At 45.9% G+C, this 57,959-nt stretch overlaps 2 protein-coding genes, 1 non-coding gene and 1 pseudogene across 3 annotated transcripts; 3 read left to right on the forward strand and 1 right to left on the reverse strand.

The window, feature by feature from the left end:
• Nucleotides 1–2,727: 2,727 nt before the first annotated feature.
• Nucleotides 2,728–6,217, forward strand: LOC101952857 (ATP synthase subunit d, mitochondrial-like; annotated as a pseudogene).
• A 1-nt stretch (nucleotide 6,218) lies between these two features.
• LOC135974497 (5-hydroxytryptamine receptor 3A-like) lies at nucleotides 6,219–11,882 on the reverse strand. Its single transcript, XM_065562768.1, has 5 exons — nucleotides 11,662–11,882; nucleotides 9,404–9,564; nucleotides 7,705–7,915; nucleotides 7,254–7,421; nucleotides 6,219–6,771 (listed from the first exon to the last, which is right to left on the reverse strand). Exons 1-5 carry the CDS (start codon nucleotides 11,723–11,725, stop codon nucleotides 6,524–6,526), a joined length of 852 nt encoding a protein of 283 aa, XP_065418840.1. The 5' UTR covers nucleotides 11,726–11,882; the 3' UTR covers nucleotides 6,219–6,523.
• A 3,761-nt stretch (nucleotides 11,883–15,643) lies between these two features.
• Nucleotides 15,644–19,053, forward strand: LOC101953147 (ATP synthase subunit d, mitochondrial-like). The gene is made up of 4 exons (XM_065562991.1): nucleotides 15,644–15,667; nucleotides 17,384–17,587; nucleotides 18,701–18,706; nucleotides 18,857–19,053. Exons 1-4 carry the CDS (start codon nucleotides 15,644–15,646, stop codon nucleotides 18,986–18,988), a joined length of 366 nt encoding a protein of 121 aa, XP_065419063.1. The 3' UTR covers nucleotides 18,989–19,053.
• A 30,182-nt stretch (nucleotides 19,054–49,235) lies between these two features.
• Nucleotides 49,236–49,308, forward strand: TRNAR-UCG (transfer RNA arginine (anticodon UCG)). Its single transcript has one exon. It is a non-coding gene; the product is annotated as a tRNA-Arg (tRNA).
• The last annotated feature ends 8,651 nt before the right edge of the window (nucleotides 49,309–57,959 follow it).

Below are 57,959 nucleotides of genomic sequence, written 5' to 3' on the forward strand. Positions count from 1 at the left end.
AGTGCTGGCAGTTTATCCACCTTAGTTTCCTGTGTTTAAAGTGCCAGCTGTGTCCTGACGTCCATTCTTCACCACCGGTCCTGGTCCGCTCCCTGCACTGTTTAGGTTCCACAGGCTTGGCGCCTTCACAACTGCCCAGACCTGATTCACTTGGTGCAGCTCTAAAGATCAATCTTCCTGATTTCAGATTCTCTGCATTCCCAACTTCTGTGCTTTGCAGGCTATACAAAGCTTAGGAACCCCAGAGGGTCATGACCTCAGATCCCTTTTATAAAACACACCCCATCCAAAACTAAAAAGGCCTGTGGAGGGGAGCTCTTTCTTAGGTATCGTAGAGGCTAGACTGGTAGTTAGTGAGACTTTGCAAAGCTCTCCCTTGCCTGCCATAGTCCCCCTGACTGTCTCTGCATTCTCTGGTTTATTGTTTGATGTGGAAGATCCTTCCATGTTGAACACGGCTGCTCCTTCACTAGTTTATTATCTAGCAAACACAGCTGGCTCATATGCTTGTATGTCTGAGGTTCAATTGGGTATGTGTGTATATATGTAAATATACAGTGTGTGGGGTGTAAGTGCCACAGTGGAGTTAGGCTCTAAGGCTCCTCTGTAGCATTGTCCCCCCCACCCCCACAATCCTCGGCATTTGTAACCCATGGAGCCAGATCCTGTTCCTGTTAGAGCCTGGCAGAGCTCCCCAAGGGTGGGGACTCCACCCCCAGAATGTCCAGCTCACTGTCCCAGCTGGATCTTGAAGGCTGAACGTCCTCGCTCAATCCAGCTGCAGCAGAGGAGGGGTAGAGGTCAACGGGGGAGGGGGGTTCCCCAGCTCAGCCCCTCTCCGCGCTGTGTGGCCAGCCCTTCGTGGGCCGGTGTTGGGATGAGTCTTGGTGTCCAGCCAGGGGTGTCTTCCCCTGTGGAGGCTGATCTAAAGCAGGGGGAGCTGGGACCAGCCTTTTCTGCTCTTCCCCCATGGCCTGGATGCCTTGGAAAGATGAAACTAGCCAAACAGCCTCTGCATGGCTGAGGTTAAACTGAGCGCTGCTGGAAAGGTGGGTGAGTCCCAGGAGCACCATAAACCAGAACATCATGGGCCAAATTCCACCCCTAGTGCATTCCCTCTCTAGGGAGTCAGTGTGGTAACAACCAAGGCATGAATTCGCTGGGCTAGGATGATGCAACCTCACCCAGCAGAGATGCTGGCAAAAGCCCACCCAGCAGAATCAAACCTCCCGGGGTGCATGTGTTGAATAGCGACCCCGCCCCCCCCCCACAACAGCTTGGTGGAGAACAAACCCTGAGCCATGTGGCTAAAAGGGCAGATTGGCTTTCAGAGCCTCTGGTTGCCTGGTGCATAGATGCTGGAACTAGGGGTGCTGCTGCACCCCCTGGCTTGAAGGGGTTTCCATGTGTTGTTTTTTTTTTAAAACCTTTTGTCAGCCTTGCAAAACTGTAATGAAAACAAACCATCCCATTCACAAACTCTCCTTGCCTGCTCCTACCAGTGTTCATGATGAAAAAAAATGAGAGTATTGTACTTATTCATACACACACACCCCAACCTCCAAAAGGCAAATTTAGGCGTGCAGAATTTTGTGTGGCTGCTTTATTCTCATTTCCGCATTAATGAGGAGACTGAAAATATTGTCAACTAAAAGCAGCATAGTTGCTACCTTGGGGCCTAATGATGTGGGGGGGAAGGGGCAATGGGCACTGCAGAGTTGCCCTGTGTGAACATAAGAACATAAGAATGGTCGTACTGAGTCAGATCAAAGATCCATCTAGTTCAGTATTCTGTCTACCGACAGTGGCCAATGCCAGGTGCCCCAGAGGGAGTGAACCTAACAGGTAATGATCAAGTGATCTCTCTCCTGCCATCCATCTCCACCCTCTGACAAACATAGGCTAGGGCAGTGGTTCCCAAACTTGTTCCGCCGCTTGTGCAGGGAAAGCCCCTTGTGGGCCCGCTTGTGTACTTGCCGCGTCCACAGGCTTGGCCACTTCCAGCATCTCCCATTGGCCTGGACCGCCACTGGGAGCCGCGATCGGGAACCACTGGGCTAGGGACACCATTCCTTACCCATCCTGGCTAATAGCCATTAATGGACTTAACCTCCATGAATTTATCCAGTTCTCTTTTAAACCCTGTTATAGTCCTAGCCTTCACAACCTCCTTAGGCAAGGAGTTCCATAAGTTGACTGTGAGCTGTGTGAAGAAGTTCCCTTTTATTTGTTTTAAACCTGTTGCCCATTAATTTCATTTGGTGGCCCCTAGTTCTTATATTATGGGAACAAGTAAATAACTTTTCCTTATTCACTTTCTCCACATCACTCATGATTTTATATACCTCTATCATATCCCCCCTTAGTCTCCTCTTTTCCAAGCTGAAAAGTCCTAGTCTCTTTAATCTCTCCTAGAATGGGACCCATTCCAAACTCCTAATCATTTTAGTTGCCCTTCTCTGAACCTTTTCTAATGCCAGTATATCTTTTTCGAGATGAGGAGACCACATCTGTATGCAGTATTCAAGATGTGGGCATACTGCCCTTATATAAATCCATGGTAAGATTTGGGGGGTGGCATTTTGCCATCCTCGGCAGCAATTCGGCGGCGGGGGTCCTTCCGCTCCGCGTCTTTGGGGCGCTTCAGCGGCGGGCCCTTCACTCGCTCCAGGACCCACCACTGAAGCGCCCCGAGGATGCGGAGCGGAAGGACCCCCGCCACCGAATGCTCTGAGGAGGAGCGCTGCTGGCTACAGCGGCAAAAAGCCTTGCGCCGCTCAATGGCGTACCATGGATTTATATAAGGGCAGTAGGATATTCTCTGTCTTATTCTCTATCCCCTTTTTAATGATTCCTAACATCCTGTTTGCTTTTTTGACCGCTGCTGCACACTGCGTGGACATCTTCAGAGAACTATCCATGATGACTCCAAGATCTTTTTCCTGATTAATTGTAGCTAAATTAGCCCCCATCATGGTGTATGTATAGTTGGGGTTATTTTTTCCAATGTGCATTACTTTACATTTATCCACATTAAATTTCATTTGCTATTTTGTTGCCCAATCACTTAGTTTTGTGAGATCTTTTTGAAGTTCTTCACAGTCTGCTTTGGTCTTAACTACCTTAGTATCATCTGCAAATTTTGCCACCTCACTTTTTACCCCTTTGTCCAGATCATTTATAAATAAGTTGAATAGGATTGGTCCTAGGACTCACCCTTTGGGAATACCACTAGTTACCCCTCTCCATTCTGAGAATTTACCATTTATTCCTACCCTTTGTTCCCTGTCTTTTAACCAGTTCTCAATCCATGAAAGGACCTTCCCTCTTATCCCATGACAACTGGACCTGGGAGCTCTCTGAAATTACTGGGGGTTGTTCTCTCAGCTGTTCTGCTCCACCTGTACAGGTTGACCTCCTTGCCAGAAAAGCCCCCGCCTATTGATTGGGTTTATTACAAGACTGCAGTTGCTAATGCTGGCATGGTGGATGAGTTTGAAAAGAAGGTGAGATTCTCGTCTTCAATTAGATGTTGCTGCTGTTTTGAAATCCAAGTGGAGGCTGCTCATATCTGATGCACAAGACACAGAACTGTGAACTTTTTCTCTAGCAGACGGCTAGGAGAGATTATTAGGAGGTATTGGCTCAGGTCCTGTGCTGTGGTGTGCAGCTGCTTTACATCACACTGCTAGCACAAAACAGCCCCAAAGCTGGCATAGCTAACCATAGGAAGGGTCATGTTAATGGAGGGGGATCTTCCAGTGGCATAAAGCTAACGCTTTTTCTCTTATAGCCTGTATAGGTTTTCCCAGCTGTAGGTGTAGAAGTGGCCCGAGGAAAGAGTATATGGTCAGAGCTTTCCTATTCTCTGCTGATTCCCAACTGCCCAAGAGCACTAGTCTGGCTACTGGGGAAATATTAGCTCTGGGAGCATGCAGGGTTTTTAACAGAATTGAGAGGCAACATGTTTAAAATTTATTTTTTGAATTTACAGTAAAATGCACTAAAGGTTCCTGAGCCTGTGAGGACACAAACAGACAAGATACATGTCCAGGGAGAGGAAGCTGTAAGTATTTAAAAATTCTTCCCTGCCACATGGTTTCTCTTTGATCTTTGTAGCGGTATAGAATAATTCTGACTTGGAGTCTGCTGGTGGGTTTGTGCTGAGGTGCAGGAGCTGCAAGTCTGGGTTTGTGCGTATAGGCAGCTTTTGAGCAAGAATAGTTCTCTCTACCTATCCATGACCACACTTGGGGATTTAGAGTCTGGGATTGGATTGCAGTTCTGCTTGCTCTTCTGGTGTAATACACTAATTTCAAGTTTAAGACAAAGGCAGCAGTCCAAAGGATGCACCTAAGTTGCACAAAATAGGTCTGACTCCTTTTTAATGTGGAGTTGGAGTTCTTGGAGCCTGCATGGGTCAAGATGGAGAATTGCATCGTGGGACTTCTATTCTATGGGCTCTCCTCTATGTGAAACTGGAGGGTGGGCGTCACACAAACTCCAGGGGTTGTACTCAGATCATTGAGGCTGGCAAATTCTCTGGCTAAAGCCATCAAGAGCTTGTACCAGTTTTATTTAAAGCAGATGCTGTTTAAAGGTAAGTGTCTCTTTAAGGAAGAGGTAAGATGAGAATGGTGACTCCCTTTCCATGGCTAAAGTGAAATAGGATGAAAGTCACAGCTTCACTGCAGGAATCAATCTAGGATTAATGTGCTCACCAAATCCTTTGTTCTCTTGCAGGTTAAGAGTGCTGCTGAATATGTGCAGGCCTCTAAATCCCCAATTGTCCAGTATGAGAAACAGGTAGGTTTGATGGGTTCTACCCTGTGAATTTCAGGCTTTAAGGCAGCTTGGTATGAAACTTTGTTTTAATTTCTAATTGTACATCTAGTTTATGTTGAATTCTTGCTTACATCTGACTTTAACATTTTCTTGTCTCTCCTCCAACTTCAAGCTTGAGAAGTTCAGAACCATGATTCCATTTGATCAGATGATGTGGGAGGACTTGAATGAGATCTTCCCTGAAACCAAACTGGACAAGAAGTATCCATACTGGCCACACAAACCTATTGAAAACCTGTAAATCTGTCTGAAAGCAGTTTCTGGTAACTGTCAAATGCTCTAGAATCTTTTAAATAAAGTCATTGTAATTGAGGGCTTCAGCAATGTGTCTGGTCTTGATCTCAAAACTAAAAGATTAAATCCACTAGGAGTTTTTGGGTGTTTTAAGTGGGTGATGAATGCCGTGAAATAAGCAGGCAATTGGTTTTGGAGGCTCTGCACTCTTTACAGGGTGGGGATAGTTCCTGACGGAGGACAGGATTGAGTCTTCCAAGCAGGATGCCAAGGTTTAGTGTTTGTAGAATACTCTCCCTGTTCTTGCCGTTCAGGTTAAACCCAAGGTGATTCGGGTGACTGAGATAACAGTTCAGCCACACAAATGACCAACCTGGCAAAACCTTACAAACCTACAGCAGCTTTCCCGCCCCCCAGCCTCAATGTGCCAGCTGGGCTTGTACCTCGGCACCTATTATGTAGCTGTGCAATTAACCCATGCTGCCTCAGCAGGGAGTAGGAGAGGGTCATCCTGGCTGTAGAGGCAGGGATGTGGGAGGGCTTTTCCATCACATGCCCACATGAATGTTACGGACTGGTTACATGAACCCATCAAAGAACAGGCAGACATGCTGCTCTTGATCTAAAGGTTGTGTGTAGTGTTGGGGACTGTAGGTAAAATGAATAGGAGAGCAGCCTCACCACACGCGCCTGCTGAGAGGATTGTAAGATTCTATTAGGTAGATTTCACCCTCAGCCAAAGACATGACCATCTCTGTGTGTGTTATTTCTGGGTGGTCCAAGTGTCCCATTAGTAATGTGCAGTACTAATAAGGCAAACACTTCCACTGGTCTGCAAAAATCAGATATATGGTATGGTTATGTAAGACAGCATGTCCTGTGACCAGCACTAACTGGCTGGGATTTGTGCTATGGTAAATATACCTTCTCCTCTGGAGCTGATTATTCTCTTTTAAACTTGAATCCTGGGCTGTAGTTGAGGGTAGGAAGCCCACCCTGGCCTGTTCCCTCCTTTGAGTTGATAGTGGTAGCCTGGACTCCAATCACAGTTGGAGGAGCCTGTCTCATCCCATCAAGACCAGGACTAATCTAGTCCATTGTGCTATTTCATGTTTTGCTTTGTTCCCCCCAGATCTCCACGTGTTGTTCAGCACTTTTAAGAGGTACAACTCAGATGACTTACACCTACTCCAGTAATTTCCTGTCAGCTGGAACACTAGCTCCATGGATGTATTTTATTCCGGTAACTTATTTGCTGATGGGATGCCCTAGGTGTACACATTGCTTTACAAAGCACATGCAAGAACAAGGCTCCTGCCCTGCAGAGCTTGCACTGTTATTCAGACATGCAGTACACGGCTTAATTCAAGCATAAGAAACAAGAAAACCTTGTTAGGGAGGAGGCTGAGGCAAGCAAGTATTAGAAAAGGCAATTCACCCACATCTAACTGCTCCATTGTACAATAATGATGATGCTAAACAGTAGTGATAAAAGCAAATGGCTGCAGAAAAGCACCTGATCCAGAACTAGCAGAGCTGACTCGCACTCCTGTAGCTCTGCCTGGGTCCCAATTCGTTGCCCCTCTGCATTGATTGTTCCCATAAGCATGGGTAGTTCTGTATTTCCCTTTCCAAGTGGGCTTGAATCCCTCCTCTCCTCTTGTCCCCTGGCCGTCTCAGTCAGCGAATCTCCTACAATGGGCAGAACAGCAGCCAAATGTAAATATACATTAGGGGAAATTGTGGACAAGAGCAGAGGCCTGCGTGATGCTAAACTTGACTTTATTTGCTTGATAGTTTTTATTAAAACTTCATGCATTTTCCATCAGAAAATCTCAGGCACTGTTCTGGCTCAATGAGTTTATGGGGTTGGCCAGAATTGGTGGACTCTGCGTGGGGCTGGGTTTACAGCTGAGCCTACATAAATAACAAAGGTGCAGCTCTTTTGTATACATAGGTTGCCTACATATATTTGATTCTTAGAAATATATGCACCACGATGACGTTGAGAGGTAGATGTCTTAACTGTGTGTGAATTTATGATCAAATGTGGCCTGAAACACAATGATCTTAGATTCTAAGCCTGCCAACGTGATTGATTTCCAGAGATAAGGGGCTCCCTACTGACAGAACCTAGATACAGAGTATTCACATGTAGGTAACCAAACACCAACCCTGCTTGCTTAGGAGGTTTCCGGATGTTGTTCTAGCTTGCTTGCGGCATCTCAGCAGTTTGATAGCCTTGAGTATAGGGTGTAGGGGTTTCTTCTTCAGCTGCATTAATAGGCAGGTCTCCAATATACCCATAATCATTAGGACAAAGACACCTATGAAAAACATCACTGTAAAAGAAGACAAAGACAATGTGCTTGATAAACTCTCTGTCTTACTTCCTTTAGATTCATAATTCTATGTACTGTGGGCTTCTGCTTAATAGAAGAAATATAGTGCCCCAAGTCCAGAAACTGCTCTGCATAGGGACTTCTTGTATTACAGCTCTACTGCAGTGACTAGTGTTCCTCTTCTTACTATCTTTGAATAGGCAACACGTTTGTACTCTGTTCTCTGCCTTACATCCAGTGTATGTCTAATATAAAGTGACTTTTACTCAATAAAGACAAGTACCTATTATGGGTGGGTCATCGGAAGAAGTGGGAATAATGTCCTTAAGAATCAGAGCTAACACAGACTCTCCAATGATGAGTGACAGCTGGAAACTGATCTTGTCCCCATAAGAACTGCTGCTGAACAAAATAGTCATATCCAATAAGTAGAGAGCACATGATGGGAAGATAAGGTTCAAAACGTATAAAATGGGTCGTCTCTTCATGGAGATCTGGAAGGAACAAGGCAAACATGAAATAACAGAATGGCCTGGATTAGTGCTAGTCTCAATGGGATGAGATAGACTCTTCCTCCAAGTATGGTTGGAGTCCCAGCTATCAACTCAAAGGAGGGAACAGGTCCCAGTGGGCTTCCTATGCTTTAGGGCATCCCAAGCTTCAAGTGCCAGCCATAAACACTCGCCCTCATCCTGTCCCCGGCTTTCTTTCCTTGCTTGCTTACCTTCATTTCCTGCTTGCTTCCTACCCATAACCCCAACTTCCCCTCCTCTCATATTCTGATCCTTCTTCCACCTGTCCTGTTAGCTCTTCCTTACCTGCCCAGCTCATTCTACCACCTACTTCCAGACACTTCACCTAACCCTCTTTGCCCTCATTTTGGGTCGAGCCCTATGTTCTTCTACGCACTCTTGCTATTTTCCTACTGGTGTTCTCTGTGTGTATATTTGTGACACATGCCCGTTGAATATCTATGCCCTCACCTCTGTTTTTTTTTTCTTTCTTCTACTCCCCTTAACACACACACATACAAACTGGAGCGGACAAAAAAGTCCATCTAGTGCAGTAAGCTGTCTCAGAGTGGCCTATACTAGATGCCTCAAAGGAAGATGAAACCGCTTTAGACCACAGCCTAAGCTGGTATAATTCAGTGTCAATGGAGCTATAGCAAATTGTACCTACTGAGAATCTGGACCCATCACTGTGTAGTTCTATATCATGAAGAATTTTTTTTGTTTGTAGCTATGAAGGAATCCAGCGACTTGCCAGCATTAGTGTCTAACCCCAGATGCTCCTATGAGAGCTGTACTGTCAAAGGTCATTTTGCTAAAGCATGATCTGGCTTGCACAGTAGGCTGCTTTGGTTCCACCCTCTTTTTGGCCTTGTCTCCTGCATTGTTAGGTGAGAGATGCTAGGAATGTGGCAGTGGAATTGGTACCATGAGTTGTCTTGGGCACATATGCTGCTGGATTTGTGAGACTGCTGTAGTTCACCCATTTAGATATGGGAGCTGCCTATATCGCCCATGAACTCTTTGCAGAACACAGCATTTCATATTAGCAGCAGGTCGTGCTCTTTCTTGATTTAGCTCTACAGATCTACATTGTAGGGGTTAGGTAGTGGTGACACATTCCGAGACTTCCATTTAGAAGTATGTAACTTTCATTTTTATCAGATCATTCTGTTTTGAGATTTTAGACTCTCACAAAGTTTCTAAGGTAGCAATACTAACTCTTGGATGTAAGCGAATAATATATATCTCGCTGGACCTTTTCTTAAAATACCTATACTTTATAAAGTACTTTTCCTGCTGGGGAATGTGTATTTGTAATTGTGGGGGTTAGTCCTTTCAAGATGACTAGATTTTGCTTGGGTTGTGTTTTTAGTTTTTGTAGCTGAGCCCTGATGTTCTGAAGGGTGCCTTTATGATAAATCAATGAATGAAATATATAGTGTATGAAATACACTGATGATGCACTACCTCATAGATGATCCCAGTAAAGACTTCCTCCTCGTCCTCTACTCTGCTTGGTATAATGTTTATGTTTGTGAACTTCCATTCTCCATTGGTCAAGTGATAAAGCTTGCTGTTTTTATTCACCTCATCTGTTGTCTGATTGGACCGGAGTATAAGATCTCTTGCTGTTTGAGGAAAGAAAGTGAAGACACAGTGGTTTAAAGGTGGTTCCTTTCTCAGTGCAGGGAGTTCAGATCTGCTGCCACGGTCCAGGTGTGTATTCAGAAGGAGGGAAGAGAAGGTTAAGATCCCCCACCCACCCACCCTTGGTGTGAAAATTACATTTCTTGCCCAAAACAGAACTAGTTGTGTACTTGGAGCTTGATTCTTACTCCAGGGTAAACTGGGAATAACGCCATTGAAATCAATGGAGTTATACCACTATGAGATCAGAATCCACCCTAAAGGTCACTGCTTAAATGGGAATAAATGTCTGCTGACAGTAGGAGTTTCATAACTCCATTGGTCTTGGATACTTGGTTGAATTCTGTCTCCCATCTTATGGCCTTGTTCCAAATCCTATTGAAGTCAGTGGGAGTCTTTCCACTGATTCCAGTGAACTTTAAGATCAAGCACTTCGGGCTAGTCTACACTGGTAATGCTAAAGCGCTGCTGCGGCAGCCCTGCCACGGCAGTGCTTTAATGTGCCTTGTGTGGTTGCGGTGCAGCCCTGGGAGAGAGCTCTCCCAACGCTCCAGAAAAAACACCTGAACAAGGGGCGCAGCTCCCAGTGCTGGTGTATTGGCTACACTGGCGCTTTACAGCGCTGAATCTTGCTGCGCTCAGGGGGGTGTTTTTTCACACCTCTGAGCGAGAAAGTTGCAGTGCTGTTAAGTGTAGACAAGCACATAGAGGAGCAGTTGGCAGTGGCTGTCTCTTTCCTGTGTTTCCATAAATACTTGGGAGTAGCTACTATCTGGACCTCTTCTTAACAGACTCGCTCCATTTGCACAATTGCCACCGTAGTATTTTCTTGGGAAAAATATCAAGGTATTGATACTGAGATGGCTAGCCCCCTTCCCTGGAATGTTTCACTCCCAGATGTGAACTGGGCCTGTTTAATACTGGCATTCCTAGCAAAGAGTTTCCTCTTCAAATTGTGACTGGCTGACTTTCTGGAAGTGCTGCTTTAGCCAAACACAAGTTATTGGACTCAATTCAGGGGTAACTGGGTGACATTTAATGGCCTGTGAGACACAGAAGGTCAGACTAGATGATCTAATGGTCCCTTCTGCCTTTAAACTCCAGGAATGTCATGAAACATTTGCTTTAGTTCAACAAAGCCAATTGCTTTTCAAGTGAAACTGAATTATTAGAATTGTAGCTAAATGGAAAAATGTGCTATGCAAACAATAGACGATAATACTTCAAAGTAAGTCTTGCCTCTCTGTTTCTGCGATGACCATGGGGATAAAATAAGAGCATGCAGCAGTTGAAAACTAGATCTAGTCAGGAACTCAAATCTCTAAGACCACATCTACACTACCTGCCGGATCGGCGGGTAGTGATCGATCTATCGGGGATTGATTTATCGCGTGTAGTGTAGACGTGATAAGTCGATCCCCGATCACTCTCCCGTCGACTGCTGAACTCCAGCTTGGCGAGAGGTGGAAGCAAAGTCGACGGGGGAGCCGCGCCCGTCGATCCAGCACTGCGAGGACGCGAAGTAAGTAATTTGAATTCGATCTAAAATACGTCGACTTCAGCTACGCTATTCTCGTAGCTGAAGTTCCACATCTTAGATCGATTGCCCCCCTGCCCCCGCCAGTGTAGACCAGGCCTAAGTCTGGGTCCCATCCTGCAGCCCTTTCTCAGTCATGTGAGTAGTCCTATCAACTTCAGCCCTTGGAGTTCTATTTTTAATCTAGACCCTCATGCACATTTTAAGGACTAGACCTTGCAAACTCAAGTAATCCCTATTGCAGTCAGTGGGACTAGTCATTTGACTATGCTACCACTCCTGGGAGTAAAGGCTTTGCAGAGGCAGATCCTGCATTCTTTCAGAGATATACATATAGGAGACTCCATAGTGAGAGATCATGCCATAGCCCACTTTCCCTCTTGCGTTGTAATTTTTTTAACACAATGGACATTGTTGAGTAGTGAACATAAAAATTCAATGGCAGATCAGACCTGTGATCCGTCTAGTCCATTGATTAGTTGGGGACAGTGGCCAGGACCAGCCAATCCAGTGTAGTAAACCTGAATAAGAATGGGCATACCTGGATGATTAAATGAGAAGAGGCTTATCGTGCACGTCTGGGTGTCAAATGGAAACTTGTGCATCTCCAAGTTGCACGTTATGGTCACCTGGTGCTGTTGGGTTGTGCTAATGATGCCATTGTGAGTGATGGACAGAAAGGGCCTGCTGAGCGATTTCTCTTCATCCACTCTGAAGGAACCAATGATTCAACAACAATGAAAAGTAAAATGACAAAACGCTTGTTGCAGATCAAAGACATTATTTTATTTGCAAACTCACTATTAGTCTGACTTTGAATGGTCAGTGAACCATAGAACAGGAAACAGAAGAGAGAGGGTGAGTGACAGTGAGTAACCAGGGATGAGAGATTTAAAACAAACAGGGGAGGACAAAAAGGCTGTGGAAGGAGATAGGAGAGATGGGAAGAGAGAAAGCAAGCAGAGAAAGTCTGGGGCGCAGAGAAGGGCTGATAACCCCCATCTACACCAAGACTTGTAGTGCACCCCATTAATGTGCTAGTTGAGACAGGAAAGACATTTAAGGACATATGAACCACTTGCCCCATTGGACCAGGGACTGTTGGCCTAATTCTGATCTCACACTGCTTCCACCCTCTAACTATTGACTTCAGCTGAATTACTCCTGATTCCCACCCTGTAAGTGAGAGCAGAATCAAGCCCTATGTTTTTATTTGTGTCTTGCACAGTGCTGAACATGCTGTTGCTGCTTAACAAATAATCATGAATAAATAACCATTGAGGGACAATACCAAATATCACAGTGCAGTGGGCATCTCCTGGACCTCCAGAATAAACAGTGACAGGAGCTGCTAAGACAGGAGTCAGCAACCTATGGCACATGTGCCAAAGGCGGCACGCAAGCTGACTTTCAGTTGCATTCTGCTGCCGGCCTGGGGTTCCGTCCACCGGCCCCCTGCCAGATGTTGTCCCGGCCACTGGCCCCGCTCAGCCTGCTGCTGGCCTGGGGACATTGGAAAATTCAGCAAGGAAAAGCACGGGCAAGAATCACACTAACCTGATAAGATCTGCATTTTAATTTAATTTTAAATGAAGCTTCTTAAACATTTTAAAAACCTTATTTACTTTACATACAACAATAGTTTAGTTATACAATATAGACTTCTAGGGAGAGACCTTCTAAAAATGTTAAAATCTATTACTGGCATGCGAAACTTTAAATTAGAGTGAATAAATGAAGACTTGGCACACCATTTCTGAAAGGTTGCCAACTTCTGCTCTAAGATATACTGTTGGAGTCTGTCTCCTTTTCACTGGCTTCCCTGTCAGATAGTTTCCCCATAGCCTAAACATGCTCAACTAGTGCCCCCTCACTCAGGGACTAAAAAAACTCATTTCATTTAATGAATGTTTTCTTATTGTCATGAGATCAGTTAATTGGTTCTTAGCTATTCTGTTCCCCCCACCCCCCAAAAAAATTAATCCTGCAAAATCTTTGCTTATGTGAGTAATCCTCACTCAGATGAGTCAGTCCCATTGATCTCAGTGGCACCAATCATGTCCCTTATAATTATCCCTCTTACGGAAACAAGTTGAAATCAGCCAAGGAGAGTCTTACTGTTCATAAATGACGATATATGGGGACCAAAATGTATCCACTGGCAGAACGAGTTTGGAAATGTTACAGAAATCCTGAGGATTCCAAGTCACAAAGACATCTTTCCACTTCTAGAGGAAAGAAAAATCACAGAATGGAAACAATTTCTGGACTCACAGCACACAGGAAATAGCTTTGATTTTACAGAAAAAAGCTCTTACCATGATCACTAAGAAATAGACAGTGACAGTTTGTAACTTTTCAGTCTAGAGAAACAAAAGGGGAAAGGGATTATCATGATTTCATTAACTAAGGTAGGTACCAAGCTTGGAGGCTGTTCAGCGTTTTTCTTACAATGGTGGCGTGATGGGTGTCAGACATATGAGAAAATCAGGTCAGGCCAATAACATACTTTTCTTGGTCTTACAAACTTATGAGTAGAATGGAAGGGTAAGGTTCAATGTTTGGAAAAAAAAGTTGCCTGATAGAATCCACCTGGCTATGTAAATCTGTCCTGGGAGAGGATCCAGAGCAGCAGAATGGGAGAAAAATTGCAACACGGCTCAGGGAAATCGAGTCTACAGACTCTGATTCCCGATGTATAAGGAGGGCAAAACCAAACAGAATTAACAAGTCTCTCCTCACTCTCCCCCCCAACTCCACTGTGCTGTAACACCGGCTAATCTCGTCGGTTCCCTTTACCCAGGCTAAGCAAAGGTGTTTCCCTTGTAAGAGGGTTTTTTTTGGAGGAAACAGAAAAAGAGAGAAGTTGAGATGAAATACAAATCAAGGGCCAAATTCCTGAGTATTCTTGGACAACTTTGCAGTGCTTTGGCAACACAATGCAGCTTAACCTATCCGCTTTTTAATTGGCCTGAGGGTGCTAGAAAAATGATTCTTGCCCTGGACTTTGATCTTTTAGAGTTTATTTTAATGTGACACCTGTTCAACATGTGATGAGCACTAAAGCAATTTTAAACAACCCTCTCGTTTGTGCAGGTGTGACAAACTATTTTACACCTGGCACCGCCAACCATACATTGCTCTGGATTCTACTTTCCAACCAGAGCCATAAAGTCTGGAGAAGAAGACCTAAGGTGCAGGTTCTACCCTTTCACATCAGTGGCAGTAATAGTGGAGCTACTCCTGATTTGCGCTAGTCTGAGTGAGAAAAGAGTCACTCACTCACTTTAGGATCATCAGCAGCCTCAACTTTTCAATCGCCACAATATTTCTTACTATAAAAAATAATAAAGAAGTTTGTTTCCTTACCACTGAGAGGATGGACATCAGTATAAATTGTATCTCCACTTTCAATGGCTCTTCCCAATTTTCCTTGGGTATTGTACGTAGTGGGGGTGGTCTTTCAGAGGAGATATTCAGATACTGAATAATGTTATCGTATTTACAGAGCTGTTCTGGGGCAGCACCTGTGGAAATCAAATGAAAGTCTGGTTACGTCCAAATTCCTTTTATCAGAGCAATACCGGGCAGGATCTCAGCATACACCACACAGCCAGCCTATGGAATATGAATACATCCGAGGATAAAAGGCATTGGGCTGTATCTTCTAGGAAACCACTGTCAGATCTTTGTCCCCTTTCACACTGGCAGGACTAGGGTGCCGTCTTAATCTTCTTATCCATATATGAGAATATAAATTACTCCTGGGTAATCCGGTTGGTTTTCATCTGATGATACTACAATTTAATTTACCTGTTGCCACAGACAAAGTGAGAATAGCTAAGAATGCTTCCCACATCATTCTCCTTTTCCTAATGAGGCAAATGGTAGTGCTGATGCTACAGATAGTTGCTGAGGTGTAGTTGGTGCTTTGATATTAATCAGTGTAGGGAGGAAGCTTATATAATTCAAGGCTTGGGGTTTTTTTTTATGAAGAATTCAGTGATAATAGCGCAATGCACTCAGCTGGCTCTTGGGATCAGCTCGTGAAATTACCGTTAATGGATCTGATGTTATGGGACCAATGCTGTGGTAGAAATAATTTGCTTTAACCCCATAGTCCCCCATGGAAGGTATTGCTTGTCGTTGGGATTTATTTATACAAATCAAATTGAGGCTTTTTGGTTTTTAAATTTGTCCAAAGTGGGTCTTGCTGCTTATCGGACAGCCTTGCCGCTGCACTCTGCCACAGGGGAATTGACCCCTGGGCTTCCATATCCCAGGTAAGTGCCCTAAGAACTAAGGATGGCTGTCTTGTGAATGGAGCCCTTTGAAAACGCTTGGGAACAAAATGTTCTGTGTTAAACATGTTTTATTTGATCTGAAATCAACTTTTTTGATTCACTGAAATTTTTCATGACTTTCAGATTGTTTTGAAACCCCCCATTTTATCTTTTCCGCACTGCCAGCCAGCCGAATAGTCAATCATTTGCTGTAAAAACATCACCTAGCTCTAAAGTTGCATGAAGTTAACAAACTACCTTCTGGTAAGAAAGTTACATGGTCTCTCAATGCTGGGAGTTTATCCACCTTGGTTCCCTCTGCTTAAAGTGCCAGCTGTGTCCTGACGTCCATTCTTCACCGCTCCCTGCACTGTTTAGGTTCCATGGGCTTGGCGCCTTCACAACTGCCCAGCCCTGCTTTACTTGGTGCAGCTCTAAAGCACAATCTTCCTGACTTCAGATTTTCTGCATCCCCATCTTCTGTGCTTCACAGGCTATGCGAAGCTTAGGAACCCCAGATGCTCATGACCCCAGATCACTCTTATAAAACACACCCTGTCGAAAACCAAAAAGGTGTGGGAAGAGGAGCTCTTAGGTGTTGTGGAGAGAGAGGCTAGACTAGTAGTTAGTGAGACTTTGCAAAGCTCTCCCTTGCCTGCCATGGTCCCCCTGACTGTCTCTGCATTCTCTGGTTTGTTGTTTGATGTGGAAGATCCTTCCAGGCTGAACACGGCTGCTCCTTCACTAGTTTATTATCTAGCAAACATAGCTTGCTTGTATGCTTGTATGTCTGAGATTATATTGGGTATGTGTGTATATATGTAAATATACAGTGTGTGGGGTGTAAGTGCCACAGTGGAGTTAGGCTCTAGGGCTCCTCTGTAGCATTTTTTCCTCCCCCCGGCCAATCCTCAGCATTTGTAACCCATGGAGCGAAATCCTGTTCCTGTTAGAGCCTGGCAGAGCTCCCCAAGGGTGGAGACTCCACCCCCAGAATGTCCAGCTCACTGTCCCAGCTGGATCTTGGAGGCTGAACGTCCTCGCTCAACCCAGCTGCAGCAGAGGAGGGGTACAGGTCACCGGGGGAGGAGGGTTCCCCAGCTCAGCCCCTCTCCGCGCTGTGTGGCCAGCCCTTCGTGGGCCGGTGTTGGGATGAGTCTTGGTGTCCAGCCAGGGGCGTCTTCCCCTGTAAAGGCTGATCTAAAGCAGGGGGAGTTAGGACCAGCCTTTTCTGCTCTCCCCCATGGCCTGGGTGCCTTGAAAAGATGAAACTAGCCGAAAAGCCCATGCGTGGCTGAGGTTGAACTGAGCGCTGCTGGAAAGGAGGGTGAGTCCCAGGAGCACCATAAACCAGAACATCATGGGCCAAATTCCACCCCTAGTGCATTCCCCTTCTCCCAGTCAGTGTGGTAACAACCAAGATGTAAATTCGTTGGGCTAGGATGGTGCAACCTCACCCAGCAGAGATGTTGGCAAAAACTCTCCCAGCAGAATCAAACCTCCCGGGGTGCATGTGTTGAATAGCGACTCCCGCTCCCAACAGCTGTGTGGTGAACAAACCCTGAGCCATGTGGCTAAAAGGGCAGATTGGCTTTCAGAGCCTCTTGTTGCCTGGTGCATAGGTGCTGGAACTAGGGGTGCTGCTGCACCCCCTGGCTTGAAGTGGTTTCCATGTTTCTTTCTTTTTTTTAAACCCTTTGTCAGCCTTGCAAAACTGTAATGAAAACTACCCACCCCATTCACAAATTCTCCTTGCCTGTTCCTACCAGTGTTCATGATGAAAAAACTGAGAGTATTGTACTTGCCCATCCACCCCCCCATCCCCGCTCTCCAAAATAGGCAAATGTAGGCATGTAGAATTTTGTGTGGCTGCTTTATTGCCATTTCCGCATTAACAAGGAGACTGAAAATATTGTCAACTAAAAGTAGCATAGTTGCTACCCTGGGGCCTGATGATGGGCGGGGCAATGGATACTGCAGACTTACCCGGTGTGGACCTGGGAGCTCTCTGAAATTACAGAGTTGTACAGGTTGTACAGGTTGACCTCCTTGCCAGAAAAGCCCCCGCCTATTGATTGGGTTTATTACAAGACTGCAGTTGCTAAGGCTGGCATGGTGGATGAGTTTGAAAAGAAGGTGAGATTCTCGTCCTCAATTAGATGTTGCTGCTGTTTTGAAATCCAAGTGGAGACTGCTCATATCTGATTTACAAGATTCACAGAACTGTGAATTTTCCTCTAGCAGACTGCTAGGAGAGATTATTAGGAGGTATTGGCTTAGGTCCCCTGCTGTGGTATGCCTAGCAGGGGGATTGATAGCTCAATGGTTTGAGCATTGGCCTGCTAAACCCAGGGTTGTGAGTTCAATCCCTGAGGGGGCCATTTAGGGAACTGGGGTGTGTAAAAAACTGTCTGGGGATTTGTCCCACTTTGAGCAGGGGGTTGGACTAGAAAGGTTCCCGAGCCTGTGGACACACAAACAGACAAGATACATGTCCAGGGAGAGGAAGGAAGCTGTAAGTATTTAAAAACTCTTCCCTGCCACATGGTTTCTCTTTGATCTTTGTAGAGGTATAGAATAATTCTGACTTGGAGTCTGCTGGTGGGTAATTATGCTGAGGTAAAAGAGCCGCAAGTCTGGGTTTGTGCGTATAGGCAGCTTTTGAGCAGAATAGGTTCTCTCTACCTATCCATGACCACACTTGGGGATTTAGAGTCTGGGACTGGATTGCAGTTCTGCTTGCTCTTCTGGTGTAATACACTTGACATTAGTATAAGATAAAGGCAGCCAAACTCTGATCAACCGAGGAGCATATTGGCATCTCGTCAGCAGCCCAAAGGATGCACCTAAGTTGCATAAAATAGGCCCGACTCCCTTTTAATGTGGAGTTGGAGTTCTTGGAGCCTGCGGGGTCAAAATGGAGCATTGCATAGTGGGACTTCTATTCCGTGGGCTCCTCCTCTGTGCGAAAGAGGAAGGTGGGTGAAACATAAACTCCAGGGGTTCTACTCAGGTCATTGATGTTGTCTTTAGCCAGAGAATTTGTCAGCCTCCAGAGCTCCTACCTGTTTTATTTAAAGCAGATGCTATTTTAAGGTCAGTATTTCTTTAAGGAAGAGGTAAGAGGAGAATGGTGACTCCTTTTCCCTAGCTAAAGTGAAATAGGATGAGAGTCACAGCTTCAGTGCAGGAATCAATCTAGGATTAATGTGCTCACCAAATCCTTTGTTCTCTTGCAGGCTAAGAGTGCTGCTGAATATATGCAGGCCTCTAAATCCCTTATTGTGCTGTCTTTAGAAACAGGTAAGTTTTATGGGTTCTACCCTGTGAATTTCATGTTAAAGGCAGCTTGGCATGCAGCCTTGTTTTAATTTATAATTGAACATCTAGTTTAAGTTGAATTCTTGCTTATGTCTGACTTTAACATTTTCTTGTCTCTTCACCCACTTCAAGCTTGAGAAGTTCAGAACCATGATTCCATTTGATCAGATGACATTTGAGGACTTGAATAAGGTCTTCCCTGAAACGAAACTGGACAAGGAGAAATATCCATATTGGCCACATAAACCTGCTGAAGACCTGTAAATCTGTCTGAAAGCAGTTTCTGGTGACTGTCAAATTCTCTAGAATCTTTTAAATAAAGTAATGGTACAGGATTTTTTTGCTTCAGCAATGTGTCTCGTCTTGGTTTCAAAACTAAAAGATTAAATCCACTAGGAGTTTTGGGGCGGTTTAAGTGGGTGACAAATGCTGTGAAATAAACAGGCAATTGGTTTTGGAGGCTCTGCACTCTCCAGGGTGGGGATAGTCCCTGAAGGAGGACAGGATTGAGTCTTCCAAGCAGGATGCCAAGGTTTAGTGTTTGTAGAATACTCTCCCTGTTCTTGCTGTTCAGGTTAAACTCAGTGGTGAGCTGGAGCTGGTTCGCACCGGTTGGCGGGAACCGGTTGTTAAATTTAGAAGCCCTTTTAGAACCGGTTGTCCAGTTCAGGACAACTGGTTCTAAAAGGGCTTTTAAATGGGGCAGGTGTTGGGGGAGGGGGCGTCAAGGAACGCAGGGGATTGGATGGGGCAAGAGTCCCGGGGGGCGGACCACGACCCCCTCGTGGGGTGAGGAGGAAGGAACCGGTTGTTAAGATTTTGGGAGCTCATCACTGATTAAACCCAAGGTTGTTCAGGTGACTGAGATAACAGTCCAGCCACACAAATGATCAGCCAAGTTTAACTTTCAGCCCTTTTTTGTATTACAAGTATAAGCATTTCTCTGTAGCCTGTCCATGATACGCTCATTGGATCTGGTTACAAACCTGGCAAAGCCTACAGCAGTTTTTTCCCCCAAAAGCTGAATGTGCCAGCTGCGCTTGTGCCTTGGCACCTATTATGTAGCTGTGCAATTATGCCATGCTGCCTCAGCAGGGGGTAGGAGAGGGTCATCCTGACTGTAGAGGCAGGGATGTGGCTTGTCCTGTGACCAGCACTAACTGGTTGAGATTTGTGCTATGGTAAATACACCTTTTCCTCTGGAGCTGATTATTCTCCTATAAACTTGAATCCTGGGCTGTAGTTGAGGGTAGGGAGCCCACCTTGGCCTATTCTCTCCTTTGAGTTGATAGTGGTAGCCTGGACTCCAATCACAGTTAGAGGAGCCTGACTCATCTCATCAAGACCCGCACTAATCTAGTCCATTGTGCTATTTCATGTTTGCTTTGTCCCCCCCAGGTCTCCACGTGTAGTTCAGCACTTTTGAGAGGTACAGCTCAGATGACTTATACATACTCCAGTAATTCCCTGTCAGCTGGAACACTAGCTCCATGGATGTATTTTATTCCGGTAACTTATTTGCTGATGGGATGACCTAGGTGTACACATTGCTTTACAAAGCACATGCAAGAACAAGGCTCCTGCCCTGCAGAGCTTGCACTGTTATTCAGACATGCAGTACACGGCTTAATTCAAGCATAAGAAGCAGGAAACCCTTGTTAGGGAGGAGGCTGAGGCAAGCAAGTATTAGAAAAGGCAATTCACCCACATCTAACTGCTCCATTGTACAATAATGATGATGCTAAACAGTAGTGATAAAAACAAATGGCTGCAGAAAAGCACCTGATCCAGAACTAGCAGAGCTGACTCGCACTCCTGTAGCTCTGCCTGGGTCCCAATTCGCTGCCCCTCTGCATTGATTGTTCCCGTAAGCATGGGTAGTTCTGTATTTCCCTTTCCAAGTGGGCTTGAATCCCTCCTCTCCTCTTGTCCCCTGGCCATCTCATTCAGCGAATCTCCTACAATGGGCAGAACAGCAGCCAAATGTAAATATACATTAGGGGAAATTGTGGACAAGAGCAGAGGCCTGCGTGATGCTAAACTTGACTTTATTTGCTTGATAGTTTTTATTAAAACTTCATGCATTTTCCATCAGAACATCTCAGGCACTGTTCTGGCTCAATGAGTTTATGGGGTTGGCCAGAATTGGTGGATTCTGCGTGGGGCTGGGTTTACAGCTGAGCCTACATAAATAACAAAGGTGCAGCTCTTTTGTATACATATGTTGCCTACATATATTTGATTCTTAGAAATATATGCACCACGATGACGTTGAGAGGTAGATGTCTTAACTGTGTGTGAATTTATGATCAAATGTGGCCTGAAACACAATGGACTAAGGTCCTAAGCCTGCCAACGTGATTGATTTCCAGAGATAAGGGGCTCCCCACTGACAGAACCCTGTTACTAGATACAGAGTATTCAAATGTAGGTAACCAAACACCAACCCTGCTTGCTTAGGAGGTTTCCGGATGTTGTTCTAGCTTGCTTGCGGCATCTCAGCAGTTTGATAGCCTTGAGTATAGGGTGTAGGGGTTTCTTCTTCAGTTGCATTAATAGGCAGGTCTCCAATACACCCATAATCATTAGGACAAAGACACCTATGAAAAACCTCACTGCAAAACAAGACAAAGACAATGTGCTTGATAAACTCTCTGCCTTACTTCCTTTAGATTCATAATTCTATGTACTGTGGGCTTCTGCTTAATAGAAGAAATATAGTGCCCCAAGTCCAGAAACTGATCTGCATAGGGACTTCTTGTATTACAGCTCTTGTGCAGTGGCTACTGTTCCTCTTCTTACTATCTTTGAATAGGCGACATGTTTGTACTCTGCTCTCTTCCTTACATCCAGTGCATGTCTAATATAAAGTGACTTTTACTCAATAAAGACAAGTACCTATTATGGGTGGGTCATCGGAAGAAGTGGGAATAATGTCCTTAAGAATCAGAGCTAACACAGACTCTCCAATGATGAGTGACAGCTGGAAACTGATCTTGTCCTCATAAGAGCTGCTGCTGAACAAAATAGTCATATCCAATAAGTAGAGAGCACATGATGGGAAGATAAGGTTCAAAACATATAAAATGGGTCGTCTCTTCATGCAGATCTGGAGGGAACAAGGCAAACACGAAATAACAGAATGGCCTGGATTAGTGCTGGTCTCAATGGGATGAGATAGACTCTTCCTCCAAGTATGGTTGGAGTCCCAGCTATCAACTCAAAGGAGGGAACAGGTCCCAGTGGGCTTCCTACCCTCTGGTGCAGCCCACGCTTCAAGTGCCAGCCATAAACACTCACCCTCATCCTGTCCCCGGCTTTCTTTCCTTGCTTGCTTACCTTCATTTCCTGCTTGCTTCCTACCCATAACCCCAACTTCCCCTCCTCTCCTAGTCTGGCACTTCTTCCACTTGTCCTGCTAACTCTTCCTTACCTGCCCATCTCATTCTACCCCTACTTCCAGCCACTTCATCTGGCCCCCTTTGTTCTCATTTTGGGTCAAGCCCTATGTTCTTCTACGCACTCTTGCTATTTTCCTACTGGTATTCTCTGTGTGTATACTTGTGCACATGTGCCCATTGAATACCTATGCCTTCACCTCTCTGGTTGTTTTTTTTTCTTCTACTCCTCTTAACACACACATTCAAACTGGAGCGGAAAAAATGTTCCATCTAGTGCAGTAAGCTGGCTCAGAGTGGCCTATACTAGTTGCCTCAAAGGAAGATGTAACCGCCTTAGACCACATCCTCAGCTGGTATAAATCAATGCAGCTCCGGTGATGTCAATGGAGCTATAGCAATTGGTACCTACTGAGGATCTGGTTCCATCATGAAGAATTTTTTTTGTTACCAGCTATGACGGAATCCAGAGACTTGCCAGCATTAGTGTCTGACCCCAGATGCTCCTATGAGAGCTGTACTGTCAAAGGTCATTTTGCTAAAGCATTATCTGTCTTGCACAATAGGGTGCTTTGGTTCCACCCTCTTTTTGGCCTTGTCTCCAGCATTGTTAGAAGTGAGATGCTAGGAATGTGGCAGTGGAACTGGTACCATGAGTTGTCTTGGGCACATGTGCTGCTGGATTTGTGAGACTGCTGTAGTTCTCCCATTTGGACATGGGAGTTGCCTATTTCCCCCATGAACTCCTTGCAGAGCAGAGCACTTGGCATGAGCAGCAGATCGCGCTTTTTCTTGATTTAGCTCTACAGATCTACATTGTAGGGGTCAGGCAGAGGCTGCAGAGGTGACACATTCTGAGACCTCTGTTTAAATAAATAAATGGAGATATCCCATCTCCTAGAACTGGAAGGGACCTTGAACAGTCATTGAGTGGTTGTCCTTTCCTAGCAGGACCAAGTACTGATTTTGCCCCAGATCCTTAAGTGGCCCCCTCAAGGATTGAACTCACAACCCTGGGCTTAGCAGGCCAATGCTTAAACCACTGAGCTATTAGTCTGAGGTATGTCACTTTGATTTTTATCAGATCATTCTGTTTTGAGATTTTAGACTCCCACAAACTCGCTGAGGTAGGAATATTAACTCTTGGGCATAAGTGAATAATATATATCTCCCTGGACCTTTTGTTAAAATACCTATACTTTATAAAGTGCTTTGCCTGCTGGGGAATGTGTATTTGTAATTGTGGTAGTTAGTTCTTTAATGATGACTAGATTTTGCTTGGGTTGTGTTTTTAGTTTTTGTAGCTGAGCGCTGATGTTCTGAAGGTGGTGGTGGGGTAAATAATAAATCAATGAATGAAATATATAGTGTGCGAAATACACTGATGATGCACTACCTCATAGGTGATCCCATTAGAGACTTCCTCCTCGTCCTCTACTCTGTCTGGTATAATGTTTATGTTTGTGATCTTCCATTCTCCATCGTTCAACTGATAACGTTTACTGTTTTTATTCAGCTCTTCTGTTGTCTCATTGGACCAGAATATAAGGTCTGTTGCTGTTTGAGGAAAGAAAATGAAGACGCAGTGATTTAAAGGTGTTTCCTTTCTTAGTACAGGGAGTTCAGATCTGCTGCCACAGTCCAGGTGTGTATTCAGAAGGAGGGAAGAGAAGGTTAAGATCCCCTTCCCACCCACCCTCGGTGGGAAAATTACATCTCTTGCCCAAAACAGAACTAGTTGTGTACTTGGAGCTTGATTCTTACTCCAAGGTAAACCAGGAATGACTTCACTGAAATCAATAAAATTATAACAGTATGATATCGGAATCCGGCCCACAGGTCACTGCTTAAATGGGAACAGATGTCTGCTGACAGCAGGAGTTTCATAACTCCATTGGTCTTGGATACTTGGTTGAATTCTGTCTCCCATCGTATGGCCTTGATCCAAATCCGAATGAAGTCAGTGGGAGTCTTTCCACTGACTCGAGTGAGCTTTAGATGAAGCACTTAGAGGAGCAGTTGGCAGTGGATGTCTCTTTCCTGTGCTTCCATAAATACTTGGGAGTAGCTATTATCTGGACCTCTTCTTCACAGACTCACTATGGTGGCAATTGTGCAAACGGAGCATTTTCTTGAGAAAAATATATAGGTCTCGATACCGAGATGGCTAGCCCCCTTCCCTGTAATGTTTCACTCCCGGACGTGAACTGGGTCTGTTTAATACTGGCATTCCTAGCAAAGAGTTTCCTCTTCAAAATCGTGGCTGGCTGACTTTCTGGAAGAGCTGCTTTAGCCAAACACAAGTTATTGGACTCAATTCAGGGGTAACTGGGTGACATTTAATGGCCTGTGAGACACAGAAGGTCTGAGTAGATGATCTAATGATCCCTTCTGGCTTTAAACTCTAGGAATGTCATGAACAATTGTTACCTTTAGTTTAACGAAGCCAATTGATTTTCAAGTGAAACTCAATTATTAGAATAGTTGTAGCTAAATGGACACCTGTCTATGCAAACAATAAAAGATCATGCTTGAAAGTAAGTCTTGCCTCCCCGTTTCTGTGCCTACCATGGGGATAAAATAAGAAAGCATGCAGCAGTCCAGACCCTAGATCTCTAGCCTGGAACTCAAATCTCTAAGTCTGGGTCCCATCCTGCAGCCCTTTGTCAGTCATGTGAGTAGTCCCCTCAACTTCAGCCCTTGGAGTTCTATTTTTAATCTAGACCCTCATGCACATTTTAAGGACTAGACCTTGCAAACTTAAGTAGTCCCTATTGCAGTCAATGGGACTAGTCATTTGACCAAGCTGGCCACTCCTGGGAGTAAAGGCTTTGCAGAGGCAGAACCTGGATTCTTCCAGAGATAAACATATAGGACACTCCATAGTGGGAGATCATGCCATGGCCCACTTTCCCTCTTGCATTGTCATTTTTTTAACACAATGGACACTGTTGAGTAGTGAACATAAAAATTCAATGGCAGATCAGACCTGTGATCCAATTAGTCCATTGTCTTGTTGTGGACAGTGGCCAGCACCAGAAAATCCAGTCTGGTTGTAGTAAAAGTGAATAAGAATGGACATACCTGATACTATGTCTGAGAAGAGGGTTATGCTGCACATCTGGGTGTCAAATGGAAACTTGTGCATCTTCAAGTTGCATGCTATGGTGACACGGTGCTCTTGGATTATGGTAATCATGCCGTTGTGGGTGATGGACAGATAGGGCCTGTTGAGGAATTTCTCTTCATCCACACTGAAGGAACCAATGTTCCAAAACAACGAAAAGTAAAATGACAAAACGCTTCTTGCAGATCGACGACAATATTTTATTTGCAAACTCATTTTTAGTGAGACTTTGAAGGTCAGTGAACCTTACTACATAAAACAGGAAGCAGAAGAGAGAGGGTGAGTGACAGAGAGTAACAAGGGATGAGAGATTTAAAACAAACAGGAGAGGCCAAAAAGGCTGTGGGAGGAGATAGGAGAGATGGGAAGAGAGAAAGCAAGCAGAGAAAGTCTGGGGCGCAGAGAAGGGCTGATAACCCCCATCTGCACCAAGACTTGTAGTGCACCCCATTAACATGCTAGATGAGACATGAAAGACATTCAAGGACATATGAATCACTTGCCCCATTGGACCAGGGACTGTTGGCCTAATTCTGATCTCACGCTGCTTCCACCCTCTAACTATTGACTTCAGCTGAATTACTCCTGATGTCCACCGTGTAAGTGAGAGCAGAATCAGGCCCTATGTCTTTATTTGCGTCTTGTGCAGTGCTGAGCACACAGCTGCTTCTTAACAAATAGTCACTATTTAATCATTTAGGGACAATACCAAATATCACAGTACAGCGGGCATCTCCTGGACCTACAGAATAAACAGTGACAGGAGCCTCTAAGATATACTGTTGGAGTCTGTCTCCTTTTGATTGGCTTCCCTGTCTGTCAGATAGATTTCCCATAGCCTGCCCATGCTCTACTAGTGCCCCCTCACTCAGGGACTAAAAAAAACCTGTTTTATTTAATGAATGTTTTCTTATTGTCATGAGATCAGTGTGATTGATTGATTGAGTCTTAGCTATTCCACCCTCCTGCCCCCCCCCCTGCCCCGCAATTCATCCTGCAAAACCTTTGCTTATGTGAGTAATCCTCACTCAGATGAGTCAGTCCCATTGATCTCAGTGGCTCCCATCATGTCCCTTGTAATTATCCCTCTTACGGAAGCAAGTTGAAATCAGCCAAGGAGAGTCTTACTGTTCATAAATGATGATATGTGGGGACCAAAATGTATCCACTGGCAGTTTGAGGTTGGAAATGTCACAGAAATCTTGAGGATTCCAAGTCACAAAGACATTTTTCCACTTCTAGAGGAAAGAGAAATCCCAGAATGGAAACAATTTCTGGACTCACAGCACACAGGAAATAGCTTTGATTTTACAGAAAAAAGCTCTTACCATGATCACTAAGAAACAGACAGTGACAGTTTGAAGCTTTTCAGACTAGAGAAACAAAATGGGAAAGTGATTATCATGATTTCATTTACTAAGGTAGGTACAGAACTTAGAGGCTGTTCAGCGTTTTTCTTACAATGATGGCGTGATGGGTGTCAGAGATATGAGAAAATCAGGGCAGACCAATAACATACTTTTCTTGGTCTTACAAACTGAGGTGTAGATTGGAAGGGTAAAGTTCAATGTTTGGAAAAAGCAGTTGCCTGATAGAATCCACCTGGCTATGTAAATCTGTGCTGGGAGAGCATCCAGAGCAGGAGAAAAATTGCAACATGGCTCAGGAAAATCGAGTCTACCAAATCTGATCCCTGATATATAAGGAAGGCAAAACCTAACAAGAATTACCAAGTCTCTTCTCACTCTCCCCTCCCGCTCCCCCCACTCCACAGTGCTGTAACACTGGCTAATAACGTGGGTTCCCTTTACTCAGGCTAAGCAGAGGTGTTTCCCTTGTAAGAGGTTTTTTTTTTTTTTGGAGGAAACAGAAAAAGAGAGAAGTTGAGATGAAATACAAATCAAGGGCCAAATTCCTGAGTATTCTTGGACAACTTTGCAGTGCTTTGGCAACACAGTGCAGCTTAATAGGCCAATTAAAAAGCGGATAGGAGGCTGGTAGAGAAATGATTCTTGCCCTGGACTTCGATCTTTTAGAGCTCATTTTAATGTGACACCTGTTCAACATGTGATGAGCACTAAAGCAATGTTAAACAACCCTCTCATTTGTGCAGATGTGACAAATTATTTTACACCTGGCACCTCCAACCATACATTGCTCTGGATTCTACTTTCCAACCAGAGCCATAAAGTCTGGAGAAGAAGACCTAAGGTGCGGGCTCTGCCCTTTCACATCAGTGGCAGTAATAATGGAGTTACTCCTGATTTGCGCTAGTCTGAGTGAGAGAAGAATCACTCACTCACTTTAGGATCATCAGCGGCCTCAACTTTTCAATCTCCACAATATTTCCTACTATAAAAAATAATAAGGTTTGTTTCCTTACCACTGAGAGGATGGACATCAGTGCAAATTGTATCTTCACTTTCAACGGCTCTTTCCAATTTTTCTTGGGTATTGTATGTAGTGGGGGTGCCTTTTCAGAAGAGAGATTCAGATACTGAATAACGTCATCGTACTTACAGGGCTGTTCTGGGGCAGCACCTGTTGAAATAAAATGAAAGTCTGGTTACATCCAAATTCCTTTTATCAGAGCAATACCGGGCAGGATCTCAGCATGCACCACACACCCAGCCTATAGGATGGAAATGCACCAGAGGATTAAAAGACATTGGGCTGTAGCTGCTAGAAAGCCCCTGCCAGATCTTTGTCCCCTTTCACACTGGCAGGACTAGGGTGCCTGTCTTAATCTTCCTCATCCATGTATGAGAATATAAATTCCTCATGGATAATCCGGTTGATTTTCCCCTGATCCTACTACCATTTAATTACCTGTTGCCAAAGACAAAGTGAGAATAGCTAAGAATGCTTCCCACATCATTCCCCTTTTCCTAATGAGGCAAAAAGTACAGCTGATGCTACAGATAGTTGCGAGTGGCTATCAGCTGAGGTGTAACTGGTGCTTTGATATTAATCAGTGTAGGGAGGAAGCTTATATAATTCAAGGCTTGGGTTTTTTTTTTTTTAATGAATTCAGTGATAATAGCGCAATGCACTCAGCTGGCTCTTGGGATCAGCTCGTGAAATTACTGTTAATGGATTTGATGTTATGGGACCAATGCTGTGGTAGAAATAATTTGCTTTAACCCCATAGTCCCCCATGGAAGGTATTGCTTGTTGTTGGGATTTATTTATACAAAATAAATCGAGGCTTTTTTGTTTTTAAATTTGTCCAAAGTGGGTCTTGCTGTTTATCGGACAGCCTTGCCGCTGCACTCTGCCACAGGGGAATTGACCCCTGGGCTTCCATATCCCAGGTAAGTGCCCTAAGAACTAAGGATGGCTGTCTTGTGAATGGAGCCCTTTGAAAACGCTTGGGAACAAAATGTTCTGGGTTAAACATGTTTTGTTTGTTCTGAAATCAACTTTTTTGATTCACTGAAATTTTTCATGACTTTCAGATTGTTTTGAAAACCCCCCATTTTATCTTTTCCGCACTGCCAGCCAGCCGAATAGTCAATCATTTGCTGTAAAAACATCACCTACCTCTAAAGTTGTATGAAGTTAACAAACTGGTAAGAAAGTTACATGGTCTCTCAATGCTGGCAGTTTATCCACCTTGGTTCCCTCTGCTTAAAGTGCCAGCTGTGTCCTGACGTCCATTCTTCACCGCTCCCTGCACTGTTTAGGTTCCATGGGCTTGGCGCCTTCACAACTGCCCAGCCCTGCTTCACTTGGTGCAGCTCTAAAGCTCAATCTTCCTGACTTCAGATTTTCTGCATCCCCAACTTATGTGCTTCACAGGCTATACAAAGCTTAGGAACCCCAGATGCTCATAACCCCAGATCCCTCTTATAAAACACACCCTGTCGAAAACTAAAAAGGTGTAGGAAGAGGAGCTCTTAGGTGTTGTGGAGAGAGAGGCTAGACTAGTAGTTAGTGAGACTTTGCAAAGCTCTCCCTTGCCTGCCCTGGTCCCCCTGACTGTCTCTGCATTCTCTGGTTTGTTGTTTGATGTGGAAGATCCTTCCAGGCTGAACAAGGCTGCTCCTTCTAGGGTGACCAGATGTCCCGATTTTATAGGGACAGTCCCGAATTTTGGGTTTTTTTCTTATATAGGCTCCTATTACCCCCCACCCCCATCCTGATTTTTCACACTTGCTGTCTGGTCACCCTAGCTCCTTCACTAGTTTATTATCTAGCAAACATAGCTTGCTTGTATGCTTGTATGTCTGAGGTTATATTGGGTATGTGTGTATATATGTAAATATACAGTATGTGGGGTGTATGTGCCACAGTGGAGCCAGGATCTAGGGTAGCCTCTGTAGCATTGTCCCCCCCACCCCCACAATCCTCGGCATTTGTAACCCATGGAGCCAGATTCTGCTCCTGTTAGAGCCTGGCAGAGCTCCCGAAGGGTGGAGACTCCACCCCCAGAATGTCCAGCTCCCTGTCCCAGCTGGATCTTGGAGCTGAACGCCCTCGCTCAACCCAGCTGCAGCAGAGGAGGGGTACAGGTCACCAGGGGAGGGGGATTCCCCAGCTCAGCCCCTTGCCGTGCTGTGTGGCCAGCCCTTCGTGGGCCAGTGTTGGGATGAGTCTTGGTGTCCAGCCAGGGGTGTCTTCCCCTGTGGAGGCTGATCTAAAGCAGGGGGAGCTGGGACCAGCCTTTTCTGCTCTCCCCCATGGCCTGGGTGCCTTGAAAAGATGAAACTAGCCAAACAGCCTCTGCATAGCTGAGGTTAAACTGAGCGCTGCTGGAAAGGAGGGTGAGTCCCAGGAGCACCATAAACCAGAACATCATGGGCCAAATTCCACCCCTAGTGCATTCCCCATCCCCCACCCGGGAGTCAGTGTGGTAACAACCAAGGCGTAAATTCATTGGGCTAGGATGGTGCAACCTCACCCAGCAGAGATGCTGACAAAAACCCATCCAGCAGAATCAAACCTCCCAGGGTGCATGTGTTCAATAGCGACCCACCCACCCCCACCAGTTGTGTGGTGAACAAACCCTGAGCAATGTGGCTAAAAGGGCAGATTGGCTTTCAGAACTTAGGGTTGCCTGGTGCATAGGTGCTAGAACTAGGGGTGCTGCTGCACCCCCTGGCTTGAAGTGGTTTCCATGTTTCTTTCTTTTTTTTTAAACCCTTTGTCAGCCTTGCAAAACTGTAATAAATACAAATCATCCCATTCACAAACTCTCCTTGCCCGCTCCTACCAGTGTTCATGATGAAAAAACGGAGAGTATAGTATTTGCCCATTCACACACACACTTACACCCCCACAGTCAAAAAAAGGCAAATGTAGGCATGTAGAATTTTGTGTGGCTGCTTTATTGCCATTTCCGCATTAACAAGGAGACTGAAAATATTGTCAACTAAAATTAGCATAGTTGCTACCCTGGGGCCTGATGATGGGCGGGGCAATGGATACTGCAGACTTGCCCGGTGTGGACCTGGGAGCTCTCTGAAATTACTGGGGGTTGTTCTCTCAGCTGTTCTGCTCCACCTGTACAGGTTGACGTCCTTGCCAGAAAAGCCCCCGCCTATTGATTGGGTTTATTACAAGACTGCAGTTGCTAATGCTGGCATGGTGGATGAGTTTGAAAAGAAGGTGAGATTCTCGTCCTCAATTAGATGTTGCTGCTGTTTTGAAATCCAAGTGGAGGCTGCTCATATCTGATGCACAAGACACAGAACTGTGAACTTTTTCTCTAGCAGACGGCTAGGAGAGATTATTAGGAGGTATTGGCCCAGATCCTGTGCTGTGGTGTGCAGCTGCTTTACATCACACTGCTAGCACAAAACAGCCCCAAAGCTGGCATAGCTAACCATAGGAAGGGTCATTTTAGAGGAGGGGGATCCTCCAGTGGCATAAAGCTAACGCTTTTTCTCTTATAGCCTGTATAGGTTTTCCCGGCCGTAGGTGTAGAAGTGGCCCGAGGAAAGAATATATGGTCGGAGCTTTCCTATTGTCTGCTGATTCCCAAGTGCCCAAGAGCACTAGTCTGGCTACTGGGGAAATATTAGCTCTGGGAGCATGCAGGGCTTTTAACAGAATTGACAGGCAACATGTTTAGAATTTATTTTTTGAATTTACCGTACAATGCACTAAAGGTTCCTGAGCCTGTGGGGACACAAACAGACAAGATAAATGCCCAGAATAATTCTGACTTGGAGTCTGCTGGTGGGTAATTGTGCTGAGGTGCAGGAGCTGCAAGTCTGGGTTTGTGCGTATAGGCAGCTTTTGAGCAGAAAAGGTTCTCTCCACCTATCCATGATCACACTTGGGGATTTAGAGTCTGGGACTGGATTGCAGTTCTGCTTGCTCTTCTGGTGTAATAAACTTGAGATGAGTGTAAGACAAAGGCAGCCAAACTCTGATCAACTGAGGAGCATATTGGCATCTTGTCAGCGCCCAAAGGATGCACTTAATTTGCATAAAATATGCCTGACTCCTTTTTAATGTGGAGCTGGAGTTCTTGGAGACTGCAGGGGTCAAGATGGAGCATTGCATAGTGGGACTTCTATTCTGTGGGCTCCTCCTCTGTGCGAAAGAGGAAGGTGGGTGTAACATAAACTCCAGGGGTTCTACTCAGGTCACTGATGTTGTCTTTAGCCAGAGAATTTGTCAGCCTCAAGAGCTTGTACCTGTTTTATTTAAAGCAGATGCTATTTTAAGGTCAGTGTTTCTTTAAGGAAGAGGTAAGAGGAGAATAGTGACTCCCTTTCCCTAGCTAAAGGGAAATAGGATGAGAGTCACAGCTTCAGTGCAGGAAACAATCTAGGATTAATGTGCTCACCAAATCCTTTGTTCTCTTGCAGGCTAAGAGTGCTGCTGAATATGTGCAGGCCTCTAAATCCCTTATTGCACTATTTACAGGATAGGGACAGTCCCTGAAGGAGGACAGAATTGAGTCTTCCAAGCAGGATGCCAAGGTTTAGTGTTTGTAGAATACTCTCCCTGTTCTTGCCATTCAGGTTAAACCCAAGGTTGTTCTTGTGACTGAGATAACAGTCCAGCCACACAAGTGATCAGCCCAGTTTAACTTTCTGCCCTTTCCTGTTTTACAAGTTCAAGCATCATTCTGTAGCCTGTCCATGATACACTCATTGGACCTGGTTAGTGGTAGCCTGGACTCCAATCACAGTTGGAGGAGCCTGTCTCATCCCATCAAGACCAGCACTAATCTAGTCCATTGTGCTATTTCATGTTTGCTTTGTTCCCCCCAGGTCTCCACGTGTAGTTCAGCACTTTTGAGAGGTACAGCTCAGATGACTTATACCTACTCCAGTAATTCCCTGTCAGCTGGAACACTAGCTCCATGGATGTATTTTATTCCGGTAACTTATTTGCTAATGGGATGACCTAGGTGTACACATTGCTTTACAAAGCACATGCAAGAACAAGGCTCCTGCCCTGCAGAGCTTGCACTGTTATTCAGACATGCAGTACATGGCTTGATTCAAGTGTAAGAATCAGGAAACCCTTGTTAGGGAGGAGGCTGAGGCAAGCAAGTATTAGAAAAGGCAATTCGCCCACATCTAACTGCTCCATTGTACAATAATGACGATGCTAAACAGTAGTGATAAAAGCAAATGGCTGCAGAAAACCACCTTCTCCAGAACTAGCAGAGCTGACTCGCACTCCTGTAGCTCTGCCTGGGTCCCAATTCGCTGCCCCTCCGCATTGATTGTTCCCGTAAGCATGGGTAGTTCTGTATTTCCCTTTCCAAGTGGGCTTGAATCCCTCCTCTCCTCTTGTCCCCTGGCCGTCTCAGTCAGCGAATCTCCTACAATGGGCAGAACAGCAGCCAAATGTAAATATACATCAGGGGAAATTGTGGACAGGAGCAGAGGCCTTCATGATGCTAAGCTTGACTTTATTTGCTTGATAGATTTTATTAGAACTTCAAAAGTTTTTCTATCAGAAAATCTCAGGCACTGTTCTGGCTCAATGGGTTTGTGGGGCTGGCCAGAGTTGGTGGTCTCTGTGTGGGGCTGAGTTTACAGCTGAGCCTACATAAATAACAAAGGTTAAGTTCCTTTGTATACATATGTTGCCTATTTATATTTGATTTGAATAATATATGCACCATAATGATGTTGAGAAGTAGGTGTCTTAACTGTGTGTGAATTTATGATCAAATGTGGCCTGAAACACAATGGACATGGGTTCTAAACTTGCTTGCATGATTGATTTCCAGAGATAAGGGGCTCCCTACTGACAGAACCTTGCTACTGGATAAGGAGTATTCAAATGTAGGTAACCAAACACTAACCCTGCTTGCTTAGGAGGTTTCCGGATGTTGTTCTAGCTTGCTTGCGGCATCTCAGCAGTTTCATAGCCTTGAGTAAAGGTTGTAGGGGTTTCTTCTTCAGCTGCATTAATAGGTAGGTCTCCAATATACCCATAATCATTAGGACAAAGACACCTACAAAAAACCTCACTGCAAAACAAGATGAAAAGGATGTGATTGATAAACTCTCTGTCTTACTTCCTTTAGATTCATAATTCTATGTACTGTGGGCTTCTGCTTAATAGAAGAAATATAGTGCCCCAAGTCCAGAAACTGCTCTGAATAGGGACTTCTAATATTACAGCTCTTGTACAGTGGCTAGGTGTTCCTCATCTTACTCTCTTAAAAGGCAGCACGTTTGTACTCTGCTCTCTTCCTTAGATTCAGTACAGGTCTAATATAAAGTGACTTACTCAATAAAGACAAGTACCTATTATGGGTGGGTCATCGGAAGAAGTGGGAATAATGTCCTTAAGAATCAGAGCTAACACAGACTCTCCAATGATGAGTGACAGCTGGAAACTGATCTTGTCCTCATAAGAGCTGCTGCTGAACAAAATAGTCATATCCAATAAGTAGAGAGCACATGATGGGAAGATAAGGTTCAAAACGTATAAAATGGGTCGTCTCTTCATGGAGATCTGGAGGGAACAAGGCAAACATGAAATAATAGAATGGCCTGGATTAGTGCTGGTCTCAATGGGATGAGATAGACTCTTCCTCCAAGTATGGTTGGAGTCCCAGCTATCAACTCAAAGGAGGGAACAGGTCCCAGTGGGCTTCCTATGCTTTAGGGCATCCCAAGCTTCAAGTGCCAGCCATAAACACTCGCCCTCATCCTGTCCCCGGCTTTCTTTCCTTGCTTGCTTACCTTCATTTCCTGCTTGCTTCCTACCCATAACCCCAACTTCCCCTCCTCTCATAGTCTGACCCTTCTTCCACCTGTCCTGTTAGCTCTTCCTTACCTGCCCATCTTTCTACCGCCTACTTCCCGCCACTTCACCTGACCCTCTTTGCCCTCATTTTGAGTCGAGCGCTATGTTCTTCTACGCACTCTTGCTATTTTCCTACTGGTATTCTCTGTATGTATATTCATGCACGTGTGTTCATAGAATACATATGCCTTCACCCTTCTGATATTTTTTCTTCTACTCTCCTAAACACACACACATTCAAACTGGAGCTGACAAAAAGGTCCATCTAGTGCAGTAAGCTGTCTCTCAGAGTGGCCTATACCAGGTGTCTCAAAGGAAGATATAACCGCCTAAGGCCACTTCCTCTCCTGGTTTAAATCAATGCAGCTCCAATGATGTCACTGGAGCTATAGCAATTTGTACCTACTGAGGATCTGGACTAGGGTGACCAGATGTCCCGATTTTATAGGGACAGTCCCGATTTTTGGGTCATTTTCTTGTATAGGCTCCTATTACCCTCTACCCCGTCCCGATTTTTCACACTTGTTGTCTGGTCACCCTAATCTGGATCCATAACTGTGTAGTTCTGTCTCATGTTACCAGCTATGAAGGAATCCAGCGACTTGCCAGCATTAGTGTCTGACCCCATATGCTCCTATGAGAGCTGTACTGTCAAAGCTCATTTTGCTTAAGCATGATCTGGCTTTGGTTCCACCCTCTTTTTGGCCTTGCTTCCTGCATTGTTAGGTGAGAGATGCTAGGAATGTGGCAGTGGAACTGGTACCATGAGTTGTCTTGGGCACATGTGCTGCTGGATTTGTGAGACTGCTGTAATTCTCCCATTTAGATATGGGAGTTGCCTATTTCCCCCATGAATTCCTTGCAGAACGAGCACTTGGAATGAGCAGCAGATCGTGCTCTTTCTTGATTTAGCTCTACAGATCTACCTTGTAGGGGTCAGGCAGAGGCTGCAGAGGTGACACATTCTGAGACCTCTGTTTAGAGGTTTGTCACTTTGATTTTTATCAGATCATTCTGTTTTGAGATTTTAGACTCCCACAAACTTGCTGAGGTAGGAATATTAACTCTTGGGCATAAGTGAATAATATATATCTCCCTGGACATTTTGTTAAAATACCTATAATTTTATAAAGCCCTTTGCCTGGTGGGGAATGTGTATTTGTAATCGTGGAGGTTAATCCTTTCAAGATGACTAGATTTTCCTTGGGTTGTGTTTTTAGCTTTTGTAGCTGAGCCCTGATGTTCTGAAGGACGTGTTTATGATAAATCAACAAATGCAATATATAGGGTGTGAAATACACAGATGCTGCAATACCTCATAGATGATCCCAGGAAACTTTTCATCTTCAGTAATGTTTATGTTTGTGAAGTTCCATTCTCCATTGGTCAGGTGAATCTCTTTGCTTAGTTTAGTCACATGATCTGTTGTCTGCATGGACTGGAGTATAAGGTCTGTTGCTGTTTGAGGAAAGAAAGTGAAGATGCAGTGGTTTAAAGGTGTTTCCTTTCTCAGTGCAGGGAGTTCAAATCCGCTGCCATAGTCCAGGTATGTATTCAGAAGGAGGGAAGAGAAGGTTAAGATCCCCACAGTGGGAAAATTACATCTCTTGCCCAAAACAGAACTAGTTGTGTACTTGGAGCTTGATTCTTACTCCAGGGTTAACTGGGAATAACTTCATTGAAATCTATGGAGTTATACCAGTAGGAGATCAGAATCCGGCCCAAAAGTCACAGCTTAATGGGAACAGATGTCTGCTGACAGTAGGAGTTTCATAAATCCATTGGTCTTGGATACTTGGTTGAATTCAGTCTCCCATCTTATGGCCTTGATCCAAATCCTAATGAAGTCAGTGGGAGTCTTTCCACTGACTCCAGTGAGCTTCAGATCAAGCAGTTGGCAGTGGCTGTCTCTTTCCTGTGCTTCCATAAATACTTGGGAGTAGCTACTATCTGGGCCTCTTCTTCACAGACGTACTACGGTGGCAATTGTGCAAATGGAGCATTTTCTTCAGAAAAATATCTAGGTCTCGATACCGAGATGGCTAGCCCCCTTCCCTGGAATGTTTCATTCCTGGATGTGGACTGGGCCTGTTTAATACTGGCATTCCTAGTTAAGAGTTTCCTTTTCAAATCGAGACTCGCTGACTTTCTGGAAGTGCTGCTTTAGCCAAACACAAATTATCGGGCTCAATTCAGGAGTAACTGGGTGTCATTTAATGGCCTGTGTTACACAGAAGGTCAGACTAGATGATCTAATGATCCCTTCTGCCTTTAAACTCCAGAAATGTCATGAAACATTTGCTACCTTTAGTTTAACGAAGCCAATTACTATTCAAGTGAAACTGAATTATTAGAATACTTGTAGCTAAATAGACACCTGTTCTATGCAAACAATAAAAGATCATGCTTGAAAGTAAGTCTTGCCTCTCCGTTTCTGCGACTACCGTGGGGGATAAAATAAGAAAGCATGCAGCAGTCCAGACCCTAGATCTCTAATCTGGAACTCACATTTCTAAGTCTGGGTCCCATCCTGCAGCCCTTTCTCAGTCATGTGACTAGTCCTCTCAACTTCAGCCCTTGGAGTTCTATTTTTAATCTAGACCCTCAAGCACGTTTTAAGGACTAGACCTTGCAAACTCAAGTAATCCCTATTGCAGTCAATGGGACTAGTCATTTGACCAAGCTGGCCACTCCTGGGAGTATAGACTTTGCAGAGGCAGAACCTGGATTCTTCCAGAGATAAACATATAGGAGACTCCATAGTGGGAGATCATGCCATAGCCCACTTTCCCTCTTGCATTGTCATATTTTTAACACAATGGACACTGTTGAGTAGTGAACATAAAAATTCAGTGGCAGATCAGACCTGTGATCCAACTAGTTCATTGTCTTGGTGTGGACAGTGGCCAGCACCAGCAAACCCACTCCAGTTGTAGTAAACATGAATAAGAATGGACATACGTGAATACATAATTGAGGAGAGGCTTATCGTGCACATCTGGGTGTCAAATGGAAACTTGTGCATCTCCAAGTTGCATGCTACGGTGACATGGTGCCGTCGGACTGTGGTAATGATGCCGTTGTGAGCGATGGACAGAGAGGGCCTGCTGAGCAATTTCTCTTCATCCACTCTGAAGGAACCAATGATTCAACAACAATGAAGAGTAAAATGACAAAACGCTTGTTGCAGATCGAAGACAATATTTTTTTGCAAACTCACTGTTAGTCTGACTTTGAATGGTCAGTGAACCATACAAGAGGAAACAAAAGAGAGACGGTGAGTGACAGCGAGTAACATGGGATGAGAGATTTAAAACAAACAGGGGAGGAAAAAAAGGCTGTGGGAGGAGATAGGAGAGATGGGAAGAGAGAAAGCAAGCAGAGAAAGTCTGGGGCGCAGAGAAGGGCTGATAACCCCCATCTACACCAAGACTTGCAGTGAACCCATTAATATGCTAGATGAGACAGGAAAGACATTCAAGGACACATGAACCACTTGCCCCATTGGACCAGGGACTGTTGGCCTAATTCTGATCTCACACTGCTTCCACCCTCTAACTATTGACTTCTGCTGAATTACTCCTGGTGTCCACCGTGTAAGTGAGAGCAGAATCAGGCCCTATGTCTTTATTTGTGTCTTGTGCAGTGCTGAGCACACAGCTGCTTCTTAACAAATAGTCAACATTTAATCATTTAGGGACAATACCAAATATCCTAATACAGCGGGCATTTTCTGGACCTCCACAATAAACAGTGACAGGAGCCACTAAGATATGCTGTTGGAGTCTGTCTCCTTTTGATTGGCTACCCTGTCTGTCGGATTTCCCATTGCCTGCCCATGCTCTACTAGTGCCCCCTCACTCAGGGACTAAAAAACCCCATTTTATTTAATGAATGTTTTCTTATTGTTATGAGATCAGTTAATTGATTCTTAGCTATTCCGCCTCCCCCCCCAATCCGTCCTGCAAAACCTTTGCTTATGTGAGTAATCCTCACTCAGATGAGTTAGTCCCATTGATTTCAGTGGCATCAATCATGTTCCTTGTAATTATCCCTCTTACGGAAGCAAGTTGAAGTCAGTCAAGGAGTGTCTTACTGTTCAAGAATTGTGATATATGGGGACCAAAATGTATCCACTGGCTGAACGAGTTCGAAAATGTTACAGAAATCCTGAGGATTCCAAGTCATGAAGACATTTTTCCACCGCTAGAAGAAAGAAAAATCACAGAATGGAAACAATTTCTGGACTCACAGCACACAGGAAATAGCTTTGATTCTACAGAAAAAGGCTCCTACCATGATCACTAAGAAATAGACGGTGACAGTTTGAAGCTTTTCAGACTAGAGAAACAAAATGGGAAAGTGATTATCATGATTTCATTTACTAAGGTAGGTACAGAACTTAGAGGCTGTTCAGCGTTTTTCTTACAATGATGGCGTGATGGGTGTCAGAGATATGAGAAAATCAGGGCAGACCAATAACGTACTTTTCTTGGTCTTACTAACTGAGGTGTAGATTGGAAGGGTAAAGTTCAATGTTTGAGAAAATAGTTGCCTGATAGAATCCACCAGGCTATGTAAATCTGTGCTGGGAGAGGATCCAGAGCAGGAGAAATATTGCAACATGGCTCAGGGAAATCGAGTCTACAGAATCTGAACCCTGATGTATAAGGAAGGCAAAACCAAGTCTCTCCTCCTCCCCTCCCGCAACTCCACTGTGCTGTAACACCGGCTAATAACGTGGGTTTCCTTTACCCAGGCTAAGCAGAGGTGTTTCCCTTGTAAGAGGTTTTTTTTTTTTTTGGAGGAAACAGAAAAAGAGAGAAGTTCAGATGAAATGCAAATCAAGGGCCAAATTTCTGAGTATTCTTGGACAACTTTGCAGTGCTTTGGCAACACAATGCAGCTTAACAGGCCAATTAAAAAGAGGATAGGAGGCTGGTAGAGAAATGATTCTTGCCCTGGACTTTGATCTTTTAGAGCTCCTTTTAATGTGACACCTGTTCAACATGTGATGAGCACTAAAGCAATTTTAAACAACCCTCTCATTTGTGCAGATGTGACAAACTATTTTACACCTGGCACCTCCAACCATACATTGCTCTGGATTCTACTTTCCAACCAGAGCCATAAAGTCTGGAGAAGAAGACCTAAGGTGCGGGCTCTGCCCTTTCACGTCAGTGGCAGTAATAGTGGAGTTACTCCTGATTTGCACTGGTATGAGTGAGAGAAGAGTCACTCACTCACTTTAGAATCATCAGCTGCCTCAACTTTTCAATCTCCACAATATTTCCTACTATAATAAAGACGTTTGTTTCCTTACCACTGAGAGGATGGACACCAGAAGAAATTGTATCCGCACTTTCAACGGCTCTTTCCAATTTTTCCTGGGTATTGTATGTAGTGAGGGTGGCTTTTCAGAGGAAATATTCAGATACTGAATAATGTCATCGTACCTACAGAGCTGTTCTGCGGCAGCACCTGTGGAAATAAAGTGAAAGTCTGGTTACTTCCAAATTCATTTATCAGAGCAATCCCGGGCAGGATCTCCGCATACACCACACACCCAGCCTATGGAATATGAATACATCAGAGGATAAAGGGCATTGGGCTGTCGCTGCTAGAAAACCACTGTCAGATCTTTGTCCCCTTTCACACTGGCAGACAAGGGTGCCCGTCTTAATCTTCCTCATCCATGTATGAGAATATAAATTCCTCATGGTTAATCCGGTTGGTTTTCCCCTGATCCTACTACAATTTAACTTACCTGTTGCCATAGACAAAGTGAGAATAGCTAAGAATTCCCACATCATTCTCCTTTGCCTAGTGAAGCAAATGGTACAGCTGATGCTACAGATAGTTGCCAGTGGCTATCAGCTGAGGTGTAGCTGGTGCTTTGATATTAATCAGTGTAGGGAGGAAGCTTATATAATTCAAGGCTTGGGGTTTTTTTTTAATGAAGAATTCAGTGATAATGGTGCAATGCACTCAGGTGGCTCTTGGGATCAGCTCGGGAAATTACCGTTAATTGATCTGATGTTACGGGACCAATACTGTGGTAAAAATAATTTGCTTTAACCCCATAGTCCCCCATGGAAGGTATTGCTTGTCGTTCGGATTTATTTATACAAAACAAATTGAGGCTTTTTTGTTTTTAAATTTGTCCAAAGTGGGTCTTGCTGCTTATCAGACAGCCTTGCTTCTGCACTCTGCCACAGGGGAAGTGACCCCTGGGCTTCCATATCTCACGTAAGTGCCCTAAGAACTAAGGATGGCTGTCTTGTGAATGGAGCCCTTTGAAAATGCTTGGGAACAAAATGTTCTGGGCTAAACAAGTTTTGTTTGATTTGAAATAAACTTTTCTGATTCACTGAAATTTATCATGACTTTCAAATTGTTTTGAACCCCCCACCCCCATTTTATCTTTTCTGCACTGCCAGCCAGCCAAATAGTCAATCACTTGCTGTAAAAACATCACCTAGCTCTAAAGTTGTATGAAGTTAACAAGCTACCTTCCTGGTAAGAAAGTTACATGGTCTCTCAATGCTGGCAGTTTATCCACCTTAGTTCCCTCTGCTTAAAGTGCCAATTGTGTCCTGACGTCCATTCTTCACCATTGGTCCGCTCCCTGCACTGTTTAGGTTCCATGGGCTTGGCGCCTTCACAACTGGCCAGCCCTGCTTTACATGGTGCAGCTCTAAAGCTCAATCTTCCTGACTTCAGATTCCCTACATCCCCAACTTCTGTGCTTCACAGGCTATACAAAGCTTAGGAACCCCAGATGCTCATGACCCCAGATCCCTCTTATAAAACACACCCTGTCGAAAACTAAAAAGCTGTAGGAAGAGGAGCTCTTAGGTGTTGTGGAGAGAGAGGCTAGACTGGTAGTTAGTGAGACTTTGCAAAGCTCTCCCTTGCTTGCCGTGGTCCCCGTGACTGCCTCTGAATTCTCTGGTTGTTTGTTTGATGTGGAAGATCCTTCCATGCTGAACACGGCTTCTCCTTCACTAGTTTATTATCTAGCAAACACAGCTGGTTCATTTGCTTGTATGTCTGAGGTTATATTGGGTATGTGTGTATATATGTAAATATACAGTATGTGGGGTTTACGTGCCACAGTGGAGCCAGGATCTAGGGTAGCCTCTGTAGCATTGTCCCCCCCACCCCCACAATCCTCGGCATTTGTAACCCATGGAGCCAGATCCTGCTCCTGTTAGAGCCTGGCAGAGCTCCCCAAGGGTGGAGACTCCACCCCCAGAATGTCCAGCTCACTGTCCCAGCTGGATCTTGGAGCTGAACGCCCTCGCTCAACCCAGCTGCAGTAGAGGAGGGGTACAGGTCACCAGGGGAGGGGGATTCCCCAGCTCAGCCCCTTGCCGTGCTGTGTGGCCAGCCCTTCGTGGGCCAGTGTTGGGATGAGTCTTGGTGTCCAGCCAGGGGCGTCTTCCCCTGTAGAGGCTGATCTAAAGCAGGGGGAGCCGGGACCAGCCTTTTCTGCTCTCCCCCATGGCCTGGGTGCCTTGGAAAGATGAAACAAGCCAAACAGCCTCTACATGGCTGAGGTTAAACTGAGCGCTGCTGGAAAGGAGGGCGAGTCCCAGGAATACCATAAACCAGAACATCATGGGCCATATTCCACCCCTAGTGCATTCCCCATCCCCCACCTGGGAGTCAGTGTGGTAACAACCAAAGCGTAAATTCACTGGGCTAGGATGGTGCAACCTCACGCAGCAGAGATGCTGACAAAAACCCACCCGGCAGAATCAAACCTCCCAGGGTGCATGTGTTCAATAGCGACCCCTCCCACCCCCAACAGCTGTGTGGTGAACAAACCCCAAGCCATGTGGCTAAAAGGGCAGATTGGCTTTCAGAGCCACTGGTTGCCTGGTGCATAGGTGCGAGAACAAGGGGTGCTTTGCTGCACCCCCTGACTTGAAGTGGTTTCCATGTTTATCTTTCTTTTTTTTAAACCCTTTGTCAGCCTTGCAAAACTGTAATGAAAACAAACCATCCCATTCACAAACTCTCCTTGCCCGTTCCTACCAGTGTTCATGATGAAAAAACGGAGAGTATTATACTTGCCCATCCACACACACACACACACCTGCAGTCCAAAAAAGGCAAATGTAGGCAGGTAGAATTTTGTGTGGCTGCTTTATTGCCATTTCCGCATTAACAAGGAGACTGAAAATATTGTCAACTAAAATTAGCATAGTTGCTACCCTGGGGCCTGATGATGGGCGGGGCAATGGATACTGCAGACTTGCCCGGTGTGGACCTGCCACCTCACTTTTTACCCCTTTGTCTAGATCATTTATAAATAAGTTGAATAGGATTGGTCCTAGGACTCACCCTTCAGGAACACCACTAGTTACCCCTCTTCATTCTGAGAATTTACCATTTATTCCTACCCTTTGTTCCCTGTCTTTTAACCAGTTCTCAGTCCATGAAAGGACCTTCCCTCTTATCCCATGACAACTGGACCTGGGAGCTCTCTGAAATTACTGGGGGTCGTTCTATCAGCTGTTCTGCTCCACCTGTACAGGTTGACGTCCTTGCCAGAAAAGCCCCCGGCTATTGATTGGGTTTATTACAAGACTGCAGTTGCTAAGGCTGGCATGGTGGATGAGTTTGAAAAGAAGGTGAGATTCTCGTCCTCAATTACATGTTGCTGCTGTTTTGAAATCCAAGTGGAGGCTGCTCATATCTGATGCACAAGACACAGAACTGTGAACTTTTTCTCTAGCAGACTGCTAGGAGAGATTATTAGGAGGTATTGGCTCAGGTCCTGTGCTGTGGTGTGCAGCTGCTTTACATCACACTGCTAGCACAAAACAGCCCCAAAGCTGGCATAGCTAACCATAGGAAGGGTCATTTTAATGGAGGGGGATCCCAGTGGCATAAAGCTAACGCTTTTTCTCTTATAGCCTGTATAGGTTTTCCTGGCTGTAGGTGTAGAAGTGGCCTGAGGAAAGAATATATGGTCGGAGCTTTCCTATTCTCTGCTGATTCCCAACTGCCAAAGAGCACTAGTCTGGCTACTGGGGAAATATTAGCTCTGGGAGCATGCAGGGCTTTTAATAGAATTGAGAGGCAACATGTTTAGAATTTATTTTTTGAATTTACAGTACAATGCACTAAAGGTTCCTGAGCCTGTGGGGACACAAACAGACAAGATACATGCCCAGGAACAGGAAGCTGTAAGTATTTAAAAACTTCCCTGCCACATGGTTTCTTGTTGATCTTTGTAGCGGTATAGAATAATGGATGGCTTTTTTTTTTTTAAATGAAGAATTCAGTGATAGTGGTGCAATGCACTCAGGTGGCTCTTGGGATCAGCTTGTCAAATTACCATTAATAGATTTGATGTATGGTAGAAATAATTTGCTTTAACCCCATAGCCTCCTCACCCCCCCCCCCCCGCAAAAAAAATTATGCAGATAAAAAGGAAGGATTCAGCTAAAAGTTTTAGCCCTTTAAAGCCCAAATCTTGCGCATGTTTATGCGTTGGGTTTAAATCTGATGCAACTCCACTGACCTGCCTGTGTTTTCGCTGGAAATTGAGACACTCTGGCTTTTCACTGGTCTGACAGAGCAGCATTTGGGGCTACACTGCCCAATTAAGATGATCTTTTATCTCTCTGCATTCCTGTCCTCACATGTAGGCTGTTCAGGAGAGGGGGCGTGAGTGACCCTGCGGTAGAAATTCTCCATTTTCTAAACCATCAGTTCTTTCACACATTCACCCCACCCTTAGCTTTTTTACCTTTTGTGGGTTGAGCAGACAATTTCAGCACCTAGACATCATTCCCTAGAACTTCCTAGCCCTAATTCCCAGTGAGGGTTCGTCACTTCCCTTTATGTCACTTTTCTTCAATAAAAAAAGCCCTCTAACTTCTACATGTTTGCTGTGGTTGACCCCCCGGGGTGACTTTGGCAGAAGGTGGTGAGGCAACAGCAGAATACAGTTTCAGCTCCAAAATCATTTAAGTCCGTGGAGTTACATTAGGGGTGATTTGGCCTATGCATTATGTAGCCAATTGGTTCATTGTATCATTTAACTGTGTTATCTATTATCATCTGTTAGGCAAACTCATCTGTTAGGCAAACTCATCTGTTAGTCCATATGTAATGAATGTGTGAGAAATAGATTTGGGTTGTAGGTATAGGTAGAGATACAAGTAGGATAGCATCATAGGAGTGTGAGATTGAGAAGTAGTTAAGAGTGATGAGTGCAGGCCCGCTGACGGGAGGTGGGAAGGGGGCAATTGCCCAGGGGCCCAGGTGGGCCACAGGACACCTAAGCGTGCGAGACCAGGCCCCATGCTTGGAGGGGGGGTCCCCGGCAGTGATGGATTAGTCACTTCCACCCTGGGTCCCACCCCCCCAAGGACGGCCCTGGCCCTGGGGCCCGGAATTTCTGTTGGTGGGCCTGGATGAGTGTGTATTGGGTATATAAGTAAAGCAAGGCTGTAATATTCAAGGCCTACAGGCTAAGGCTTTTAAGAGTTTAGCTTAACCATGCTACGCCTCAGGCTTAAGGAGGCATGATATGAGTAGGTGACCTAAGACTACCCCTGTGCCAGTCAAGTTACAAGATTATGTAAAGAATATGCCAATAGGTGATGGTCAGGAAAATATGCTGCTCTTTACCAGTCTAGACCACAAGGGGACACCTGACTATAAAGTTCTGCTTTTACTGCAAGTTACCATGGGAACATGTTTACCTAGATACTAATGTGATGCTAATGAGACTAAGGGAAACAAAGGGAACACCCTATGAAAAGTGCGGCACCTCAAAATGTATGGGGTGTGAAAGTACTGAAGATGTAATGGGGTGAAGCTAGTTCTTGTCCAGGGCCGGCTCTAGGATTTTTGCCGCCCCAAGCAAAATCAATTTTGGCCACCCCACCCCACCCCGTTTTTTTCTTACCTCACCCCCCGGCCCCGCCTCAACTCTGCCCCTTCCCCAAATTCCCAGCCCTGCCTCCTCCCCCCAGGCTCTCAAGCCTGGGAGGGAGGGTGAGCAGCGGTGTGCGAATCAGCTGTTTCACACGCCGTGGTGCGCCAGCTGCGGCAGCAGCGGAGGTGAGCTAGGGCAGCCGGGGCACATTTTTAGGGGCGGCATTCTGGCGCTGACCATGCCGCCCCTAAAAATGTGCCGCCCCAAGCACCAGCATGTTTTGCTGGTGCCTAGAGCCGGCCCTGCTCTTGTCAAACCAGGAATGGGGGGAAAGAGAGCTGGTTGGCTGGATGGGCTGTAAGTCACCCAGAGACAGGCGAGGGTCCTGCAAAGGATCCTGGTTAGGGAAGCCCATTATAAATCTCTTTGGCTTCCAAGCAACAGAGAGTTACAAGAGGGAAGAGCTGGTAATGGAATCTATGCTCGTTGGAGGCATGTCTATGACATTCTTTGGACATTCTTTCCAAAGTGTGTCTTGCTGCTTATTGGACAGCTTTGTCGTTGCACTCTGCCACCAGGGAATTGACCCCTGGTTTTCCATATCTCAGATAAGTGCCTTAGGAACTAAGGATGGCTGTCTTTTGGCTTTCTTCTGAATGTAGCCCTTTGAAAATGCTTGGGAACAAAATGTTCTGAGTTGAACATGTTTTGTTTGCTCTGAAATAAACATTTTAGATTCACTGAAATTTTCATGACTTTCAGATTTGGAAGAAAACCGTTTTATCTTTTGAGCACTGCCAGCCAACTGAAAAGTCAATCACTTGCTGTAAAAACATCACCTAGCTCTAAAGTTGTATGAAGTTAACAAACTACCTTCCTGGTAAGAAAGTTACATGGTTTCTCAGTGCTGGCAGTTTATCCACCACAGTTCCCTCTGATTAAAGTGCCAGCTGTGTCCTGACATCCATTCTTCACTGCTGGTCCACTCCCTGCACTGTTTAGGTTCCAGACGCTTGGCGCCTTCACAACTGCCCAGCGCTGCTTTACATGGTGCAGCTCTAAAGCACCACCTTCCTGACCTCAGATTCCCTGCATCCCCAACTTCTGTGCTTTGCAGGCTATGCAAAGCTTAGGAACCCCAAGGTCATGACCCCAGATCCTTCTTATAAAACACACCCCGTTGAAAAGTAAAAAGCTGTGGGAAGAGGAGCTGTTAGGTGTTGTGGAGAGAGAGGCTAGACTGGTAGTTAGTGAGACTTTGCAAAGCTCTCCCTTGCCTGCCATGGTCCCCCTGACTGTCTCTGCATTCTGTGGTTTGATGTGGAAGATCCTTCCATGCTGAACACGGCTGCTCCTTCACTAGTTTATTATCTAGCAAACAGAGCTGGCTCATATGCCTGTATGTCTGAGGTTCAATTGGATATATGTGTATATATGTAAATATACTGTGTGTAGGGTGACCAGATGTCCCGATTTTATAGGGACAGTACCGATATTTGGGGCTTTTTCTTATATAGGCTCCTATTATCCCCCCACCCCCCGTCCCGATTTTTCACACTTGCTATCTGGTCACCCTAACTGTGTGTGGGGTTTAAGTGCCACAGTGGAGCCAGGCTCTAGGGCAGTCTCTGTAGCATTCCATGCCCCCCCCTTCAAATCCTCGGTATTTGTAATCCATGGAGCCAAATCCTGCTTCTGGCAAAGCTCCCCAATGGGGGGGCCCCACCACCAGAATGCCCAAGTCTCTGACCGAGCTGGATCTTGGAGGCTGAACTTCCTCACTCCCCCCAGCTGCAGCAGAGGAGGGGTACAGGTCACCGGGGGTTCCACGGCTTGATCCCTCTCCGCGCTGCCTGGCCAGCCCTCCATGGGCTGGGATCGGGATGAGGAGGTGCCCAGCCAGGAGCGTCTTCCCCTGTAGAGGCTGATCTAAAGCAGGGGGAGCTGGGACCAGTCTTTTCTGCTCTCCCCCATGGCCTGGATGCCTTTGTCTAGTTTCATTTTTCTAACAGCCCATGCATGGCCAAGGTTAAATTGAGTTCTGCTGGAAAGGAGGGTGAGTCCCAGGAGCACCATAAACCGGAACATCATGGGCAAGATTCCATCCCCCACCTCTGGGAGTCAGTGTAGTAACAACCAAGGGGTGAATTCGGGGGGCTAGGATGGTGCAACCTCACCCAGCAGAATCAAAGCTCCTGGGGTGCATGTGTTGAATAGCAGCCCCAACACCCCCCCCAACAGCTGTGCAGTGAACAAACCCTAAGTCATGGGGCTAAAAGGGTGGATTGGCTTTCGCAGCTTCTAGTTGCCTGGTGCACAGGTGCTGGAACTAGGGGTGGTGCTGCACCCTCTGGCTTGAAGTTGTTTTCATCATATACAGCAGAGGTTCTCAAACTCTTTTTTTTTTTTCACAGACCACTTGAAAATTGCTGAGGGTCTCAGCGGACCACTTAATGATCTTTCCACATGTTGTTTGTACTGTTAGCTAACTATTGTAAAGCACTTTGGATAAAAGCACTATATTAAAAAAAATAAAGGTTTTTTGTTCTACAAATAAAAGCACACAACTCGTATCTTAATATCAGTAGTCTTACCTTTCTAATGCGCTGGATGTGCCCTCTCTGCCCCACCATGGCTCTCCCCGAGCTGGGGCTGGGAAGGAGGGGGGTCTCTCCCCGGCAGCCGCAGCCCTGGAGTTGGGGAAAGTCAACCCTTTCTCTGGCTACCGCAGCCCTGCACATCCCAAATTCCCCACACCCCCTCTTTTCACCCCACTTCCCCCTCCCACCTACCCCCTATTCCCCCCAAGGCCACCACCTCATTGTACGTGTGCGTCTTCTCCAGGGTCCAGGCACCTAATTAGTAGAGCCACACCTGCACGACTCCACTAATTAGGTGGGTGGCTCTTCATCCTCTCATGTGCAGCCGCCTTAGAGGGAACTATCCGCGGACCACCTGAATGGAGCTCATGGACCCCTGGTGGTCCATGGACCACAGTTTGAGAACCTCTGATATACAGGAGTCAAGTTTGGTTCAATGGCTCTCAGCACCCCCACTATACACCAGGTCAGGGCTGCTGGAAAAATTTGTATCTGCTCCTCTCTCCAGTGAGGGAGCCCGGTTCCTGCCCTCCTCCTTGGCTCTGGAGGCAGAGTGTGGACACGGGCCAGCCGGGTCTGAGCCCTGGGACTCCTGCCGGCCTTGGGTATCCATCCAGGACTCCCAGGGATGTGCGGGGAAGGGAGGGACACAAGATGATGCAGGATCTGGGGCCACGCGGAGGTGGGATGCACCCGTGTACGTGCCTGCTGTTCCAGGCGGAGGAGAGAGAGACTGGGAAGGGAAGGAAAAATCCCCGAAGAGCAGCAGGGAGCGAGCCGCCTGGGTGGAGCGGGCCGGGGACAGCGGCTCTAGGATAGGCTCCCGCAGCTGGTCTGTGGCTCTCTCCAGAAGCGATGATGGCGGCAGAGGATGCTCTTGGCACGTGGGGGAGCAAAGCAGGTCGTCGGACTGGAAGGGACCACAAAGGGCAGCTCCATCCCCCTCCCCCCCCAGTTATTCGCAGGTCAGGCGCCCCTTCCCCCGGAATGCCCGTGCAGACCAGGCACACGGTGGAGAGGGTATTTTCCCTTCTTCCCACGCTGCACCAGGGCAAAAATGTCTTCCTTGGTCTCCTTAGCAAAGCTGGGCGCTGGGTGAGCATGTGGGTGGGTGACTGGTCAAGCTGTGTGTGCCGGGAGCAGCCCTATCGCTCTGTATTAGCATCTGGAGTGATGAGTAAAACCTCTTCCGAGCAGGAGCCAGGTGACAGGGATGCTCTTTCCCATTATGTGTGAAGATTGTAGTCGAGGTGACCGCGTGGCCTAATGGATAAGGCGTCTGACTTCGGATCAGAAGATTGAGGGTTCGAGTCCCTTCGTGGTCGAGTGGCTTTTTTTCCTCTCTCAGAGATATGTCCTTCCTTTGCAGAACCAGTCTTTGACCATGCACAATTGGCTGCCCAAGGGGCTTTAATACACCCAACCGATCTCAGAGGTGCCACTAGAAAGCCGTGCCAAGTTCATTGACATAAACCGAAGGCTAATCCCAGTGAAGTTGTATACAGGGTCCTAGCTTGAAATACAGAGCCCAAGAGAACAAATAACACACTATCTTCCTCTGTAACCCACAGATCAGGACTTGCTGATTTCTTCCTTTTCCCCTCTGAAGTTGTTAAAGAAGGATGGACAAGCATTAGTTAGCATGCATGATGGCAAGAAAGGAGATATCAGCTTTAGTTATAATGAAGGAAGATGGTGGGGTGGAGAGAGGACCCCCACTGAGGCAGGGGACTGCAAGTAAGGGAAACCTGAGAAGTTTGGGACTGTTGCCAATGAAAACTACATGACTTCTAGTTCTATGCATGTGTTCATCACTAAAGATAAAGGGCTGGCAGTGCATTTGGGTAGACCCACTCTAGCCCAAAATCTCTACCTTGGGAAAGTCCCATGTGGGGTAGGCAGCTGTCCTGTTTAATTTCTTCGTCACAGTGCCTCAGTGTGTAATGCCTTCATCCCTAAGGAGTATTAATGATCATAGAAAAATATGAAACACACTCTGTTGTGCACTTTTATGAATCCTCAATAGAGAGCTGAACTTTCACTGTAGCCTGACTACACCAACATGATCCCACTTCAAAAAACCATTTGGAGATCAAATGAGGACCTGGCCAATCTCTGTCAGCCCCAGATATCCGTGAAAACAGCATGTACCTGCTGGGTCAGGGAAGGCAAAGTATGTATCAACACTGAGGTGTGTTTCAATGCTGTTTAAAAAAACAAACCACCTGCAGGGCCGGCTTTAGGCCAATTCCACCAATTCCCCCGAATCGGGCCCCGCACCTAAGAGGGCCCCGCGCCCAGTGGCAGGGCCGCCGGGGGGCGGAGGGGAGAAAGAAGTGGCCGAGAATCCCTTCCCTGGCTAGAGACTCCTTTTTAATTTTTTACTCACCCGGTGGCGCTCCGGGTCTTGGGCGGCACTTCGGCAGCGGGTCCTTCACTCACTCCGGGTCTTCGGCAGCACTTTGGCAGCAGGTCCTTCAGTGCCGCCGAAGACCCGGAGCGAGTGAAGGACCCACCGCCAAAGACTAGGAGCGCCACCCGGTGAGTACAAGCCCCACGTGTTTTTTTACGTCGTTTTTTTTTTTAAGTCATCCCTGCCGGGGCCCTGTCAAAACTGTTTGAATCGGGCCCCGCACTTCCTAAAGCCGGCCCTGACCACCTGTGCCCTCTGATTTTAGGGATATTTCCATTTATCAGTCCCAGACTCTGATTTCCTAATGGACACACAGATTTCTATGTCCCACTTAATAGAATAAAGCACTAAAGATCATGTGAGTCTTGATGCTCCTACAGCACAATTGCTGCCCTCTGAGTGATATTATCTTGTGGACTAAGTGTTGGGCTTTCAGACCTGGTGCTGGATGAGGGATAGTGGGTCAAGAAAGGACTATGTAAACGGGAAACTGGCTTGTGTGTCTTGTCTGTAAAAATCCTTGGACTATGTAAATAGCGGGGTGAAGCAGAGTGTTGTGAGGGAATTGTTAACTTCAGGTCCCCTCCCCATAACCGCCAACAAGACACTTTAAGACGTAAAAACGAAAGGCCACAAAAACAGACCTAGATGAAGCCAGTGGGGCTGACAATGAAGAATAGATGACAGAAGTAGACAGGAAAAAGTAATTTTTAGCAGGAGGCCAGAAACTAGGACTGGATGGCAGGGGGGACCACTCAATAACTGCCCTGTTCTGTTCTTCCCTCAGAAGCATCTGGCACTGGCCACTGACGGAAGACAGGATACTGGGCTAAATAGTCCATTGGTCTGATCCAGTATGGCCATTCTCGTGTTCTTGGGATAAGCAAAAATGTATTAAGTTGTCACGATTTATGCATGAGAATGTTTTAATTAGGGGGTTTAGAGTACATAGGTGCACAGATGAGGTAACTAGGTAAACTGAGTTGTGCAAAATTATGGGACAAGGGATTAAAATATAGGTGATGGACAATAGGAGAGTAGAGAAGACCAGAGATTTGAAGAGTTACCCTGTCCCCAAGAGACTTAACTTGTTCAATGATCTTTCTTGCCTGACCTGCTTTTGCACGTATTCATAGGTGACAACAGCATGGTCTTAAGCCGTACAAAATAAAGGCTAAAATAAACTGTTTAAGTCTAAATTGAAATGGATCTTGTTTTTCACCCTACAGCCCCAATCTTTAGGGTAGGTTTGGAAGGACTGGATCTACTGAGGCCCTAAAAGTCTGTGTGCAAGTTCTGAGCTGAGACTGTCATGGACTTATGTCCATAGAAGAGACCTCTCTTTGTGGGTTGTGAAAGGACTGCTCCCACGCAACATCTTTCCCAAAGCATCCCACATTTCAGTTGGTGTGACACTATATCCCATATTCTTCATAGTAATATTATGATATGAGTATGTAGGGTGACCAGATGTCCCAATTTTATAGGGACAGTCCCGATTTTTGGGTCTTTTTCTTATATAGGCTCCTGTTACCCACCACCCCGTCCCGATTTTTCATATTTGCTGTCTGGTCGCCCTATGAGTATGACATAATCATGATGTATTTCATGCAAGATAAGGTATGTGAGATATCATTGAAAAAGTTATGATTTACTGAATATGTTGATCTTATTTGTATGCTTGGATCATTTTTGTATCTGAAGTTAGGAATATTGACGGTGTATCTGTATTTCATGTAGTTATTCCTGGGCAACATCCACTAAGCAAAAAGCTCTCAGTCTAAATGACTGGCTGGCAAGGGCCCATGCAAGTTGGATGGACCATCAGGGGAACACTTGGCTATGAATGGACTGTGGAAGACACCCATCTACATCTAATGGGCTTTCCTGTAAACATTCTAACTAAAGTATGGGTAATAGCCTCTGCTATGACTAAGCGAAGCAGCCATGGGCATGTGACTTGCCCATGTGACTCTACAGGAACATGTGACCAGGTCACCTGGTGCTGGACTCCATCTTGGAATGTCAGTGCTTTTCCACAGGCTGGCGTGGGACCCAAGCTTGGAGACAAAGGGTTCCCACCCTATGCAAAAGCTATTTAAGGCAGGGGAGTCACATAATCATGGTTCTTCACTGACTCCCCACCCAAAGAGACTCCTGGAAACAGGGGAGGCTCTATGTTTTTTGCCACCCCAAGCACGGCAGTCAGGCGGCCTTTGGCAGCACGCCTGCAGGCGGTTCGCTGGTCACGCGGATTTGGCGGCATTTCTGATCTGCCGGTCCCGCACCTTCGGCATACCTGCCACCAAATTGCTGCCGAAGCCGCCGGACCGGCGGACCTCCCACAGGCATGCCGCCGAAGGCGACCTGACTACCGCCCTCACGGCAACCGGCACACCGCCCCCCCGCGGGTGCCGCCCCAGGCATGCACTTGCTGCGTTGGAGACTGCTTGCATCATCATTTAGGATGAGAATTTGCTACTCGTGTCCAATCTCTTTAGTATAGTAAGCTTAGTTTGCATATTTTGTTTGTTTGCTAGGTAATCTGCTTTGATCTGTTAGTTTTTAAGTGATTATAAGGGATAGCAATCTTTTATAGTTAATAAACTTATTTTTGCTTTGTCTAAAACCAGTGTGTGGGTGTCATAACTTGGGCCAGAAAACTGTTGCATAGCCTTCTCCACGTTGAGGGAGGTGGCAAATTGCATAAGCATACGCTGTACAGATCTCTGTGCAGTGCAAGATGATATAATTTGGGGTTTACACTCCAGAGGGGGGGTGCATGCCTTAGGAACTGGGAGGTGCCTTAGCTGTGCCATCCCAGGCAGGGGCTGGTTAAGGAACCTGTGTGTATGTAACTGCAGCTGCGTGTGTCCCTACTCGTATGTGTGCTGGAGCCTGGGAGAGGGCTTGGCAGGCTAGTCACAGCAGTACAGTGGATAGGGAGCCCAGGCTGGTGGGTCAGGGGGGCTCAGTGGTCCCCCAGTTCCAGGTGGCACCCCAGGAGAACCTGTCACAGTTGGCTCTATAGAGATCATTAAAACTGATGGTGTTGAGGAACTTCCTGTTTTGTTTTAATTGTTTTCAACGTAAAGCAGAGGTGCCCATCTCTTGTTTATTTCTTCTCCATTTAACTTCAGTCACAACTGGATAGAAATTTCCCTCCTAACCAAAGTCGACCTGCTGGCACAATTACAGAGGGGAGGCTGGGTACTGGATTGCAACTGGATTTTGCTTGCTGGACTTGTGTTAGCCAAACAGATTGTAGATACAATTTGTCGAGGTGCTTCCTCCCATTCTTCATGCTTCTGAGTCTCTTCTACGTAGGAGAGTTTATGGTACTGCTGGGATTTTCCTCCTCCCCACCCATACTGACTTTAAAATGGTCACAGATGTATGGGTGAAAGCATAACTCAACAGATTAAAAAAAAAATCTCACATGGAAGGAACTTTCATTTAAAAGCTTGCTTTGTTACTTCTCTCATTGTTTTTGTGACATTGGCGGACCAGATGTCAGCTCATGCCAAGGCCCCTAACCCTCACTGAACACTGGCACGTGCATAGCTGGAAACCAGTCCGGCTAACCTGTGTGTTAGTATTGGTAAAATAGATATTAGTGTTATAAGAATATGTTTAGTGTTTGAAGTTCTTGTAGGGTGCTGCACATGTTAATCTTACTTAACATCAGTTCCCCATGTTATAAGGTTATATTAAGTGTCTGCATTGTAAACCTCTGGAACTATTTAATGCTTCTTCCCTGTTTCAGTTACTGGCTTTTTTTCAGAAGATGTTAGGTCCTACACACAAGAAGGCCCGTTGAAACCAAATGTTCCATTGTGAAACATCAAAAGACAGACTTTGTGCTGGTGGAGAAGCAATTAACACCTATGACCAGGAGATGTGCACAAGGTCTCCTCCCATCAGTTTGAATAAAAATCCCTGGAAAGAAGGAACTGTATCCATATGCTGCTTGGACTTCCCGGAGAGGGCAGGACTTCAAACAAAGCATAAGCAAGGGATCTCTGGCTGTTTAGCTTGGGTGAACACAGGAATTGAAATGTGACAACTTTTGAAGAGGTATGTTCTGTGCCCCTGCTGTGGCCCCAGGAATGAAGGAGCTCTGGGCCTCTGCAGATTATTGGGGGGACAAGGCCTGCCCCTCCTTGCCCCCTCCCCCGTGGACACCCCTGGCTAAAGGATCTATAGAGCTTGCATATTACAGCAGTTTTCTGTCACCTTTTTGAACCCAAGATTAGCTAATTTGTGTGTGCATGTGTATGTTTACCTGCTTTAACCTTGTAAATAACTCATTTCTTTTTCCTAGTTAATACATCTTTAGTTAGTCTATGATAGGATTGGCTACAAGTGTTCTCTTGGGTGAGAGATCTAGGGTGCACTTTGTGACAGGTTCCCCCTGGGTTCCTGCCTGGAACTAGGGTATCACTGAGCCCCCCACACCCCGACCTACCAGCCTGAGTTTCCACTCACATAGTACTGCTGCCAAGCCTCCTTCCAGACTCCAGCACACACACAGGTAGGGACACACCCAGCTGTAGTTACATACACACACGGGTTCTTTAACCAGCCCCTGCATAGGAAGGCACAGCTAAGGCACTACCCTGCTCCTAAGGCACGCACCCTCCTCTGGAGTGTAAACCCCAAAATTATACCATCTTGCACTGCACAGAGAACTGTACAGCGTAAGCTCCTGAAATTCGCCCTCTCCCTCAATGTGGAGAGAGAACTGCCACAGCTTTCTGCCCCAAGCTATGACTCCCACACACCAGTTTTAGATAAAGCAAAAATAAGTTTATTAACTACAAAAGATAAATTTTAAGTGATTATAAGGAATAGCAATCAGATCAAAGCAGATTACCTAGCAAATAAACAAAACACGCAAACTAAGCTTAATTTACTACATAGGTCAGATATGAATGGCAAATTCTCACCCTAAATGATGATGATGCAAGAAGTCTGCAGATTCTTAAGGTGCAAGGTGCGCTGGCTTGCAGCTTAGAAAGTTTCATTCACAGGCTAAAAATCCCTCTAGCCTGGGTCCAACACTTCCCCCCAGTTCAGTCCTTGTTCCTCAGGTGTTGCCAAGAGTCTATTTGGGTGGGGAATCAGTGACGAACCACAATGATGTCACTCTCCAGCCTTAAATAGCTTTTGCATAGGGCGGGAACCCTTTGTCTCCAAGCTCGGTTCCCACCCTAGCCAGTGGGGGAAAAAATGGTATTCTAAGATGGAGTCCAGTACCAGGTGACCTGGTCACATGTTCCTATAGAGTCACACGGGCAAGTCACATGCCCATGGCTGCTTCACTTAGTCATAGCACAGGACATTATCCATACTTTAATTAGAATGTTTACAGGAAAGCCTATTAGATGTAGATGGGTGTTTTCCACAGTCCATTGTGAGCTAAATGTTCCCCTGATGGGCCATCCAACTTGAATGGGCCCTTCCCAGTCTGTCATTTAGACCAGTGGTTTTCAAACTCCGGGTCGCAACCCAGTACTGAGTCGCAGAATGTAAGGCACTGGGTTGTGGCAATGCCACCTGTGGGGGGGGGGGGGGGGAGTGGGGCAATTTGCCCCAGGCCCTGGGCCCCGCAGGGGCCCCCACGAGAATATAATATTCCATAGTATTGCAACTTTTTTTTAGGGAAAGGGCCCCCGAAATTGCTTTGCCCCAGGCCCCCTGAATCCTCTGGACAGCCCTGGGTTGCGGTGGCTCTGGTCAGCACCACTGATTGGGCTGTTAAAAGTCCTGTTGGTGGTGCTGCCCGGCTAAGGCAGGCTGGTCCCTACCTGTTCTGAAACCATGCTGCGCCCTGGAAGTGGCCGGCTCCTATGCAGGAGGGCCACGGGACTCCATGCACTACCCTTGCCCAGAGTACCGACTATGCACTCCCATTGGCCGGAACCGGCCAATGGGAGCTGGGGTGGGGGTGGTGCCTGCAGGCAAAAGTGTTGCCGAGGCTCTTGCACGCCTCCAACTAGGAGCCGGACCTGCTGCTGGCTGCTTCGGGGCCGCCGTGTGTTCTGAGATGCCACGAGAGGCAGGAAGCCTGCTGACTAGGAGCCGCCCAAGGTAAGCTCACATCCCAATTCCCAGCCCTGAGCCGTCCCCAAAGCTGGAGCCCCTTCACCCAAAACCCCTCATCCCTCGCCCCAGCCCAGAGCCTGCACTCCCAGCCCAGAGCCCTGACTCCCTCCTGCACCCCAATGCCCTGCCTTAGCCCAGAGCTCCCACCCACACCCTGAACCCCTCATTCCTGGCCCCACCCTGCAGCCTTCACCCCCTGCACTCCATATCTCTGCCCCAGCCCTGAGCCCCTCCAATCTCCTCATCCCCAGCATCATTGCGTCACGGGCATCAGCAATTTTCTTCAGCTGGGTTTCCAGAAAAAAAGTTTGAAAACCACTGATTTAGACTGAGAGCCTTTTGCCTAGTGGGCATTGCCCAGGAATAACTACATGAAATACAGATACAGTCAATATTCCCAACTTCAGATACAAAAATGACACATGCATACAAATAGGTTAATCATATTCAGTAAATCATAACTTTTCCAAAGACACCTTACATGCCGTATCTTGCATAAAATACATTATGATTATGTCATAATAATATCTTGGTGAAGAATACTGGGTGCAATGTCACAATGATAGGATGGGGTACAAGTGTTCTCTTAGGTGAGAGATCTAGGGTGCACTTGACCTGGGGTGAGTGACTGGTTCTTTGAGACTGGGAGTAACCTGACTACGGTTGGGTGTGGGGTGTTGTGTGTGTAAGGGACCATCTATCACAAGGGTTCTCAAACTTCATTGCACCACAACCCACTCCTGACTACAAAAAAAATATTACATGACCCCAAGAGGGGGGACTGAAACCTGAGCCTTCCCTAGCTCCGCTGCCCCGGGCAGGAGGGCCAAAGCCCGAGCCCCATGGCCCCTGGGAGGGGAGCAAAGCTGAAGTATTTTATCAACTACAATTGGTTAATACCATAGTAAAAACATCCCTGATTGGTTAATAATTAAATCACAGTGTTTTAATATCATGTGTTGCACAAAGCCACTTGCAGCTCAAGAACCACCGGCTGAGTAGCAGTGTGTTAATGTCTTCCGTCTTTACACCACCTCCATTTTATCTCTGCCCTTCTTCTCAATAGAATTGACCATGTTGACACCGTGAATGACTTATCTCCCAGACAGAAAGAAGAAGAATGGGAAGGGGGGAGGGAGAAGAGGGGGTCATGGGGAGTTGGGAATGGGGGAATGCACGCAGTCCCTAACAAAGGGGAAGGGAGAATGGTGGACCTTGGTATGAGGAGAGGGGGTACACAGAACCACCTAGCATGGAGGAAAGGTGGTGCAATGTGGCATGCAAACCCCACCTGAGGCAGGAAAGAGTTAATGGGGTACTGGAGATGCAATCAACCTGCTCTGCAACACCAGGGAGGTATTAAAGAGGAGAGGCGAGCACAGCTCTGTTGCTAAGAGGCAGGCTAGGTGAGCAGGTGTAGGGTGGGTGCTCATGGTGGCTGGGCTAGGGAGACTA

Source organism: Chrysemys picta, chromosome 12, assembly GCF_011386835.1.
Source record: "Chrysemys picta bellii isolate R12L10 chromosome 12, ASM1138683v2, whole genome shotgun sequence".
Taxonomy (NCBI): domain Eukaryota; kingdom Metazoa; phylum Chordata; order Testudines; family Emydidae; genus Chrysemys; species Chrysemys picta.

What these genes read in the sequence shown, in the direction of transcription:
- LOC135974497 (XM_065562768.1), bottom strand. Translation starts at nt 11,725, where the DNA reads ATGCACAAGTTTCCATTTGACACCCAGACGTGCACGATAAGCCTCTTC. An exon ending in TTACTGGGATCATCTATGAG is followed by an intron (nt 7,916 to 9,403) that starts GTAGTGCATCAT and finishes TGTTCCTTCCAG; the next exon opens with ATCTCCATGAAGAGACGACC. An exon ending in AAACCTCCTAAGCAAGCAGG is followed by an intron (nt 6,772 to 7,253) that starts GTTGGTGTTTGG and finishes TGCCCATTGTAG; the next exon opens with GAGATTCGCTGACTGAGACG.
- LOC101953147 (XM_065562991.1), top strand. Translation starts at nt 15,644, where the DNA reads ATGAAGTTAACAAACTACCTTCTG. An exon ending in AGTTAACAAACTACCTTCTG is followed by an intron (nt 15,668 to 17,383) that starts GTAAGAAAGTTA and finishes TGGATACTGCAG; the next exon opens with ACTTACCCGGTGTGGACCTG.